The sequence below is a fragment of the Ambystoma mexicanum genome, chromosome 5p (assembly GCF_040938575.1).
Source record: "Ambystoma mexicanum isolate Mex_15411 chromosome 5p, UKY_AmexF1_1, whole genome shotgun sequence".
In the NCBI taxonomy this organism is placed as follows: Eukaryota; Metazoa; Chordata; class Amphibia; order Caudata; family Ambystomatidae; genus Ambystoma; species Ambystoma mexicanum.
In genome coordinates this window covers 1,186,203,110-1,186,275,198 of record NC_090930.1, presented here as the reverse complement: position 1 = coordinate 1,186,275,198, position 72,089 = coordinate 1,186,203,110, and positions in this window count along the sequence as shown.

The window sequence follows — 72,089 nt, the reverse complement described above, 5'->3', positions numbered from 1 at the left end:
CTGACGAATTACAGTAGAAAGTTAATTGAGGGCTACGCAGAGATCACAAGACCCCTAATTCATCTTTTGAAGCGGGGGTCAAGTGGGAATGGAGTGCAGAACAAGCCGAGGCAGTAATACAACTCAAAAGAAGCCTCTCACAAGCGCCTTGCCTAGCTTACCTGTCAGAAACAAGGAGTTCTTCTTGGAGACAGGGTTCTCTAATACTTGCTTGACTGTAGTATTATATCAAAAGCATGACAAGGTCAATAAAGTAATCTCCTATGTGAGCAAAACTTTATCCTCTGTGGAGGAAAAATTCAACGATTGTGAGAAGGCACTCTTGGCCACAGTGTGGGCATTGAAGAATTACCACTTGATTATCCACTGGGAACACATCATTGTGGAGACTCCACACCAGCCTCTGCAATATCTCCAAAGTGACAGAATCCGGGCCGGAAATGTAAGTAATTCCCAAATTACTTCCTGGATTCTGTCAATGCAAGGCTTTCCTGTGGAGGTCAGATATGGCCAAAACAAGAAGAGTCCCATCGCGCAAGTTCTGGCTGACTTGCATGATTGTGCCAGAGAAAACTGTCTCGAGGACGAAAGTCTAAAAATGAAGGACAGCATGGAGGCATACCTCAATTCCCCCCACAAAGTCTTTGAAGAAGACAAGTGTGAGGGAATGCCCACTGTCTATGTGGATGGATGCTCTTACCATGTTGACAACAACGGGGAAAAAGAACTTGTGGCCGGCGTAGGGAATGCATGGGTGAATGAGTCCCCAGAACCCTCCGATGGGTTCAAGATTGGTCCCCAAAGTAGTCAAGTGGCAGAGTTAATGGCTGTGCCTCAAGCCATCCTCACTGCTGTCCAACATCAACTCCACAAACTGCTCATAATCACAGATTCGGATTATGTATGGAATGAGTTCGTGGAGCACCTGGTTAACTGGAAAACCAGAGGCATCCTATGTGCTAATAACAAACCCTTGAAACATGGGAAGTTAATTCAAAATATTGATGATCTAGTCACCTCGAAAGGGATGATCATCTACTGGAAAAAGATCAAGGGTCATTCCAAAGTAGAGGTACCAGACAAAACTAGAAATTACTTAGCTGATCAGCTGGCCAAAACCGGGGCCATCCAAGGGGATCTAATAGAGATCGAGTCCCTGTTGGGGGAAATCCAGCTCACTGCTATCACTAGGTCCCAGACAAATGCTCACAATGACCTCTCAACTCCACAATGGAGCAGGGAGACCCCAGATGCTGATTTGATTACGGCTCAGAAAGGGGATCCAATAATTGGTAAGTTTTATCAACACATTGAGGACCCTGAGAACTTTCCCCTGACGGATACCGATTACATAGGGAAAGAGGACCTCAGAGTGTTGATGAAATGTACAAAAATGTTCTGAATCGAAGACTGTTTGTTGGTAAGGAAATCCCTAGCTGGCCATGATCAGTGGGTGGTTCCTACCTCATTCCGAAGCCTGATGTTAAGTCACGGTGATGATGCGGCCACAGCCGGTCATAGGGGGTTTCATACAACACTTGAAATCTTAAGAGAGGATGCATACTGGCTACACATGGGGCAGGACCTCGACCAATACTTGAAGGGGTGACTTGTGTGTGCTCAATTTCAGACAACATCCCTCACACACCGTGCGCCTCTCCAAAAGAGGGGGATGACACTGCTATGGTCAGATTTGAAAGTAGATTTCATTGGGCCTGTGATTCGCTCCTCCAGGGGAAATAAGTACATGTTGACTGTGACATGCGTATTTATTAAATGGGTGAAATGTCTCCCGGCACCAAACTGCAAGGCAGAAACAGCAGTTCCCCTGATGATCAACCACATCTTTTTCCATTTTGGACTACCCCAAAGGATTGAGTCAGATAGAGGTAGCCATTTCACCAGCGAAGTAATGACAAAGGTGTGGGAGATACTTGGGGTTAAAAGGAAGCTACATATTGCTTACCGGAAAGCCTCTAGTGGTGCAGTAGAACGATACAACAAAACCATTATGAATATATTAAAACAATTTGTGGCAGATTTTGGGCCAAGTTGGGATATCCAATTACCTCTTGTCCTAATGGCCATCAGATCTACCCCTTCATCTGTAACTAAAATGTCACCGTTTGAGCTGATGACTGGATGCAGGATGGTGCTTCCCCAGCATCTGCTCTACAGGACCCAATAGCAGACATTGATCAATGCCTCCACAACTCATGAGTATATTGAAAATTTAAGAAAACACCTTCAACATGCTTTTGCCTATGCTCAGTGAAATCTAGAAAGATCAGCCGGCAGCATGAAGACCCACTATGACTTGAAGACTACTAGAAAAGAATACAATGTAGGAGACCGGGTCTACTAATACAATTTCCAAAGGAATCAGGCCAAACAGCGAAAGGTTCTGCCTACCTGGAAGGGACCTTTTGAAATTGTAGACAAAATCTCACCAGTCGCCTACAAGATCCGCATCCCCAAAGGCAGTTTCGCAGAAGGGGAAGATAAGTGGGTCCCTATTAATCAACTAAAGTGTTGCCATCCTAGGCACACTCTGCAGCAACTGGAGGAGTCTTCTGGAACCCCAGAGGGGGCCACTCCAGATCCAAAAAATTCCAACCCTAAAATATTCCACATATATTCTATAAAATACAATAATGCAAATGTCTCCTGATTTATCAAATGTATATGTCCGCCCCACTACATTAATAGTAGAAGCCGACGATTTAAAACAATTTTGTGTAAAGTTGCACATTGAACCCAAACTATGCCAAAGAAAGACTTGCTATCAGAAGCCTAAGAGGTGGAGACAATTCAAAACTATATTCTGAAAAGGCTTAAAGTAAGAAATTGTTTGATGTATGTGTTCAAAATGTGAGTTATATTATAAGATAAGACAATTTCTAGACATTGGGTTTAGGAGTTAAAGTTTCCGACACTGTGCTTCAAACAAATTCCACACCTCTCCCTGAAAAAAGGAAACTTCCCCTGCCCTTGGCTAAGAAATTGACAGGCTGTTGTTAAAAGGAACTAGGAGAGGCACCCTGGCCTGTTGCTCTGAGTAAAGACAAAGGAGTCCTTGGGCTGATGAGAAATGCTAATTCGGGTGTGACTGACAACAAACTGCTGGCAGGAAGAAGGACATGTGACCCTATGAGTCAGCCCAGCTCTGGGGGCGGACCAGACTGAAATGTGGATTTAACATTGAATTAAATATATGTTTTAGAAAAATGCTTATAACAAATTGCACTTAACTGACAAAAATGTGAAACGTTGAGATTGTTAAAATGAAAAATTCGCTCACAGTTTAAGACTAAGCTGGAATCTGTGCGATGTTCTGAGACTAAACCCCGGAATGTATTCATATTGTAGCTACTGTGTTAATGCTAGAAACATGAAAAAATACAGAAATATGCCCAGGTGGAGTGTGCATGCGGGTATAAAAATTGGTGCACAACGAATATTGAGAAAACCACCAAAAGCGTGAAAAAGCTGTCATTTCTGAACCAAAGCTCTTAGGAAGATCAGAGTTGAACAGAAATGTACCTTAGGCAATCTGTCATGTAATTTATGTAGTATTAACACTTTGTGCATGTCGTAAATATGTTTTTTATGAAAAATAAGATATACCGTACAGAGGCAAAGGGGAGGGGTTTTTCCCTAAGCCATAAACATGACACAGGATGACACGCTGCTCCTTTCTCCAATCAAGGGACAGGGAATCCTCTGACCTATCAGATCTTTAGAGGGTTGGGCATAGAGAATCAGCCTCCCCACCCACTTTGGAAATACATAAATAGGGACTGCTGAGGACAGACAGGACACACACTTTCCACTTCTCAACTGATTTCTTGGCGAAGCACCCTGCAGGAAGATCCAGACATAGATCCAGAAACCAGACTCCAGAACCAAGCTCTAGAACCAAACTCTAGAACCTTGAAGCAGAGAGGCCTAACCCACAAGCTGAACTTTTTTCAGAGGCTTTCAGAATCTTTTGCAACCTGATTCTAACCCCTAAACTTCAAAGGGGCATCTCAAAATCCAACAGCATGGCTGAGCTGTTTTGCTATTCTAGCTAAGAACCCTGTGCTAGAACCGAGACCCAGAGAGAAGAGCTGTATCCAGAACCCATCAGATCCAGACCAGAGTGACGTGCGGAGAGCAGAACCCAGTGCCTGATCCTGCCCGGTGGCGAGAGACTCCCAGCCAAACCCTTGACCAGATCTTTGACGGGGCCAACTCCATTCCAAAGCCATAGGAGTGAGTATCTAGTCTAGAACTGCTCATAGTCATCTCTTAATTTAAAGTAACCTAATCCAACTACTCTAACCTATCCATAACTGCATTATTGAATCTCTTTTGTCTATCCTACATTCTTCTCTCCTCCACATAATCCTTGATAATTGTAGCATCAATCATCTATGCGCTGATATTTTTGTTATATTTTTCTGAAGAGGGACAGGTGTTTTGACGGACAGAAGTCAGAGCGGAGGCGCCGCTGTTCTGGTGGCTGCCCGTTGAGTGTTTTGCTTCTTCAGAGGTCCTTAGTATAACCCTATCCTTGTTGGTAAATCTTTAAAGTGCATCTGTCATTTTGAAATCTTGACTTTATTTCTGAAAAATCTACCTTCACAAAAACCTTCACAAAAACCTCTGTAACTTTTGAACCGCACATCCTAGTTTTGCTGTAATCTCATCTCACGCACGTGGAAAAATTGCTGCGAATTGCAATTTAGTTCAATTTCACCACATGTCAAAATAGTTGTTTCTTGTTTTCAACTACTGAATTTCGTTTTCAATCTGATAATCATTCATGAATCATCGCTAGTGTCGACCTGAACTAATCCATAGTAACTCTCACTAAATCTGAATCCCATTTAGTGAATTAACATCATTTTTAGCATTTTTCCCATTCATTGCAAACCACATTTAAAAGTGATTGACCTGTTTTAAAATCAATCTATTCTCTCTAAGCTTGCTGGGGGAACTGGGATTGAACTGCATTATTGATTGTATTCCTGAAACCTGTGTGCCCTCATTTCCATCTCTTCCTATTGCAAAGTGGGGGGAGTGAGTAGTCACAGGGGAACTGGTGATCATATTGTCTTTTGTGGAAATCATATTAAGTTTTATTTCTGTGCTGCATTCTTTCCTATTATTGCATTTCCTTGAATCCATGTACAGTATTCTCTGCTACAGTATCCTTCCTATTCCTACTCCTAACTGATTAAAGAGATTGTTGATATTGTAATATTACCCATTGCTGATCACCGTTCATATTCATAAGTGTGCTATTCAGATATTATTCTATTCATAAAAGTGTGATATATATATATTGTTCAATTCTTCAAATAAATCTTTTAATTTGCAAAACAAACTATTGTAAAGTGACTTCCAGGCTTCTTGGGATTTACTTATATTTGTATTACAAGTACTTAAGTCACAGTTACATGAAGTTATATACATAAGTGGACAGGACATAACACTGGCTCCCATCACCCAGGCTGGGGAGCTCTAACTGGCTGGGTGTGGAATCCTTGGGTAAACATTCCGACATTCACAAGGTAACACTCCACATGACATCACCAGCTTTCACATACAGAGACAAGCACATCACAACACATCTCCTTCCTTTACTGAAAAACATTACAAACACACTCAGGCATGATATAACACATCTCCTTCCTTTACTGATTCACACTGCACCCACACAGATACATCAAATAGACACAACATATCTCCCTTCTTCTGAAACGTCGACACACACGGACAAACACACCACAGCATATTCCTCTCCTTTCCACATCCATCACCAGCATGGGGAATATCAATTCTGAGGGACACTAACCCTACACACCCACCTACACCTTCAAGCATCTGGGGTGATATCTCCAATCGCACTGGTGGATACGCTACCTCCAAATACTCTAGCAGATTCGCTACACGCTACCTCAAAATACTCTTGCGGAGGCGCTATCTCCAATCACACTGGCAGTGGCGCTACCTCCAATTACTCAGGCGGAGGCGCTACCTTCAAGTGTTCTGGCAGGGCGCTACCAAATGACACAAGCAGAAGCGCTACCTACACATACTCTGGCGGGGCCCTACCCCCGATTACACAGGCGGAGACGCTACCTCCAATTACTCAGGCGGAGGTGCTACCTCCAACTATACTGGGACCCTGGCGGGGCACTACCCAATTCCACTGGCGGAGGTCTTATCTCCAAATACTCTGGAGGGGCACTACCTCCAAATACACTGGCGGAGGCGCTACCTCCAAATACTCTGGCGGAGGTGCTACTTCCAATTACACTGGCGGAGGCGCTACCTCCAAATACACTGCCAGAGGCACTACCTCTAATCACACTGGTGGAGGCGCTACCTCCAAATACTCAGGCGGAGGCGCCACCTTCAATGACACTGGCGGAGGTGCTCCCTCCAAATACTCTGGCAGAGACGCTACCTCCAATCACACTGGTGGAGGCGCTACCTCCAAATACACTGGCAGAGGCACCACCTCCAACTACACTTGTGGAGGCGCTACCTCCAACTACTCTGGCGGAGGCGCTACCTCCTATTACTCTGGCAGAGGCGCTACCTCCAATTACTCTGGCAGAGGCGCTACCTCCAAAAATACTTTCATGCTCCTCATGTGGGAGGCGCTACCTCCACTGTACTTGCGGAAGTGCTACCTCCACTATAGTCACAGTGGTGCTACCTCCTCACTTCATTGTAGCACATCCACAGGCTACACACACTATGGGTGCTGCCCCATTTCACATCTTCTCTGACTCACACTCGCTCTCACCTCACTTCACCCATTACACTATTTCATAACATCCCAAACCTCGCATCTCTCAAAAACCTTACTTTTAATGGAGAATGGCACTCCACATTAATCTCTCAATCTACACACAAAGCCACACTGGAACAATGAGGGAACATGAATGCATCTTATTATGGAGCGATGAAAACTACATACATCCTCACTGTTATGCTTATAAATGCTACCTCCCAACTCACATACATTCTCACTGCTATGCTTGAAAGGGAAGTAGAGTATGCTTGGAGGCGCTATCTCCCAGCAACACCTGTGGTATTCTGCAACACCTGTGGTATTCCTAACCACACACACCTCTAACATACCCAACTGGTCACGCAGGCTCTCCACCTTTACCCTGTACAACTGGATTTACTACCGTCCAGACCGCTGTGGCACACTCACCACATTTTTCTAGTTTAATGGCGGCGCTACCACCCATAAAGCTGTGGTTTCACTCAACCACACTCATACTTACATATACACTGGAGTCGCTACCTCCAAACCCGTGTGGCTCTTTCACCCACATACAATACATATTCTGGGTGCTACCCAACACTCAACCTCTTTGACTCTTAGCAAAATACATGTTTTACCCATGTGCACCAATTTCATACATGAGTCACATAAAACAACATTTTCCATTACCATTTTGCAAAAATTACCATCCTAATAATCCATGTTGCACAACATATATACTTCTTTTCTCACCATTAAAGCAATAGCAAACTATATAATTACATTTCCTAAAATCCATGGCCAGTTTATGTACCACCTTGCATCTTTGTGGCACTCACCTACAATCACTCTGATACACTATGTTCTTGCACCTCTGTGGCACTCACCCACAATCACTTGTGTCTACACTGCCTAATAACTCAACCTCATAGTGACATTTGCGTACACAGTCCTTATGGCGTATCCAAGAAATATGTGCATTTATTCCTACATGTCGATGTTGGCTGCAGCCTACCCTGCAATCCCTCAAAGGTTACTCTAACCTCTCTCACACCCTGCTACTGACTTGCACACATCTACGCATATTGTGCATGTTCAGAATGTCCAAATGAGTCCTTTTTGAACCTGAAATTCCTCAAATGCGTTAAATCTAATACATTTTAGCTTTTAACCTCACTTCCTGCACGCATATATCCACACACACACTTCTCTTGCACCTCCCATGCTTGTCAATCCTTAATCTGTTACAAAACTAGGTTGGTAACACAAACTTAATGCAAAAACAGTTAAAGGATACACGTTGCTGCTCCTGAATGTCCAACGTTATCTTGTGAAAGACCAGATTCATGACGATCATAATCACTTAATCATAAAATGATACACTGCAGCCATTACTTCAAATGCGGTCCTTGTGCCTCCTCTGCAGTCGCAGCACCTTGATGCACCATAACCCAAATTTGCTGCATTCCCTTCACCAGGAACGACACTCATGAAGACAATAATGACATCCTTGGCAAATCCTGTATTGGAATTCGGATGTCCTACTGCACTCTTATTCTTGTCTGATTTTCCGACTCACTGACGTGCTCAGCAGCGCTCTACATCTCTCAGCCGGATAATACCCATAAAATCATGGGCACACTGTGAAGATGATTCGTAAGGGGGTCTCTCCTCTCACCCACAATGCACTTAGGCTTATTCACTCATCTTACGGCCCAATGCCTTCAGCTCTCCTCTTCCTGTGCACGGCAATGCACGTCGCAGGGTTCTTTCCTCATAACATTGTTTATTTTATTCTTCATCCTGCCTCGGTTAACAGCTTCGGCTACCGGCTGGAATCTGGCATGGTGAGTGCATTCTAATACAAAAATAATGCTTGAATCTGACGTTCTATGGCATTGCCGACTCCCTTAGACCAGCTGTGATGTCACCAGTCACACCTCTACCTCGGGGCAATGCTGATCTTCATAAGCCAAACGTCACTCATACCACGTACCTCGACCCAGCGCATGTCACCCTTCAACTTCAATATTTAAAAACTGTTCACTGCTTCCAAAACATGATCCGCTTTTGATCCTTGAAAACAAAGTGGCACGCAGGCAGTGTTCCCTGCATCCCTTTCCCTGACCATATGCTACCAGGCTAGCACTGCCTGGGTCTAACCTTTAGTTCACATTGCGCTTGGGACATGCAGAGCCAGTACTCGCTGCTCACTCCAGACTGTCACTTCAAAATCTTCCCTAACATCATAGTGGCTCGTTGGGGAACCCCTCAGCTCCCTGTCCGCAGTCTCACATCCTTCTCCAAGTCCCACTTATGAACTCAAAGCAGACTTACTCTCCTACACGGGAGGATGCTTACTGGGCTTCATACTTTCCCCAAATCTTACTTTTGGTTTCATATGAGGGTAAACAGCATCACATCCCTGCGCTGCTTGACTGGGGAATGATACTTTGACTGGTGAATGGAAACATCACTGCAGAGCTTTCTTCTTCACCCCTCAGTACTTCGCACTTGCAATGCAACCTCTCACAGGCGACATCTTCACCCAGCATGCCATACCCCAGGAACACCTTCCTATCACAAAGAGTTTACTGCTGGTCATGACATCAACTGTATTCTCTTGGCCACAGCTCCTTAGCTCCCCCCTCTCTCATGGGAGTCATCTTCACTATGAGCTTTGTTTGATCTACAGGTTTCTTAAACTAATGGAGCGGGATTCCTTCTTCAGTTTAAGGGCCCAGGTGTCATTTTAAGCTTCCTCTTATTTTCACTTAACAGACAACACTTCTGGTTTTACTTTAACAGGCTTGACTTCTTCACACAGATTTCTTCATCTTAAAGGCCTAGCTCCCTTTTTGAGCTTCCCTTCAAAGCCCTGCTCCTCTCTTCAGCCCCAGGACCCAGCTCTCCCTCCACCTTATGGGCAGCTTATCCTTCCTATATGGAGCTTCCTTCCTCCCTTTGCGTGCCCTGGGTGATGGGTCTTACTTGTGTTTTGGGGCAGTGTTGTCCTTCTTTTCCAACTTCTTCCTGCACCCCCAGCAGCAGGCTTCTTCCACTTTCTTCAGTTTCTTGCTTGCATGTTCTTCTTTTTAAGACCAACTCGTCGCCAATGTTGTAAAGTGACTTCCAGGCTTCTTGGGATTACTTATATGTTTATTACAAGTACTTAAGTCACAGTTACATGAAATTATATACATAAGTGGACAGGACATAACACTGGCTCCCATTACCCAGGCTGGGGAGCTCTAACTGGCTGGGTGTGGAATCCTTGGGTAAACATTTCGACATTCACAAGGCAACACTCCACATGACATCACCAGCTTTCACATACAGAGACAAGCACATCACAACACAAACCTACTTCTTGGCTCAGTGAGGTCAGGGGGATTCAAAGAGAGGGGCATTATATAAGAGTTCATCATCCAGATTTAAAGAACTTTTGACATAAACATATATAAATAAGGGTTTTCATTGGGCATCCCATACTAGGCATTGACTTACTTGGAATGCTGGATTGAAGTCACTTACAGATTGGGGGCTCGTAGCGGGACTTCTGGATTGGATCTACCACTTCTGCAGCTTAATACAGTGTGCTAACTAATAGGATACATACATCCTGTTGGGCTACCATGCTGGGTTACACTGTAAAAGCATTATTAACAAGTTGTGCATATTGTAAATATGTTTTTTTATGAAAAATATAATATACTGTACAGAAGCAAAGGGGAGGGGTTTTTCCCTAAGCCATAAACATGACACAGGATGACACACTGCTCCTTTCTCCAATCAGGGGACAGGGAATCCTCTGACCTATCAGATCTTTAGAGGGTTGGGCATAGAGAATCAACCTCCCCACCCACTTTGGAAATACATAAATAGGGACTGCTGAGGACAGACAGGAAACACACTTTCCACTTCTCAACTGATTTCTTGGCGAAGCACCCTGCAGGAAGATCCAGACATAAAGTCAGAGGCTTTCAGAATCTTTTGTAATCTGATTCTAACCCCTAAACTTCCAAGGGGCATCTCAAAATCCAACGGCCTGGCTGAGCTGTTTTGCTATTCTAGCTAAGAACCCTGTGCTAGAACCCAGATCCAGACCCAGAGAGCAGAGCTGTATCCAGAACCCATCAGATCCAGATCAGAGTGCTGTGCGGAGAGCAGAACCCAGTGCCTGATCCTGCCCGGTGGCAAGAGACTCCCAGCCAACCCCTTGACCAGATCTTTGACAGGGCCCACTCCATTCCAAAGCCATAGGAGTATCTATTGTAGAACTGTCCATAGTCATATCTTAATTTAAAGTAACCTAATCCAACCACTCTAACCTATCCATAACTGCCTTATTGAATCTCTTTTGTCTATCCTACATTCTTCTCTCCTCCACATAATCCTTGATAATTGTAGCATCAATCATCTATGCGCTGATATTTTTCTGAAGAGGGACAGGTGTTTTGACGGACAGAAGTCAGAGCGGAGGTGCCGCTGTTCTGGTGGCTGCCCGTTGAGTGTCTTGCTTCTTCATAGCTCCTTAGTATAAGCCTATCCTTGTTGGTAAATCTTCAAAGCGCATCTGTCATTTTGAAATCTTGACTTTATTTCTGAAAAATCTACCTTCACATAAACCTCTTTAACTTTTGAACCGCACGTCCTAGAACCGAAATTTAACTGTCATTTTAAAGCTAGGATCCTAAGCTTTCTTATATTTTTGCTGTAATCGCAATTGCAATTCAGTTCAATTTCACCACATGTCAAAATAGCTGTTTCTTGTTTTCAACTGCTGAATTTCGTTTTCAATCTGATAATCATTCATGAATCATTGCTAGTGTCGACCTGAACCAATCCAAAATAACTCTCACTAAATCTGAATCCCATTCAGTGACTTAACATCATTTTTAGCATTTTTCCCATTCATTGCAAACCACATTTAAAAGTGATTGACCTGTTTTAAAATCATACCTATTCTCTCTAAGCATGCTGGGGGAACTGGGATTGAACTGCATTATTGATTGTATTCGTGAAACCTCTGTGCTCTCATTTCCATCTCTTCATATTACATATTGGGGGGAGTGAGTAGTCACAGGGGAATTAGTGATCATATTGTCTTTTGTGGAAATCATATTAAGTTTTATTTCTGTGCTGCATTCTTTCCTATTATTGCATTTCCTTGAATCCATATAAAGTATTCTCTGCTACAGTATCCTTCCTATTCTTACTTCTAACTGATTAAAGAGATTTTATAATATTACCCATTGCTGATCGCCGTACATATACATAAGTGTGCTATTCAGATATTATTCTATTCATAAAAGTGTGATACATATATTGTTCAATTCTTCAAATAAATCTTTTAATTTGCAAAACAAACCTACTTCTTAGCTCAGTGAGGTCAGGGGATTCAAACACCTTTCCCCCACCATCCCGCCCACAATGCTGCAACACTGACTCCCCCACCCCTCTGAAATACACCTGCTGACTACCGCAGCCAACTGCCCTAGTGCTAGTGCTCTGCCCTATTATGCACAGAAGGTATTCATTTCCCATTCATGAAAAGTGCATTTCCATTTTTATCACCCACAATTGGATGCATGTTTTTATTTTTGTATTTTTCTTGCAGGACAATGTAACTCGCCTTTCCATCGCAAAACATACACATTTTTCATGACCACTCGATCTGACTTTTGTACACTTGTCTCTTTTGATTTGAACAAGAACATCTACTACCGCTAGTTGGAGTATTCATTATTTTTTAATTCTTTGAGTTGAATGGTTCTCCCAATGGAGGTCTATTTGTGGTTTGGGGACCAGGAAAGGTAGAATGGTATTTTTCACCAAAATATATCTTTGTAAATTTACTTTCAACTGAAGAAATGATTGATTACCATAAATATCTACCACAATGTGCCCATGAGCCCCATGCCCTGCTCCAGCAGCAAGGCGAACCTCACTGGCATCATGTTGAAGCATGGGTACAATGTGAATGATGGCAATATATTGTGGCAAATAGCATATTGCAGGGATCAAGAAAAAGCATGTAACTTGTGCAGAGTAATCTCACATCCCACTCCTCCACTGAAGACATCTAAAATGGTTCTTGAACATGGCAAAAGGCGGTTGTATCCAGAGTCTCGTGCAGGAACGAGTGCAGATTATTCTTGGATCATAGCCAGTACTCTGCCCTAAATATTGTGAGAGTCTTGATTTGCTGATTTTAAGAGGAGTGGAGATGATCACGGAAAGCATCTGTAAAGTAGTTCTGGTAACATCAGCGAGCACCATTTCAATATAATTTAGGTACAAAAGGTGTAACCAAATAAAAAATGCTGGTCAGTAGTATTTGAGTGAAAATAAAGTATATATGTATATATTTTAAATTTCTTTTACAAAATAGTTAAGGTTAAACCAACAAAAACTTAAAGTCTACAAACACCAGAAATAATACCGTTAAGGTAGGAACACGTTACTTACCTGTAACTGTTGTTCTCCAGCATGGGTCTGGCATGGATTCACATGCTCATTAATATTCCCCGTCGTCAGGCTGGGAATCCTCGGTAAAGAAAAAATCAGTTTCAATTTCGTTTCTGAACTGTCTTTCTACTAATACCCAATCACTGGTATCTGGGTCATACTGCCCCCAGCCAATGACTGCCCTCTACCTAAGCCCATCCTCTGGCAGCTATCTTCAGATTTGGTAGCACGTAAAGTGGCAGTAGGACCAAGAGAAGAGCCGCAGAGGGGTTGGAGGAAGGGTTCGCATGTGAATCCATGCCAGACCCATGCTGGAGAACAACAGTTACAGGTAAGTAACTTGTTCCTTTTTCAGCATGGGGTCTGGCATGGATTCACATGCTCAAGAATACAAGAATACATAGCAGTACACACATGCACAACCACGGGAGGTGTTAACGCTCAACATTAAGCATTTCAACAACTCAACATTAAGCATCTCTTACCTCTTCACCAGGCTCACCTTCAAGCAAACAGGTTGCGCAGCACTGCCTGGCCGACTCTGGACTCCACCCTGGAATCCCAGTCGACGCAGTAGAATCTCGTGAAGGTGTGTGTCGACCTCCACGTAGCAGCCTTGCAAATGTCCAGCAGGGGCACACCAGACAGGAACGCTGTAGTAGCAGCGATCGCTCTGGTTGAATGGACTCTCGGACTGCCGGGCAATGGGCGGTTTGCCAACCAGTGACAGTGCATGATGCAGCCGGAGAGCCATCTGGAAATGGAAGCCTTCGAGAGGGCCGTCCTTGGTTCACAGGTCCAAAGTTCACAAACAGCTGTGATGTCTTCCGGAAACTCTTTGTGCGGTCCACGTAGAGCTTCAGCGCTCTAGCCACATCCAGCGAGGGCAAAGCCCTCTCAGCCGGCGACAAAGGCGACAGGAAGAAAACAGGTAACACCAAGGGCTCATTGAGATGGAAGTCCGATGGCACCTTGGGCATGAAGGAGGGGTGCGTCCTCAGCACTACCCTCGTCTCGTGGAATGTCAGGTATGGAGGTTTACAGGAGAGGGCCTGGATTGCTCCCACTCGTCATGCGGAGGTGATGGCCACAAGAAACGCTGTCTTCCACGATAGGAACTTCAGCAGTGTCAAATGCAAGGGCTCCAATGGGAGACCCATGAGCCTGGTAGGCACCATGTTGAGCTCCCAGGCCAGGGCCGGAGCCTTCACCGGCGGGAACGAGCAGAACAGTCCTTTCATGAACTCCTTCACCAGGTAGTGAGACCACAGCGACAACCACCCCGGAGTTCTGGTGTAGCGGGAGATAGCCGCCAGGTGGATCTTGATGGAGGCATGTGCAATCCCCGCCTTGGCCAGCGACAGCAACTACGGCAGCACTTGAGGGGCCGTAATCCGTAGACGGTTGATCTTCTGTGCTGGGCAACAGACAGAGAACCTCTTCCACTTATGTCCATAGCACTTAAGAGTCGAGGACGCCCTGGCCTTTGCAAGTACCTCCTTGCAGTCCGCCAGGATATCGTAGACTCCGAACTCTACTGCTGCAGGAGCCAGGCCTGCAGGTTCAGTGATCCCCGGTCGTGATGTTGGATGGCGACTCCTTCCCTGGCAAAAAGATCCACGTCCATCGGCAGTTTGACTGGGGGGGACGCTGATAAGTCCAGAAGGTCTGGAACCATATCTGCCTCAGCCACGCCGGTGCGATGAGGATCATCCTGCACCGGGACCGTCTGAGTTGACTGATGAGTCGCAGAAGCAACGGCAATGGTGGGAAGGCATACAGGAACAGGCCGTCCCAGGGGAAAGAGAATGCATCACCCATGCTCCCCGGCTGGGGAAATCTTCTGGCGAACCTCTGGCACTTGGTTTCGCCGCCGTCGCAAACAGGTCAATCTGGGGACTGCCCCATCGTCGGAATAAGAGATCCACATGATCCTGCCGAAGATCCCACTTGTGGCAAGAGCGCAGCTCCCTGCTGAGTGAGTCGGAGACAGGGCTGGGGATCTGGTGCCCCCCTGCTTCCGGATGTAGAACATTGTGGTGGTGTTGTCGGTGAAGATCCGTACCACTTTGCCCTTGAGGGACGGAAGAAAAGACCTGAGGGCCATGAACACGGCCCAGAGCTCCATGACGTCGATGTGCAGGGACCTCTCCTCTAGGAGCCAAAGGCCTCTTGCGTGGAGATCTCCGGTGTGTGCTCCCCATCTCTCCAGGGAGTCGTCCGTCATCACCGTCTCCTGGTGCGTTGGGGTGGGAATTCCATGCCCGCCGCGAGATGGGCACGGGTGCCCCACCACCGGATCGCCTGACGGAAAGTCTTGTTGATGGAGATTTTGTCCTCGAAGCTCCCCGCCACTTGAGGTAGATGTAAGATCACATCATGCCGAGCAGGGACCCGATGGACCTCACCCTGGCCTCTTCCATGGTCAACAGCCGTTTTACCTTGCCTAGGATGGCTTTCGTCCTCTCCTCCGATGGTGAAGCCAAACGCGCCACTGTGTCGAGTCTGGCTCCCAGGAACAGGGCGTCCTGCGATGATACCAAGTGGGACTTTGAAAAGTTGATCGAGCATCCCATTTCCATGAGCAGGTGGACGGTCTTCGCTGTGTGGTCGACGGCAAGTACTTTTGACTTTGCTCGGATGAGCCAATTGTCCAGGCTGGGGTAAACATGGATCCCCAGCAGGCGCAGCTGCAGCTCCACCGGTGCCAGGCACTTGGTGAAGACCCTTGGAGCCGACTTCAACCCGAAGGGCAAGGCCTTGAACTGGTAGTGCCGCCCTTGGACCACGAAACGTAGGAACTCTTGATGTCCTTTGTGTATGGGGATGTGAAAGTAAGCATCCTCCAAGTCCAGCGACGATAGGAAGTCACCTTCCTCCAGCTGCCTAGCACGTGCTGAAGGGTAACCATCCGGAACTTCTGGGCTTTGATGTATTTGTTGAGGCGCCGAAGGTCTAGGGTGGGTCACCAGCCGCCTGTCTTCTTTCGGACGAGGAAGTACCGCAAGTATACTCCAGAGCCCCAGAGCCTCTTTGGGACGAGTACTATCACGCCCTTTCTCAGCATGGCTCGTACCTCCAGAAGCAGCTTTGAAACATGGTTTTATTTCCTGGCCACAGGATGGAAATGGGGGAACTGTCTTTGAAATTCCAGAGTGTGCCCGTGGGCCAGGGCATCCAGCATCCAACGGTCAGTGGAGATGGACTCCCACATGCCAACAAAGTTTGCCAGCCGGCCTCCCACCGGGCTGCTTAGGTGGGGGCTTGACGTCGGGGCTGGTTCTATCTTGTTTTGCCGAGGCCTTGCCACCCTGGGCCCCTTGGCGATGACAACGGTATCACCGGTCTTGCTGCGGCCTCTGTAGGATTCCTGCGACGAGGAACGGGCAGCTTGCTGGCGATGATGAACTGCCGCTGAATCCTTTGGAGGCGCCTTGAGAATTGCCTCCGGAGGTCCGAAAGGACGGCTGTCATTGATGAAGAGCACCTAGGGAATGGGCCTCCTCGGTGTCCACTTTGATGGCCTGTAGAGACTCATCCACCGCTTTCCCAAATGGGTTGTTTCCATCGAAGGGCATGTCCAGCACCCTGGTCTGCATGCCCTGATGGAAATCGGTGGCCTTGAGCCAACCGCGCCGGCGCAGGCAAATGCTGTTGCCCATCTGGCAAAAGCCAGTGTCGGCGATGTCTGTGGCCACCGTGATGGCGTGGTCGGACGCCACCTCGTCTTCTTGCAGGATTTCAAGGGCTTCCGCCCTCTTGTCGTCTGGGAGGAAGTCCAGGAGGGGAGCGATCTTGAACCACACCTCTCTGTTGTAGCGTGCCACGATCGCGAGGGCATTGGCCGACTTTATGGTCATCGCTGCCGAAGAGATGACCCATCGCCCCATGGCGTCCAGCTTCTTACCCTCGCCGTCTGGTGGGGAAGTGGAAGTTGATGCCGTTGCCCCAGCCGATTTCTTCTTGGGTGCCGCAGAAACTACCGAATCCTGGGAAGGCTGTGCTCTGATGCACATAGGAGCAGAGTCTGGGACCCGATACTTCTTCTCGTACCGGTCCCTCTTCGCAGGGGCCATGGACGGGTTCTTCAGCAGGGACAGTCCTTCGTCCCAGATGTCGACAAGTAACAGGACTGAGAGGACCGTCTTCCTCTTGCCCTCCCGTCGTTGGTAGAGGAAACCTTCCTTCTTCTGCTCTTCGGGGCACAGCTGGAAAAGCTCAGATGCCCTGGTGATCATGGCGTGAAAGGAGCCAATTTCGTCGGGGGGGCTCCGGGAAGGGGGTGATGGGAGATCCGTCCCGTCGTCACCACCATCGTCGTCTGTCCCTGTCGTCGCCGTCTCCGTTCCCGTCTCATCCCTCAGTGGAGGGAATGAAGGTGAAGGCTGGAAAGGAGGGGAATGCTGGATTCGCCTCCGCTTGTTCGGTTGGCTCCCCGACGGTCCAGGCGCTGCTGGATCGTCCGCTGGGGGTAAGGGCAACCTTGTCCTTATCTCCGTACACAGGGTCTGCAAAGCCATCAAGTTAGCTCCTGAAATGTCCTGTGGCGTAGGCATCGGTTGCGACGAGAGTGACAGCTGGGGCGCGGGGTCCTCCATTTCCTCCTCGGCCCATGGCTCCTCGTCGGCTCCACCATTGCTCTCCAAGTCCGCCTCATCGGGACCCCTCCCGTAATCCTCAAACCTCTTGTCCAGAATAGCTCTGACGCCAGCCAGCTCATCCTCGGAGGTGGTATCTGTGTCCGTTATGGCTACTGTGCCCCACATCTTTCTGGTCCCAGGGTTTCATGTGGGTTTTCTCGATAGGCTGGAAAGATGATTCCCTCTGGGGTGGCAGGGAAACTCTAGGCCCGGAAGTCGTCTCCACTGGGGTAGCCTCTACAGGCTTCACCAGGGCCACCACGACTCCTTCAATCGAGGCCTTTGCTGGGTAAATCAGGCCCTTCACGACCTTGGGCGCGTCTGAAGCCTTCACCTTAGGGGGATGGTCACCGCCTCACCCCCCCCCTTGGCTTTCTCTGTCAGGATCGACTGGGGCTTCTCCCGAAGCTTACCCAGGTTCTCCGACTTCCTTTTCCCTGAGCCAGACTGTTGGCTCGTGGATGATGGTGTCAGTGACATCGCGCCCTGCCTGGCAGCCTTGGAGCCCGAACCAACAGCGCTCGCGGTGCCCGGGGTCTCACGGTGCTTTGCCTTTTGTTGGGCCCCCATTGCCGGAGCACCATCAAAGGTCTAAGACCACTCAGACTTCTTCTTCTCAGCTGCTGCTGGGCTCTTCCCCTCCAGACAGTTGGTGAGTCGAGTACGACGGTCCTTCATTGTTCAGGCAGACATGTTCTTACAGAACGCACAGTCCTCCTCCACGTGCGACTTGTCGGCGTGAAGGCAGTAGAGGCACTGGGAGTACTAATCCTCCTTGAAGACATTCTGTAATCCACATCCTGGGCAGTTCCTGAACAGTTTGGATCCAGTAGGTGTCGAATCTCCTTTGTCCTGGGCCATGTCTGAATCGGGGTAGGCCTCAAAGGTCTTCTGGAATCCTCCAAGAAGTGTAATTTGATGAAAATCTGCCCTTGAGGGGCGTTGAAAATTCAAAAATGGGTCCCTGTTGATCGGCAGTAGAATCGGTGGAGCTTGAGGCTCGATTGACCAAAAAAAATAAGAGTAAACTCTTTGAAAAAAAATGCAATACGTAGTAAAAGCTTGAGAGCTACAGCATGAGGACTCCCAACACTTGAACGTGCTGTAATAATCTGAAGATGGCTGCCAGAGGAGGGGCTTAGGTAGAGGGCAGTCCTTAGCTTGGGGCAGTATGACCCAGAGACCAGTGATTGGTTGTTAGTAGAAAGATAGTTCAGAAACGAAACTGATTTTTTCTTTACCGAGGATTCCCAGCCTGACGACGGGGAATATTCATGAGCATTTGAATCCATGATAGACCCCATGCTGGAGAAACAACATAATAAAATTATATAATATTAGAAACCAAATATCATTGAAACCTTAACTCACCCTGTTTTTGTTTTGCAATATTTTGTTTTTGCTCTAAAATGGTTTATGGTGAAAGTAATGTAATGTGTTGTGTGACTATTTGTTTTTAATACAAATGTTAAACTGTTTTCATTTATGTATGTTTGTAATGTGCATTACATTTGTGCTGCTTTTGTTAGTATTTATAGCCTTCATTATTTACAGAATGTAATTTAGCACACATTACATGTTTGCATTTTTTATCCTTAGTGTAAGGACTATAAATGTGTATGTATTGTTATTTGTAGAAGTAAATGTTAGCAAGCTCGAGTCATATATGATATTTTAATACATTTTTAGTTGTTCAGTGTATGTTTTCTTTTTATAATGTTATGTTTATTGTTTAGTGAATTATGTGTATTTACAACTATAACATGTTCCTTTGTTAATGGGTATTGCTCTATATGTGAAGTATATATTTTGTTATTATAGATTTCTTTTTTAACTATGTTGTGTATTCTTTAATTTCAAATTTGTTGAGTAATTATGCTTGTGTATATTACATTTTAAGTTTGTTATCATGTAGTAAATATTTATTAGACAAATATTTTATACTGACATATTATAGGTCTCCACTTAATGTACTTTTGAATGATTTTACATTTAATACAATTATATTCTTTATGAGTGAAATTGTTATAATTTTATGGTAACATTGTATGCTTTTAAGTGTGGTCATGAGTTAACATTACGATGATAATTGAGTTTAATATATTTTTCAAATGTATCAATAAAGTTTATTATGTTGTTACCTTAAGGTTAGTATTTCTAAAGTTTGTAGACTTTACATTTTTGTTGGTGTGATCTTAACTATTTTATATAATTCTTTTTCTCCAAATAATCTCAATTTTTTTCTTTAAAGTTATGTGATTTCTGATATAGAGTTTGAAGTTATGGTTCTTTAGTAACGTGCATGCAATGGATGGGTTCACAGAATAACTCAAGAGTCCAAATAATCAAACCAACTCAGGAAGATGGCAAAGGTTGTTGTTTTATTAACAATTATCTAAAACAGCGAGGTTACAACAGACATCAACAGACACCAACTGACATTCGCTCAGCTCTCGTCAATTTTCTCATTAAACATTGGCCCTCATTCTTACTCAGGCGTTAAGGGGTTTACGGCGCCGTAAACGGCGCCGACCCTTAACGCCTGATTACAAGGTTCCCTTTGCGGGATGGCTTTTAACGGCTGCTTTTTTGCAGCCGTTAAATCCATGCCGCAAAGGGACCTTGGCGATAATTACGGCACCGTAATTTACGTTGCCGTAATTATCGCCTTTCCCCATTCCCATTATGCCCTATGGGGCGAAAATGGGAATGAGGAAGGGTAAAATGGGAAATGGGGATTTACTGCCCCACTCACCTTGGAATGGGGCGGTAAATCCGCCAACCACCATGGCGTAAACATAGTTTACGCCATGGTGGTAAGGGTACGACCCAGGCGGTAATTTACCATCTGGGTCGTAATGAGGGCCATTGACTTTATACAAAAAATGAATCAGAGGTGACGTCATCCTACGTGGCAAATAAGAAAAACATACAAGCGATTATAATTGGTTCAAGGGGAACATCTAAATATACATTCCATAAGGACTATGATTGTGATTGGCTGCCTGACTGTCAGGTGGACAACATATGCCTACCTCTAAAACATCTAATTTCCAACACTATTAAATACACAGTTTATCATTGGCTCTTAAACTGAAGGCCTTTTGTTTTACGGCCCTCTACAACTGGTTGGCACACTCGTGCCATGTCTGGAACATTCGGTTCACTTAGCAGCACATAAGCTCAGACCCAGGTGCCAGGAGGTGGACTTGACTTTACCTCACCACCCAATTAGCCCAAAATCTCTCATCACCCATGCCTTCTGCCATAAAGATTGCCTTTGAACTTGGCCTTGCAAAGCATCCTTGTCTGTGAGAATATATGGGAGTACAGGCTCTCACTATCGTTGTTCTAAGACGCCAAGCTCAACTCTATTTCCATCCTTGGCTCACATGACAAGAGACCACGCATTGGTCTATTCTGCAGCATTGAAATGTCTTCAATGAATAAAACCTGGCACTCTTGGTGTTCTTCCTTTGCCCCTTAATAAGAGATGATTCATCCTTCTCACGTTTATTGCTTTCAAGAATAGATAACCAACCTTGGTTGCTTCTGTTTTGATGCCAGGCCAGACAGCCTCGCCCAGCACTTCCACGATTTCAGCTTATTCTTGCTAAAACACAATTCTCACCCTTTCCTCTCCATGCGTCCTGGCGCACTAAAATTCATGAAACTGATGTCCAGCTTCTATACAATGGCGGCTTCGCCTGCAGTCTATTCACTACATATAGCCAGCTTCTATGATGACTTGTACTACTTGCGTTTCAGCGTCTGTACAATTATTGAACGGTTGATTTTCTGTAGCAATTCGCTCACGTGCAATCTTCTCGCACATTAGAGTTTACTAGTTTCTTAACTTCGTCATCAGGTTCTGTAAGGTCTATGCATTCTTTTCAGCCAATATTCTCAGGGTGTCTTGCTTGTCTCTTGTGACATCACCAGCTTCTCTCTTTTAATCCTTTTCATATTCCTTCAGGGAGTTCCTCCCCCAGATTGTCATCTCTTCAGTGATACATTCTATAGGGTTTCCTCAGTGGATACCTTCTTTGAAAGATTCCCTGTGTTACTGGCACAACTGCTGGTGTGAAACATGGCACAGTCTCAGACTTCCAACATATAGGAGGTAGGAGGCAGGATTTCCTGCAGAGGCGTGCAGTTGCTCCTCTACATTCCCCCCACTTTTCGAGTCCTCGACCACCTCTTCAATGGATTCCACATCTTGATATTTTGTCTTGAAGAAGTGCTTCTTCAGAGTCCTGTTCTTTGTCACCCCCCCTCACGGTGTGGGCTGACTTAGCAAGCTCATTTGCACTCCAGGTCATATAGTTGCCCTGTCCATTTGGATTACAGTAAACGCATCATCCCACGTATTTCTTATGATTCTTTAGATACAGGAACTTTGTTCCTTCTGGTGCTACAATGCTGGCCTCTATGTATTGTCTGACATCTTTATCCGTCAATTCCTTGGGTCCAAATCCAGATTTGACATCGATCATGATCTTCATTCCTACCGCTTTCTTCGCTGTCTTCTTGCATTGGTCAATTGTTATCCTGATCAAACTGAATCCCAACATTACCATCACCAATATTGCTCGAAGAATGTTAATATATTTGCCAACCACTGCGGGATCCACAAGAATATGGAAGCAAACCAACTGTCATCCTTAATGTCGTCTGCCTCGTCTTCCATCTTGTTATGCAAGTTTGTTAACAACGTTATGGCATCTGTCAAGGTCCCAGTCTCGTCATTATGAGAATGTCGAATGTGCTACATGAAGGCCCGATTTTGGCGCAGACTCCTCCTTCCATTGCTGTGATCATGTTAAGGACATATCTGTACTGCAGGGTCATTAGTCGTATGGCTGTCAGCTCTTCCTTGTTAACACTGAATCCCTTCATGGTGGTATTGATGGTCTGCCGGAGCTCCCATCTCGTAATCTGCACCCATTGGCATTGGCCATCGTTTGGATCCCAGACATGAAAATAGTCATAGATATTGAAGCAGTCTTGCTGGACAACCTGTGTGCATAAGGAATGTCATCATATGCTTCTATTGATTTGGCTGAGAAGTAGTTATTTCTTCTCGTCTGATTGAGAAACTCAAGCAATCTTCTCTTTCTCAAATGGACATCTGCCTTTGGAAATTCTCCAATGTTCAGGTCACTTTGAGGAATCACTAATGCTGGAACATATATGAGCACCAAGGAGCATACTCCACCCCAATCCTTGGGCAGCTTCATTTAGGCTTTAGATCCACAAGCCCAATATTGATTCATCATGACGGCTGTACCTTCTCCCATCCTGGAAACATCAACTGTAGTTCTGCAGTCCTTCTTGTCTCCCACATGACTTTCCATGTCTCTGGAAGCAAAATGTCACATTAGCCAATGGCATTACAGCCATGGGGCCCAATTCATCTTCTACCCATGTCAGCAGTTTGGCATGCTTAGCCCATGACTTCAAACACCCATCGTTTATGATCTGAACCTCTTGTACATATTCTGGCTCCAGTAGCTGAGCTGCACAGGACATCTGTCCTTCTTCCCACCCTTTTCTGGATTTCACTCGTCTTTACACTAAGTCTTTAGTTTGCTGCCAACATTCAGGTGATCCAGCTATTTCTGTCACATCGGGACAATTCATTTTCTTCATCTCTTCAATGACCACCTCATCCTGTCCTGTTGCAGGATACACAAGCATCTTGCTCTTACATCCAAGTTCCTTTTCCATCTGTGTGGTCTTGATATAGTCAACCTGGTATGGAAACAACCATTTCAATCTCTATCGTAAAGTGGCCAACTTCCTTGAAATTGTCCTCTGGCGATGAAAGTTCATGCTGTATTCATGGCATAGGGTATGAGAGAGCAGATGTAACAACTCTCCTTAGATGTTCTTTCTCCCACTTTTCTCATGTGCTGATACCACATGTTATTCCCCAATTGTGCTGGATTATCTAGATAGGTATTTATCCCCTCACTATCTTCCTCTGCATCTCTCTTGTGTCTCGGAAAGGTTGTGTAATAATCATGAAGCCAAAAGGGTATCTACTTACTTATTGAACTGAAGAAGTGTTTTCGAAGTGTATTTTTATTGTTGCCAATTGCTCCCTTCTAAAGAAGGCTTATTTTAAAACTGACTGTTAAATTGATAAATAAGTATTTAATCAAGAAACTTTGAGTGCAAGTGTTATTTGAATACTTGTCACTGTGTAACTCTATGTAGTAACCCTGCAGCTGACATTGACCCCTCTTGAGATAGCCCTGGCTGCTTAGTCACTGTAACAACTTGTGTAGTACAGGCCTATACCATAGGTTGGGTTACCTATTGCCAAGATGACAAGGCTGGTGTAGTCTCCCACCGGGTTACTACATACTTGCCTAATAGGAGCGACACCAGAATAGTGTGGCCTCTGGGCAAAACCAACCTGAGCATTTGAATCAAGCCCAACAGGAGCTGAAACAATTAGAAGCTAATGTGCAACAGAGCCACATCATGGTGTTAAAACAGGAAAGTCTCATTGAACAGCTAAAAGATGAGTTGAATACACAGCAACAAGAAAATGCAGAGCATGAAATGTGGTTTACTGCACTGCAAGAGTAGCATGAAGAGTGTGTGGAAAGTCTGGGCACCCTTCACACAAATTAAATGATCAGGTTGTTCATAATAGAGTCTATTTATATGACATTTTCATATCCCAATCACAAATAAAACAATTGAAACCTGAAAACAGCCAATTAATTATCCAAGGGATTGACTTTCAGGTGGAGTTTGATCAGATGCACCAAGATCTGAACACCTTGAAACAACAGAGAATGCAGTTGAGTGAAGAAAAGGACACATTAAGCCAAGAGAATAGTGCCCTGTTTCAGGAAGGCAAGGATGGATGCAGAGAAAAGTGAGTCATGTTCTCATGAACTGATTGACACCAGGCTAAAAAATGTACAATTATTGGAACGTGTGAGGCAAGCAGAGATTGACCTAGTGCAGGCTACACAGAGCAGAACTGTCCAAGAGGAAGAGATTAGTCTCTTGAGAAAGAAGTGCTCTGAACATGTGCGCACAATGCAAGACTCACAAAAGGAAAATGAGTCCCATTGTGAAGAAAACAAGTGACTAAAAGACCAATTAATGGCCCAAGGTAAAGTGCTCGAAGTCACTCATGCACTTGTGTCAGAATAAAAAAAAACTCAGGTCTCTGCGCCCCTTCAAGAGATAGGGACGAGAAAAATAGGTGTGAGAGGTTGGCAAATGAAATAACCAAATACAAACAGGCTTTGAGGCACCCAGTCTGATCGCAGAGTGGACATATCTCTAACAGGGCTCTGAAGCCAATTAACCACTTGAGATGTCTAGAGTGACGCTAATCTCATGCGTATCACTTATCAAGAACAGGGAAACATGAAGCAGCTAGACTTGCCCATGCCTAGTGCATCTGATCCAGAAGGCCAGTCCTTATATGACATTGATGATCATTCAGGGTCATCAAGCAGAAGGCAAGGTGGCTGGACCAATGAGCTCTGGGAAATCAAAAATACCCAAGAGAGAACTTCTGAACAGGGGGACTCTTATGATGAAAAGATCATGCCACTTGGTCGGCTTCACAGAGAGAAAAGAGCCAGAGTTCAGACCTCAAAAGAGTATTTTAAAAACCTCCACACATTCAAGGAGATGGGAGGAATCCCCATCAAACCTGGAAGGAGGGATGAGGATGATGAGTACTCCCCTGTGCGAAAAGGGGATTACAAGGGAAATTACACTGAGAGTTCACAGTACCATAGGAGAGAAAAGTCCAGACCTCGTAATTCTGGGAGTTTTTCCTAGTCTCATAGAGATAGGAAGCACCTAGAGGACCAAACAGAACAAAGGTCTTGTGAAAGACCCAATTCAGCAGATAGAGTCCATAAAGAGCTTAATGACTTCCTACTGTAAGAATGCCAAATATTCAGTATGGGAGCATGTAGAGCTTTATGAGCAAATGATGGCACCATTTGAAATTTAAAATGATTGAAATTGCATGGAGTTTGTCAAGTGGACATTCTCCCCTGAATACACCAGCTTCTTTGTAGAGCTGGAGGACCAAGATCACCATAAATGGTCCACCTACAAGACAGCCATTTTAAAACACTTCACCATTCATAGAAACCCACAGGAGGCCTGCACGGTGGCATACAACCTGCAGTGTGGGGAAGACCAGGCGCCTAGAGAGTTTGTGCAGGAGCAGAACAGGAGTTTGCCCAGAATTCTAGGAGGGTGAGCACCAATAGTAGGGAGTTCACCAATACATACTTTCATGCACTCCCAAAATTCATTATGACCAAATTAGTAATGGATTTTCATGAGCGTAGGACACTGGATTGGGTGATTTAACAGGCCACCAGGATCTATGAGGTCCAAAAGCCATCTGAAAATAAAAACAACCCTAAAAACCCCAAACCATCCAACACACCTGTCGCTGCAAAGGTAGCAGAGGTGAAAAATAACCCTCAATTGGACTTGGAGAAGGGGGACCTAAAGATACTCCTTCTGCAAACAAGCAGACTGACAGGCAGAGGGAGACCCTCAGATTCAGCCCAATCGATGGGGAGTCAGGCAGGATACCATTCAAATGACCCTTCTGACCCTGCCACCTTTTTAAGTCAAAAATACAACGGTACAAGACCTATACTCAGATATATAAGGACTCCCACAGCTCAAGGAGTGGGGTCCAATCAGGTGAGTACCTCCCCAGGAAACCTCCCTCCAAACTTCCCTCTGGAGTGAAGTAATATTCCAGTTCTCAACTTGAACTTCATTCCCAGGTACCCGCAAACCCTATTTTCCAGAATAATCCTCCTCTCACTCCCCGCACTCAGGACAATAGATTCCTAAATCCGGGAGTAGGGAGACCTACGATGGAAAGCTACCAGGGAAACTTCAATACCCAAGCTACTCCGGGAGAAGGGACTTTCCAGGAGCAGCAACGGTATGAATCAAGACCTACATACCAACCAGAAAATGTTACACAACTGGAGCGACAGGTCCAACAACTAACCCAAGACCTGGGTCGCATGTTGAGGAATCAGTCGAACCCTCAACTGGTACCTGCCACCCAGAATAACCCAACATCCGGGTCTGAGGCCCAAGGCGGAAGTGACTGGAAGAACATTCTGACAACAAACAGGTTCCTGAGCAGGGGCCCTGGGGGGGAGGAAGGTGCAAAGCCCTAGATGAAGCATCCATTCCCACTGGAAGAAAACCCCTGTAAACATCTGAGCCTGAATATGCATCTCCTACCCCAGAAAAGTTGAAACCTAAGGAACAGAGAGTAAGTAGGAGAAAGCAAAAGAAAACTCACTTTGTGGAGGAAGTCCACATCATCCCTTTTGAAAGAGAAGAATCCCTGGAGGATTCGGGTAAGACAATCTTCTCTTTCAGGGATGGAGGGATCCCCGCAAGGAAAAATGTGTCCCAAAAGACCCTGATTTGGACAGGGTAAGTATGGAAACCGACCCAAACAATGTCACCCAGATGACCCTGAAATCACAGAGGTATTCTCCCCCCAAACAGGTTCTGGGAACTGTCACCAGGAAAAAAGGGGACAGCAAAGAATCAGTTGAAAAAGGGGACTTCCCAACCCCATCTCTTTCCGGGTGAAAAATCTTTTTTACATATTCCGGGACTCCGACACAGAAAACTGTCCAAGATCACGCAGTGCTGGAGCTCAGTATAAAACAGTTAACCACCAAGCTGGCACATACTGCATATTTTCTTTGCCCCCTTGAGAGAGGATCAACATTTTATGCTTCCATCAAGTACAGGGTCACTGTGCTTTATCAGCACTGGTGGATACTGGATCCCAAGCCACCCTCCTGTCCAAAAGCCCTTTGACCAACTAAATTCAGGAAGGGGCAGAGTCACCAAATTTCCCTCACACCTCATCCCGGACAACTGTGTGCATAATACCAAAAGTGAACTTATATCTGTTTAAATATTGTGTGTTATAAACAGCAGGACCAGATGCGATACAAAATGTCATGTTGAACACATCTTTTCAATTTAAAATGCTATTGTGTTAGAATTATGCATGTAGCTTGTTTTTCCCACTGAACTGAAAGGTCTGCGCCTCTGAAACTTTGACCTCAAGGCCTTTGGGCTCGGACCACCAGGAAAAGCAGGCCTGGTTTTCAGTTCAAAATACAAAGAAATATAAAGTTTTAGATCAAAATTGGGGAGGATATAGATAAGACGGCCAGAACGAATGACCTTTAAGGTAAGGTCAGGACTCTCCATTAACTGTCCATTAGCTTCGAACAAAGACCTTTCAAGACACTGAATGGCAGGGTGGAATAACATGAGCCAAGCATATGTTCAGGTCACATGTGACCGGGGAGAAATCAAACTTAGGAGCGGTTGTCGGGAATATGAAACTACGACCTCCCATATGTATGCATTTCTATTGATTAACATTGGGCTCCTTTTTCCTTAATAACAGGAACACCGCCAAGACATTTGCAAAGTATTATCTTTGGGCCCTTGAGACTGGCTAGGTCATTTTTACCCCTTTTTCAACCTCAAGAAATATCCTGTTTGAACATTGTGGCCTTATAATTGCCCTTTTTCCCTCTGGCTCTTTACCCAGAGGGCTATATCTATTCTATCTTTACATATTATGTGTCCTTTCTACAGGGGTGGGGTTTTATAGTGATTTCTAGTTAGTCATTATTGTACACATATATTTTTCTAGAACCTTGATTGGGCATTCCTTTATTTTGGACAGTTAAACTGTTTGTGTTGCTACTGCATCACATTCACGACCCTCTTCAGAGCACAGACTTCCCATCAGCCCATGTTACTAGAAACGGTGAAGGAGGTATATCTCTTAACTGTGCCTGTTTTACCTTTATGATTGTGTTGGCTCTTGGTTTGTAAAAGTGTGATGGTTGAGAAGGCACTTTAGACTCTACTCATCCTTGTACTCATGCAGGGCATGAATCAATTGGTCATTGTATGTAATTGGTGGAGTTCTAGCCTAGGGTCACCTGCCTCCACATAAATCCTAGAGTGTTGGAATAGGAAGAACACCTCGACTTTTGCCTACTTACCTGAATTTTTCAAAAGGTGCTTTTAGAAGACATTTCTTTTACTTAGGCCCTCATTGGCCTTTCCTTCAGAGGAAGGCAAAACCTCCTTCTGGGACCAGTACTTCTCCACTCCTTCTTGTGCTGGCCTCTGCGAGGTGAGTGTCCCCTTTCGCGCACTGTGCGTACACTCCCTGCTTCCCCTTTCTTTCTACTGTTTGCATCCTTCTTCTGCTTTTCCTTTTTCTACTGCCTCTGCCGTACCTGGCTCTAGTATGCGACCTCTCCCTTGGCCTATTACCCTCTTTTTTCTGTTCATCATCATCATCATGTTTATTTCGGATATGCATGAACAATTCATAAAAACAGTACACAGTACAAAAATATCTAAAAATTAGTACACAATAAAACAAACATCTGTTAGAAAAGCACAGTGAATTAAAACATCTAGAAAGAATTATAAATACAATTCATTGGGTGGTGTGTGTTAACTCATTTCAGGGCACTACACTCATCAAACATTTCCTTTGGTACAATGTTATTTTCAGAAATTAGTAAGGACCAACCCATGCGTGGAGAGTACATCCACAACAAGTATATCAATGCAGGTTGGTACTGTACATATCTGTTCCCGCAATATGGGTCATGTAAGTCACTTTCTAGCTGGTGCATAAACAGGGCAAAAAAGATCAAGTGCGCTAAATCCTCAAAGGGAGCATCACATACCCGACAGGATCAGTCCACTCCTCCCCTGGACCATGCTGCCACCACAGCCCTTTAGTGGATGCAGTTAAACCTTGCCCTGAATATCAGGACACAATCTGCAGGGAATTCTGCCCAGAGCAAATAGCGCTGAATGCCCAGAGACATTATGGTCATCAGGCCATGATTCTAAGGTTTTGCAATTTCTGATCTTTATCTATCTAATCTTACAGATTTGAATAGACATACTGTCCAATGATTTATTTCTCTCCAGGAGAGTATACTGCTTGGAGGGTACAGGTGCATGGTATTGATTCCCCTCAACTGCATGTTGATATTGAGCAGCCATGGCATCTTATCTCCCAAATCCATATCTAATAGAAAAATGATCAGTTCATGCGTTAAAGTGGCATTAACATTACCCCATAACCTTAGCCTGTGTAGTAACGGCTGCAACAAGATCCTATCCTCAATTGGTGTGCAGCCCAGCTCCATGTGTACTCCAAAAATTGGAGCCGAGGTAGTCAACCCCAGCACATTCTTAAAAAATTGGTTCTCCAGAGTCTGGACCGCAACCACATTCGATTTACCCCACAGTTCCATCCCAAATCTAGTCACTGATGCTGCTTCGCCCTTATATAACTGCAACAACGGGGCAATAGATTTGGCTTTGAACATAGACAAAGCCCTAGACACCCCGCCCAAGGCCTGCTTAAACTTCAATGCCTGCTTAGATACATGGGCCATGGCACCACCACTTGCGGAGAATCTGACCTCCAGGTAGTTAAAAAAGTAGACCCTTTGGATGACAGAATTCCTGCAATGCATGGCCCTGAAATTAATCCTTCTTCTCCCCTTCCAGCAAGATGTCACCGCTGATTTTGCTGCATTTACCACCAAGTCTAGCCCTTCCAGAAAAGTGGCATACTCTGAAATTAGTGCCTGTAGAGCTCTTCTTGTGTGGGCCATCAGGACAGAGTAATTTGCATATACTAGGACTGGTAGCAGCAGACCCCCCATTTTTGGAACATCAGCCTTTAGGAGATCATTATGAAGCTCATTTATGTATAAACAAAAGAGCAAGGGTGCCTACACACATCCCTGGTGAACCCCATATTCGATGGGAAAAGAGCCCATTGACACCACACCTGACAAATGGAGACATGCAATCTGGCCAGGAAGTTCACTAAAGGGCTTGACAATTCATGGACCTGGCATATCCCACAACTTAGTGCGATTAACTTGGTCAAATGCCGTGCTCAGGTCCTTGAATTCCAGATAGATAAGCTCTTCCTTCAGGTTAAGAGAATGTGCCATTACCAGGTAAAGGTTGAGTACCTGTTCCGCTGCCCAACCCGGGACTAAAACTAGCTGGAACAGTGAGAGGCTTCCGCTACTTGTAACCCAATCCTCCAGTCAGGCCAAAATGGCTCGACATATTATTTTAAATAGAGAGTTCAAGAAAGATATGGGTCTGTATGAAAAAGGAGAAACCCAGGGACTCTTTTTATAAATTGGTTGAATAACTGTCATACGTCACGATAGTGGGATGGGGGTGGGATGGGCCCACCCACTCAAATTGTGTTAAACCCTTGCATCAGTGCAGGAGCCCACAAGTCTGGGGCCATAAAAAATAAGTCAGCCGTCACATGGTTTGGGCCTGGAGCATAGTTACAGCACTGCTGGCCAATTGCCTTCCTGATCTCATCCACTCAGAAGACAATCATTGCCTCAGTGCCCATCCTCTCACTGCATCCCATACTAGCCATGGATGCTAGTCCTTCTGCATCTGCCATGTGCCCTGCACTATAAAGATTTGAAAATGGTCCAGCCAGTCCATCTATGGTACATTACTGACTGTGGTATCTATGTTATATTTATTGTATGGGCCCTTCTGGGCAATCACCAGAACCATTTAGAATCATTGTTCTTGGCAGCTACCACCCAGGCTTCCCATGCCTCTTCCTCAATTCCCCTGTTTCTATTTGCCAGGGTTTTCTTGTAAAAGGATCTAGCCCCTATAATAGCAGTTTTGGGAGTTCCCATGCTCCCCAATGCTAGCAAAAGATTGTTCCTAGCAGTCAGAGTCAAACCACCGCCTGCTTCTTTTCCCACTTTGTTTGCCTGGGTCACGCGAGAACACCTGTGCAAGTTGGGTCAGAAGCCTTCCAAACTCCTCAAATATTTTAATACCTTCTCTGTTCCCCGACAGCAAATTCTCAAGTTTCCTGTTTTTTTCTGCTGTTTGCATCCTTCTTCAGCCTTTCCTTTTTCCACGGCCTCTGCCGTGCCTGTCTTTCTTGTTCGACCTCTCCCCTGCCTTCTTTTCTGCCCTGACCTGCCTCACCTACCCCTGATTGGTCTTTCCTTCAGAAGAAGGCAAAACCACCTTCTGTGACAAGGACTGCTCCCCTCTATCTTATCTCCCAGAGCACTGTGATTGGGACTGCAGCCCTATTTAGTCCCAAAACCCAGGGCAGCCCTTATCCCCAGGCAGCCCGTCGGCTAAGGGCCCCAAGGCAAAGGGCAGCTCCTGAAGAAGCAGGTCCAGTCCGTGTTTTCCCATGTTTACCTGGGAAGCCAGTAGCCATCCATCAACCAGCAGCGACTCACAAGGTAAGTGTGGTCTGGGTGGGGAGTACAGTCATCACTGTATTCCAAAAAACCCTGCCACTCTTCTCACCTACATAACATAGTATACCAGAATTAGCCAGCTACTACATATTATTTCTATCATTGCTGTGTACCAACCTTTAGGTGTTTTGCATTTATTGTGTGCCCCAATGTAGTTCACCCACTGGTCAGGTGAAGTTTAGCCATGCTTCACACTTAGTGTGAAATGTGAAGATTCGCCATGTGTCACACTTAGATGCGACATAGTTTGTCAGCCATATATCTCATCTAGATTATATTAGTCCAGTCAGATTGGGTCAGGTAGAAACATCTCTCATCTAGGCAAATTGTCCACTGTTGTACTCACAATGAAAGGCATTTACCCTTCTGCCCTGGTATCCAAAACTTTATAGATACTGCCTGCATCGCTATAACCCCATCTAGGCATTTCACTGTCTTTCCAGATATCCCAAATCTAGGTTCTACTGCATTATACTGTCTACTGTTTAGGCGTTTCTTGCGCTATCCAGGTGTCCCAAATTCAGGTTCCACTATATTTTATGGTCTACAGTTGTATCCCCATTTAGGCGTTTCTCCCGCTATCCAAGTGTCCCAAATCGAGGTGCTACTGTATTTCACTGTTTACTGTTGTATCTCCATTTGGGCGCTATCCAGGTGTCCCAAAACTATGTGCTACTTCATTTTGCTGTCTACTGTTCTATGCCGATGTAGGGATTCCTCCCAATATACAGGTGTCCCAAATCTAGGTGCTACTGTATTTCACTGTCTACTGTTGTATGCCCATTTATGCGCTATCCAGGTGTCCCAAAACTAGGCACAACTGTATTTTTTTGTCTGCTGTTGTATCTCCATTTAGGTGCTATCCAGGTGTCCCAAAACTAGGTGATACAGCCATTTTACTGTTGACTATTGTATGCCCATTTAGGAGTTTCGCCCACTATCCTGGTGTCCCAAATCTAGATGCTTCTTTATTTCATTGTCTACTATTGTATGCCCATTTATGCGCTATCCAGGTGTCCCAAAACTAGGCACCACTGTATTTTACTGTCTACTTTTATATGCCCGTTTAGGTGTTTCTCCCACTGTCCAGGTGTCACAACAGTAGGTGCTACTGTATTTCACTGTCTGCTGTTGTATGCCCATTGAGGCTCTATCCAGATGTCCCAAAACTAAGCGCTACTGTATTTCACTGTCTACCATTGTATGCCCATTTGGGCTTTTCTCCCAATGTCCAGGTTTCCCAAATCTAGGGCTACTGTATTTTATTGTCCACTGTTGTATGCCAATTTGGGCCTCTCTCCCTCTATCGAGGTGTCCCAATCTAGGTGTCCTAAACCCAGGCCCTACTATATTTTATTGTATACTGCTGTATGCCCATTTGGGCCGCCCTCCTTCTATCGAGGTGTCCCAAATCCTGGTGCTACTGTACTTGCTGTTTAATTTGGTACCCCTTTTAGGCACCTCCTACCTGCCCCCTTTATCCAGGTGCCCCAAAACCCACCCCTAATACTCTGACCAGTTGGCCAAGGCTAGGTAAGCACACCCCCTAACCCGCACCCCATCCTCCCTCTGGGCCCTCTCCCTCTCTTCAGACTTTCGTTTCAGGGAAATACGTATAGCGAGACCAGCCAATTACACTTGACCAAGAAAAAGAACACAGCAGTCGAACCCCAGCCAAGCCTACGGTACATACACCTTACACCACGTCGGTGGACACAGGCCACAAGCATGGCCATCCATTCATGCACCCTAGAATGCAGAAATGACTATGCTATTCTGGTCTAGTAGCACACATAGCCATCCACACTGAAACCCTGACGTACCACAACACTGCTGCCACTAGTATAGAGCTACGACCAATGAAAAACAAGTTGGTCTTGCTGGGGCACACATTGAATCTCCAGCACTAGAACTCTATCCTAAACCATCAACAGCTCCCACCCACGTGCCTGACCTCCGGGCTGCTTACTGCCAGTCCATCTAAGTCCTAACTTGGCAGAAATGCATACAAGAATCTTTAATTTAAACTCTTAGAACCTCTTACACATGGACTGCGGTCACTGATGGTGTTTTCACCCACAAAGTGCCTTGAGGCCAAACCAATGGGGAAAGGGTGCTATATAAATGATTAATACAATACAAACAAATACAATAGAATACAACTTTGTCAATGGCAACACTTGCACAGTTACATTTAGACTCCTACCCTCCATCCAGATATTTACCTGAATGCTGACTCTTTTCAGGCTTAGCCTAGTTACTTACCTGCTAGAGAAGCACTGCATAAGTGAGGTTAATGCTTATAGTTATGGGGTAGGCTGTAATGTATTGTGTATTATTGTGTTTCTCTTGCTACTTTACTTTCATAGTTGTGCACTGCATTGTGAGTTGCTTTTAACTGTGTTGGGGTAAACTTTGTGTTGCTCCATTATTTTTTTATATATATATATATATATATATTCAGTAAAAAAAACTTTATTAAAGGGACGTTATGGTTAAGTTGCGCTACTAAAAACCTATGAAATTCACTAAAAAAAGGTGCTACTTACCCTATGCATATGTATCACATGATTTGACTGGACCCTGAGGGAATTACTATAAGAACATACTTGAAGGATAAGTCTACAAATATAGTACCTTTTCTATTTTTAATTCCTGCCTGTTACTGAAGAAAACCATGTGGTCTAGATATGTCAGTAAAGGAAAAAAGGGGGAGCCAGACATGTGATGTCATCAGTGATGTCATAAATGACATTTCTGATGTCATCTTTTATGTCCTGGGTGTTAGTCTTAGCAGTGCATGGTGGTGGCACGAGTTATGGTTGCTTAGCTTACCATAACTGGCGAATTTCAAGGGTTTTTCGGTTTTACTTCTAACCATAACATCCCATTAACAAAGGTTTTTTAGTGAATTTCATAGGTTTTTAGTAGTGCAACTTAACCATAACGTCCCTTTAATAAAGTTCTTTTGCTAAAATTCATCGGTTTGTAGTAGTTGCACGTAACCATAATGTAAAGTAACATCTGACCTCATTGCACACCTTGTGGAGAATGCCACATGACCATATCCTTGTGGAGAATGCCACATGACCATATGCTGGCACACAGCATGGTGACGTGTCCGAGAATCCGTACACACTTAACAATAAGATGTATGTCTCGTGGACAGTGTGGAAATACATGTTTTACTGATGTAGGAACTTCCACCTTCAACATTTCCCTTGCACAGCTCGAACACTTATTCGTAGTCAGCCATTAACAATGTTGTACACAGTGCATACTTTTAGCAAAAGTACTGGTTATCTGAAAACAACAAAGCACCACTGCTGTAATGAAGGAGCATGAGAAACACTGCCCTTACCTTACAAATAACACACCCGCAACATTTTCCCCCGTCCACCTACCCCCCGTATTACTGTTTGGTGCCTCTTTGCTCATTTCCGTCCGCAACTTTCCTTCTTAGCTGTTCTTCCCAAAAAAAAAACATCCGTAAACAAAGTAAATCTTCCTTTAAGAACCACCTTTCACAGTTTAAAAATATATATTTTTTTAAATCGCATACACTCCATCTACTTTATATTTCTTCATAAAGGACATAGATGCAATAATATTTGCCATTAACAATCTAGATTTGCAAAGCAGTAACGTGTGCTACTAAAAAGGATGGCCACCATAGAAAGGGAAGGCGGTTGTTCCATACATGGCCCCTCTTTGCTTTCCATGGCAGCCTGCAAAAAGCCTACAAAAAGCAAAAAGGAAAAGTTTATTATATATGTATATATTGCATGGCCTGCAGTATCGGTCATGTAGTAATGGTTAAGTTGCTAAACCCATAGGAAGAGGACTTTTTGGGCGGCTTATAACTTCGCTTCCCCTGGACGAATCCTCAGCAAACTTTGCAAAATAGGTGTATGGCCCACTCTGAATTATTTTGCAATTGAGGTTTGATCAAGGGGGGGGCAAATGATGTATTTGTTTAGGTGGGAGAAGGCCATGATGTGTTTGCGATGTCCGCAGTCACCATGGTTGTCCACAGACATACCAAACACTGGGCACTCTTGGCTATTTTACTTTACTATGATGTTGGTTTTGGGTCGGTAGTACAGTATTGGGTGAAGAGGGTATGTATTAGAGTTTGTGCGTTGGTTGTACTTATTATTTTAGAATGTTAATTGAAGTGGATAGGTTTGGAGGTGGATGTGTTGTGCATTTGGGTTGTGGTAATTCGGTAGGTGTTTGCTTAAATGGGTGTGTTATGCTGCAGTGGTTGTGGCCAGGCACTGGAGACTTGGATGCGCATGCACCCAAGACTCTAAGCCCTGGCCACAACCACTGCAGCATAACTCTACAATGCTACCAAACATTTTGATGCTGGTATGTGGGCTGCTTAGGAGATATGTTTTCAAAAATGTGAGTGCTGACTGACAGTAGTGTAATAGTGTTTATAGGATAGTGAGATGATGTGTGTTAGTTTGTTTGTTGGATTGTGTTCAGATTGTTGGTATTGATGACTGTAGACATTTTGGGTTGTATTTATTGGTGAGGTGTTGGTTTGCATGGCTGTGTTATGTTGCAGTGTTTGTGAGTCGAATTGTTATATACTTACTGTTTACTTTGTTGAGGTTGTATGTTGAGTTTTCGCCAGGCCATACAGTCAAGATTGTAGTGTTTAGCAACAAGCACTGCGGCATAAGACACCCATGGAAGCAAACATTTTGGATTGTGGTCTATGGTCAAGTGATTGCTTGAATGGGTGTGTTATGCTGTGCTGTTTGTGAGTTCAATCATTTTATAATTACTGTTTCACTTTTTGTGGCTGTATGCTGTTTTTTCATGACATGGGTAGTTGGAGCAGACATTTATTTTCAATCACTGTGATAAAAGAAAGAAATACATGTTAGTGTAGGTAGTTTATAATGAGTATTTCATTGCATAGTAGACATTTCTGTATTTTGTCGACCCTCGTAGTCATTACTTTAGAAGTACCATAGTTCAAACCAGTGTACTGTGCAATTTGCTCAGTTCCTGTGTTTGTTCATAAAAAAAAAACCTTTGTACGTTGTGGTACAATATATTTCTTTCATTTACTTCAGTAGGAGTAATAGAACAGGGGTATGGTTTTTGATTTGGAAGTGGTGGTAGTATTGATGCAATTTGATAGCAGTTGGTGTATTCTATTTGTTTATTTATTTTTCTATTTTAGTGGTATTAATCTATCTGTTGGCTTGTTGCAGATTTTTGGGGCGTATTCTAACTGTTTACTTCTTGTTTAATTTTAGTGCTATTCATTTATCTGTTTGCTTGTTGTAGAATCTTGGGGCAGTTAGATAGCTGTTGGCGTATTCTGTTTATTACTTGTTTCATTTTAGTGGAATTTATTTATCTATTTGCTTGTTGCAGAATCTTGGAGCAGTTAGATACCTGTTGGCGTATTCTAACTGTTTATTTGTTGTTTCATTTTAGTGGTATTCATTTATCTGTTTGCTTGTTGACTAATCTTGGAGCAGCTAGATACCTATTGGCGTATTCTAACTGTGCATAGTTTGAAGTGTTGTTTATGTTCATACACAGATTACGTATTCAATTTTGGTTTTAAGAATATTTAGTAAGCGTTCACAAGATTTGCTGCTAATCTCTGTTTTACAGTAATGGTAGAATCATTACATTCGAACCATCCACAATTCTTTTTTATATATGCAGTGTAGTGATCCTGCGTGGTAGATTATACCTATTTTTGTGAAGGTTTTCTTACCAGGTGATACTTGACCATGTGTGAATGCAGTCAATTTACAGTTGTTTTTGGTACCATCTGCATTGTAACGTAAAAGCACTACTATTACGTATTTACTATGTGTCTGTATTTGTAAGGTAGAGCGATTATCTGAATTGCAGGTAGTATATGATCTTCTATGGTTGAACTTTGTACAAGTTGCTGAAATGGAATGGATTCACAGTTAGGTATGGATACATATACGAAGCGTTCATTAGGAACTTCTTCTTGTGCGACATGGCTGCAAAGAGTGCATGTATGTTTCCACATGTATGACATCTGGAAGATTTCATTTATAGGTACATTTTTGTTTTCTAGTACTTGTAATAAGTACAGTAGAAATTCTTGTGGATCTTCTTGTCTGTTTAGAGTGAATTTGACAATTGCAGCACAGTAGTCCAATTCCTGCCTTATTCAAAACACTTTAAGCGTTGTCAGGATTGTTGGTTGCATTTGTATGAAGGGCTAACATTTGCAAACACAATTGGTCTGTCCCGCATAAGTAAATGTTGTCAATAATTGGTGGCAATCGGAATAGAATATGGTTTGCTACATTTGCGTAGCAATTCACACCAGTTGTATTTGAAAATTTGAATAGACCTGACAGTTCTGTGTCCAAGTCATTTGTTCGGAGTGCGCGTTCTTTCTTTGAAGAGGTAGTTGACTTTGTTTGTGCAGTCCATTCTTCTTTGGTTGTGGTTCTTGATGAAGTAGTAGCTTCTTTTAATTTCTTTGGAGGAATTGCTGTGAGATACTGCACATTCTGAGAGTGAAGTAGTTTTCTTTTACATGGTTTCGCTTTTTGCAGAACAGCATAGGTTTGTAGATGGGGGTGTAGAGTGAACGTAGTCTATTGTATTGTAGAATGCAAGGAATATCAGCATTTACTTAACTTGCATCAAAGTTGATTAGAAATAGTCTGTCAAGTGTACGTAAGCATGTTAGTTCTAAATAGCTCATGCCTTCTTTAAACACTGTGCTACCAATATCTATCAATGCTTTATCTAGGTTAAGACCTTGTGATTTGTGAATGGTGACTGTGTATTCTAGAGTTAGAGAAAATTGTTCTCTGCGCACATACATGTCTTTGAAAAGAAGGAAGCGGGCTGTTGAGCATCCTATCCTTTTACCTTCTGATTGTTTGTCAAAGAGAATATTGACAAACTGAATGTTGTTGTCACGTAGCTATGTTTGAAAGCCAACAACTGTACCATGTGATCCATTCACTAGTCATTGGTCCACGTCAATGTTACGTTTAAGCATTACAATTTGAAGATAATTTTAATATTTTCTCCAAACAAGCTGTGTTAGAGATAGAGTTTTCTAAGGTCTTTAGCTTTATTGTGGCTTGTTGACACATGGGTAGTGTCATACCATGTACGTCCAGTTTGTCTGTGGAGCAAATTTCAAGTATTGGTTGCATTTCTTTTTTAAACATTGTTCATTAAATTTTGAACTGGTTGCAAGAGTTGGCATCAAGGACATACAGTTTACATTTTTGTGTGCTAATTGTTCCATGACATCAGTAGCGCATGATTTATGGCTATAGAGTGCATGGATGTGTCTGGTTTTCAATATAGATTGTGCTTCTTGAGATAGTACACCAACTCTAATACTTTTAAAAATGTTGGCATATGTGAGGTCTGCAGACTCACACATGTTTTCAGTTAATTCTCTGTATTGGATATGTTGCCAAAGGTTGACATTTCCTATGATTCCAAGAGTTTTATGGCATAGTTTGTGCCCTAAGCTTTTAAAAATAGGTTCACCTTTAACTGGTGTTAATTGAAGAAGATCTCCAGAAACTATAATGTGTTTTCCTCCAAAGAGTTTTTAATGGTCTGTTTCAGGACCTCTTGTAATCTGAGGTGAATGAAGGCTAACATTAGATTGGAAACCATCCTTACTTCATCTATTAGCAGCATTTTCATTTGTTTGAAAACTCTGTGTAGTTCCATTGCAGCTTCTGGAGAAAGTTTGTAATAGTCTATTTTGTGTTGGTGTTCTACTGGAAGGAGTAGTAATCGGTGTAATGTGACACTGCCTATGTTGTAGGCAGCTAAACCTGTGGGGGCAGTTACAACAGCTGACAGTTTGTTGTTTGTCAATTGTTGGAGGAACTTGTTGATGATTTTGATTAAGAACGTTTTGTCTGAACCAGCTTGACCACTTACGTATAGCAGTATAGGTTTGTAGTGTTGGCAGGTACAATTTTTAGTTTCTTGCTGCACACCATGGTCAATTTCTTTTGTTATTTCTTGGAAAATGCTATGCTGCTCATTGATTAGTTGTGATTTTAGTACAGCAAACTCTTCTGTAGAGTGCTCATACCGATGCATGGGGTCTCATTCTGAGTATGGAGGCAACCATGGAGCTATTAGCTCCATGGCTGCCTCCACACCGGGCTCCATTACCAGGTTCCTGCAATGGGGATTTACCGGATCACTCCAACATAGGAGGACCCAGTAAATCCTCCTTGCAAGAACCATTCCCCATTCCCATTTGAGCCCCCATAGGGCTCAATGGGAATGGGGAGGGAGGTAACACCGGGCACATTACAAGTGTCCTATTGTTACCTCCCTCTTCGCCTCGCGGGACCCGGAAAAGACGTCTGGTTTTACCAGATGTCTGATCCGGGTCCCGCAAAGGGAAACTCGTAATCGGCGCTCCTGTAATGAAGGGGGCCGGTCCCGTACCGGCCCCCTTCATTCCGGGAGCACCAGGGCTGTAATGAGGCTGTTTTCTACCGCTGTGTCTATAATATCTAGTAAATCATCTTCTTCATAGGGCTCAATGGGAATGGGGAGGGAGGTAACACCGGGCACATTACAAGTGGCCTATTGTTAACTCCCTCTTCCCCTCGCGGGACCCGGAAAAGACGTCTGGTTTTACCAGATGTCTGATCCGGGTCCTGCAAAGGGAAACACGTAATCGGCACTCCCGTAATGAAGGGGGCCGGTCACGTACCGGCCCCCTTTATTCCGGGAGCACCAGGGCCATAATGAGGCACATGGTGTTTTCTACTTCTGTCTCTATAATATCTAGTAAATCTTCTTCTTTTCTCCATGGTTTAAAAAGTTGTAGCAGAGACATGTAATACAGTTCTTTATGTTGAGGAGTTTTTATTGTCAATTTGATATGATTCATTAAGCTTCATTTGGTAAGCTTCACTAAGCTGCCTACACCATTTTCCACTCTGTATCTACCTTTCTTCTCATCTGCTTTAATATTATTTTTGTATGTGAACTTTTGAGCTATGTGGCATAGACACCTGGTTTCCAAAGAAATTGATACTCCTGATTGGGTAGTATGTGTCTAGTAAATTGTATTTCAAAGTGTCTTGGCTGTTGGGATCATTTTTGGCTATTGTTTCTATGTCTACACATGATTTCAGAACTCTTTTTCTAGATTTAGCAGGACCAAGGCTTTGCCATACTATATTCTCAGATTTTCCATACAAGGCAGTACCGGTTAAACGGTCTGCTACTTCATAGCAGCCACATTCTCTATGGGAGAGAATTTTATGCCTAAACTTTACAATTTCCATGATAATGTTTTGTCAGATGATATGTCATCCCAGAGGTCTTGGAGCTCTGTTTTTTCTGCTTTGGTTAAGTACGTTGTGACATATCGTGCAACTGGAGAGGAATTGTCTGCAATGTACTGCACTTCTATATTTGCATTCCATAGGAGGGCAATGATTGCATTGTAATCATTGATGTATTTTGATCCTTCTGTTCTTTTTATGTAATATGTGTGTTTAGGTGATTTACCTTTGACACTATGTCTAATTGAAGACATGAAGTTGTTTTCTTGACCTGTTGCTGAAACTGGTCTTGGGAAACCAAAGCAGCATTTGTGTAGTATTTCCCTTTGTTTTTATATTTGTGACGACAATACTTCACACATTTGTGTCTTTGAAATTGTAAAATTTGTGCTTGAAGGTCACCATGTGTTGTTTGTGAAAGGATTTCACAAGTGATATATTTTTGGATGAACTGCAAAACAGTGTCATCACTGTCCTCAACAAATTTAGGAGCATCTTTAATCCACAGATTCATGTGAATGTGTGGTGCTCCTCTGGCTTGGTATTCTTTTCTCCAAAAGAAGTGTTGCACTTCTCCGAGGGGAGGAACAGTTTCATTACAAATGATGTGTAGCATAGCAATGAAGTGATGATGGAAATATCTTGATACATTTACAGGATCTAGAGAACAGTGTTCTCCTGGTGTTTTTATGTCTATATCTGTTTTGTTTTTGTTTGCTATGTATAGGAAATCGTGTAAATCTTCCCATGCATATTCTGCACAACTTAATGTCACAAACCAAGTGGGTCGGCCAAGTTTTTTAATCATACAGCATACATCTCTGTGACGGTGGAACCAGTATTCTTTTGTAAAACACATGTTTGCTAAAAGATTTGTAATGCTTGACTGTAAAACCTCATCTTTTTCCTGCACTTTTTGTAGTATTTGCGTAGCTGACATATTTTGAAAATTGGTACCTGATTTCAATGTGTGTGCAACTCCGTAGCATAGATTTGCTAGTTCACTTTCAAAGAGAAGGTGGAATATGTATTCCACGTTTTGTCTGAATCTGGGGTCTTCAGAATACATTTTTAAAGAGCGGTGTTCTGATTATGTTATTTTTGTGGGTCTACCATCGTACCTTCCTCCTTTTCCAGTAGGAAAGAGTAGAGGAAAGGCACGTGCTTCTATACTTTTTTCCCATGTGCTGAGTGGAGGTCCTTTGGCTTGTCACATTTGGTGTTTTTCCAGTGCATCATCTATGGTGTCTTTAGAGTGTAATGGGTGAATTATATAATGGTCTAAAATATTGGATTCTGCAGCATGATCTAGAAGTTGAAATTGACCCGTTTGTGTTGAGTCTTGCATTATTTTAGTGGTTTCCCTCAGGTTTTCTTCAATATTTATTTCTTTTTAGTATTCATTGTTGTCTTTTAGATATTGCAGTGCTTGTGCAACTTTCTGTAAGTCCACGAGATGTTGCCAAATATATTTGTCTTTTGTAGGTATGCCATTTACTAAGATAATTAAAGATTGATGTATTGGACGTTGCACTCCCAGAGTGTGTACATTTTCTTTGAGATCTAATGGCAAATAAACTACTTTGCCCAGAATGCCTTTCAGTAATTCAGAGGGAGATAGTTTTGCTGTTTTTGGGTGAAGGCGTATTATTGCTTGAAATGGGTGCACTGTTTGAATTATGATGCTCTCACACAAGTTAGGTTGTTGCAAGTTATTTGTGATAGCACGTGAAGATGTTTGGTTGTTGTCAAGTTTTGCAGTGCAGTAACTGCAGAGTATTAAGGGTTCAGTCATTTCGTATGTGTTTTCTGCTATAAGATAGAGAGCTAGTAGGAACCACTTGGAATCTTCATTGCCTTCTATTTTGTACATTATGTCTATAGTTTTTGTGCTAGTCCTATAAAAAGTCCTGCGGCAACACACACACACATGGTTTGGTACTTCAGCAGATGTACTTTTAAACTTTAGTATCTCTTTTTTGTATGTGTGTAGTAGAGGTTGCCATTTGTAAAGTTGTTGGTAGTCTGTTCTAAAGCAATTGTATTTTGTAAGTGGCTTTCGCTTGCAAAATATTTTCTCTGGGTATGCTCTATTTCATCGAGTAGTTCTTTGGCTGTACCATGTAGAAGAATGTTATTTAAATTGGCAAGTGCTAAAGCAGGACTTTTGGCATAGTACAGTTTATGAACCAGATTTCTTATAGTTGTATGGTGTGTTGATATCATTTTGATATGGTGGAAGGTGCTTTTGAAAATAGATCCAGAAATGCAGGCTAATGAATGTCCTTGGAGTCCTGTGTATTTGCGCACTGGACAGGAGTCCATACTTTGTAATAGTTTTATTTTCAATTTCTCTTTGCCTTTCACATATTGATTGTGCAACTGGCGTAAAGATTTGAAAGATTTTTTGGCTATGTTACACATTGATGTGCACAGCCATTTGTATACTGGACGCAATGGTTCAGTGGAATGGAGAGTTGATACTAACAGGGTAATTCATAGAATTTCGCAGAAAAGTGTCGCAAGCGGCTGGCGCAGAGTGTCCGCGTGCGATTGTCTGCGCCAGGCACGTGCGCTAAAACCGATTTCCGCGCACAGCGTATTCATGGATTTTAGGCTCCCAAACCAGCCGTGGCGCAGAGTATCGCAGCGACCCTGCAGCAGCGCCAGTAACGCCCCGAAGAACGCCCTCGCGCAAGGAAAAGCCATCAAAATCGCTAAATCATCGCAAAGGGCTGCGCTAACCCTGGACCAGTTTACAGGGCTGCCAAACAAGGAATGCAAAGCGGGTAACGTGCATATCAGGGGTACGCGTGAAGTTATACACGCGATTAGCCAGGGTGCCAGGGTACGTGTATTTCAGGGGTGCGCGGGAAGTTTAACACGCGATTGGCCAGGGTACGTGTATTAGAGGGGTACGCGTGAAGTTTTACACGCGATTAGCCAGGGCACATGTATTACAGGGGTACGCGGGAATTATCACACGCGATTTGGCTGGGTAGGTGTATTACAGGGGTACGCGGGAAGTTTAACACGCGATTGGCCAGGGTACGTGTATTAGCGGGGTACGTGTGAAGTTTTACACGCGATTAGCCAGGGCACGTGTATTACAGGGGTACGTGGGAATTATCGCACGCGATTTGGCTGGGTACGTGTATTACAGGGGTACGCGGGAAGTTTAACACGCGATTGGCCAGGGTACGTGTATTAGAGGGGTACGCGTGAAGTTTTACACGCGATTAGCCAGGGCACGTGTATTACAGGGGTACGCGGGAATTATCACACGCGATTTGGCTGGGTAGGTGTATTACAGGGGTACGCGGGAAGTTTAACACGCGATTGGCCAGGGTACGTGTATTAGAGGGGTACGTGTGAAGTTTTATACGCGATTAGCCAGGGCACGTGTATTACAGGGGTACGTGGGAATTATCACACGCGATTTGGCTGGGTACGTGTATTACAGGGGTACGCGGGAAGTTTAACACGCGATTGGCCAGGGTACGTGTATTAGAGGGGTACGCGTGAAGTTTTACACGCGATTAGCCAGGGCACGTGTATTACAGGGGTACGCGGGAATTATCACACGCGATTTGGCTGGGTACGTGTATTACAGGGGTACGCGGGAAGTTTAACACGCGATTGGCCAGGGTACGTGTATTAGAGGGGTACGCGTGAAGTTTTACACGCGATTAGCCAGGGCACGTGTATTACAGGGGTACGCGGGAATTATCACACGCGATTTGGCTGGGTAGGTGTATTACAGGGGTACACGGGAAGTTTTACACGCGTTTTGGCTGGGTACGTGTATTACAGGGGTGCGCTGGAATTATCACACGCGATTTGGCCAGGTACGTGTATTACAGGGGTGCGCGGGAATTATCACACGCGATTTGGCTGGGTACGTGTATTACAGGGGTGCGCGGGAATTATCACACGCGATTTGGCTGGGTACGTGTATTACAGGGGTGCGTGGGAAGTTACACACGCGATTAGGCTGGGTGGGTCCTCACAGGTGTTCCCTGTACACCCTCCACGGCCCCTGTAGGCAGCCCACAAAACAGGGGACTACCCTGCACACCTGCTCATGTCCCCCTGCACCCCCACCCCCCAGCCACCAGGGGCACCCTCCACCAGGCCCCCACCCATGTCTACCACCACCCCCACCCCCCAGCCACCAGGGTCACCCTCCACCAGGCCCCCACCCATGTCTCCCACCACCCCCACCCCCCAGCCACCAGGGGCACCCTCCACCAGGCCCCCACTCATGTCACCCACCACCCCCACACCCCAGCAGTGCAGGGTCACCCTCCACCAGGCCCCCACTCATGTCTCCCACCACCCCCAAGCCACCAGGGTCAGCCTCCACCAGGCCCCCACTCATGTCTCCCACCACCCCCACCCCCCAGCCACCAGGGGCACCCTCCACCAGGCCCCCACTCATGTCTCCCACCACCCCCACACCCCAGCAGTGCAGGGTCACCCTCTACCAGGCCCCCACTCATGTCTCCCACCACCCCCACACCCCAGCAGTGCAGGGTCACCCTCCACCAGGCCCCCACTCATGTCTCCCACCACCCCCAAGCCACCAGGGTCAGCCTCCACCAGGCCCCCACTCATGTCTCCCACCACCCCCACCCCCCAGCCACCAGGGGAACCCTCCACTAGGCCCCCACTCATGTCTCCCACCACCCCCACACCCCAGCAGTGCAGGGTCACCCTCCACCAGGCCCCCACTCATGTCACCCACCACCCCCACCCCCCAGCCACCAGGGGCACCCTCCACCAGGCCCCCACTCATGTCTACCACCACCCCCACACCCCAGCAGTGCAGGGTCACCCTCCACCAGGCCCCCACTCATGTCACCCACCACCCCCACCCCCCAGCCACCAGGGGCACCCTCCACCAGGCCCCCACTCATGTCTCCCACCACCCCCAAACCCCAGCAGTGCAGGGTCACCCTCCACCAGGCCCCCACTCATGTCACCCACCACCCCCCAGCCACCAGGGGCACCCTCCACCAGGCCCCCACTCATGTCTCCCACCACCCCCACCCCCCAGCCACCAGGGTCACCCTCCACCAGGCCCCCACTCATGTCTCCCACCACCCCCACACCCCAGCAGTGCAGGGTCACCCTCCACCAGGCCCCCACTCATGTCTCCCACCACCCCCAAACCCCAGCAGTACAGGGTCACCCTCCACCAGGCCCCCACTCATGTCACCCACCACCCCCACCCCCCAGCCACCAGGGGCACCCTCCACCAGGCCCCCACTCATGTCTCCCACCACCCCCACACCCCAGCAGTGCAGGGTCACCCTCCACCAGGCCCCCACTCATGTCTCCCACCACCCCCACCCCCCAGCAGTGCAGGGTCACCCTCCACCAGGCCCCCACTCATGTCACCCACCACCCCCACCCCCCAGCCACCAGGGGCACCCTCCACCAGGCCCCCACTCATGTCACCCACCACCCCCACCCCCCAGCCACCAGGGTCACCCTCCACCAGGCCCCCACTCATGTCACCCACCACCCCCACCCCCCAGCCACCAGGGGCACCCTCCACCAGGCCCCCACTCATGTCTCCCACCACCCCCACCCCCCTGCCACCAGGGTCACCCTCCACCAGGCCCCCACTCATGTCTCCCACCACCCCCACACCCCAGCAGTGCAGGGTCACCCTCCACCAGGCCCCCACTCATGTCTCCCACCACCCCCAAACCCCAGCAGTGCAGGGTCACCCTCCACCAGGCCCCCACTCATGTCACCCACCACCCCCACCCCCCAGCCACCAGGGGCACCCTCCACCAGGCCCCCACTCATCTCTCCAACCACCCCCACACCCCAGCAGTGCAGGGTCACCCTCCACCAGGCCCCCACTCATGTCTCCCACCACCCCCACACCCCAGCAGTGCAGGGTCACCCTCCACCAGGCCCCCACTCATGTCACCCACCACCCCCACCCCCCAGCCACCAGGGGCACCCTCCACCAGGCCCCCACTCATATCTCCCACCACCCCCACCCCCCAGCCACCAGGGTCACCCTCCACCAGGCCCCCACTCATGTCTCCCACCACCCCCACACCCCAGCAGTGCAGGGTCACCCTCCACCAGGCCCCCACTCATGTCACCAACCACCCCCACACCCCAGCAGTGCAGGGGCACCCTCCACCAGGCCCCCACTCATGTCTCCCACCACCCCCACCCCCCAGCCACCAGGGTCAGCCTCCACCAGGCCCCCACTCATGTCTCCCACCACCCCCACACCCCAGCAGTGCAGGGTCACCCTCCACCAGGCCCCCACTCATGTCTCCCACCACCCCCAAACCCCAGCAGTGCAGGGTCACCCTCCACCAGGCCCCCACTCATGTCACCCACCACCCCCACCCCCCAGCCACCAGTGGCACCCTCCACCAGGCCCCCACTCATGTCTCCCACCACCCCCACCCCCCAGCCACCAGGGGCACCCTCCACCAGGCCCCCACTCATGTCTCCCACCACCCCCACCCCCCAGCCACCAGGGTCACCCTCCACCAGGCCCCCACTCATGTCTCCCACCACCCCCACACCCCAGCAGTGCAGGGTCACCCTCCACCAGGCCCCCATTCATGTCTCCCACCACCCCCACACCCCAGCAGTGCAGGGTCACCCTCCACCAGGCCCCCACTCATGTCTCCCACCACCCCCACACCACAGCAGTGCAGGGTCACCCTCCACCAGGCCCCCACTCATGTCCCCTATCACCCCCACCCCCCAGCAGTGCAGGGGCAGCAGGCAGTCAGGCAGCAGCAGGTGGGAGCGTGCTCGGGCTCTGGGGGGCAGTAGTTCGGCCTTTGCGTACGCGTGGCCAGCTTGGTACGGAGTGATTTTGCACGTGAAAATCCTGCACGTCAGCGTGAAAACTGAGGAAAGGCCCTCAGTGCGTAAGCGCGTCTGTGACGTGAACCGCACAGGTGTTTCCCACACAGCACGTGATGACAGAGCACACGTGGAAAGACTGCACGTCAGAGTGTAATCGCGTGTGATTGGTGGAAATGGCCCTACACGCAGAAGTGACAAAGCATGTAATAGGTGGAAATGGCCCTAGCGCGTACACGCTGCGTAAGTGACGCTGGACGTGTGGGCCTGTATAAAAGGTACGTGTAGAACACGTTTCCCTTGTACGTGCTTTTCGTGGAGAGCGAGTGGGTGAATTCTGTACTTCTTGTCGTTTCACACGCGATTTACTTCACGGCGTTTCAAGTTCGTATTCCCTGTTACCTCTGACAGCTTTTTCTCTTTTTTCTCTTTTACTGGTTTACCTGGGCCTGTTCCCTCAAACAGTGTTCCCTTCTACTGTTGTCCTGTCTCCTCAGACAGCGGACAAATCTTCTTTTGGCGGGGGTGTTGCCAACCAAACGTGCTCCTTTTACACGCTCGTTTACCAGGCAGACGGTGAGTCACGCACGTATCTAACATCTGTGCTTGCCCCGTGTGTAGCCTACCCCTTCAGAGGTCATTCTAGGCTGCGTGTGACACGCATACGTTCATTCTTGTGTTTCTGGGTGCCACAGCGTAGTGCAGGTTTTTCTTTCTGCACACGTGGTCTAGGAGGGGTTGCGTGCACGTCATCTCCCTTTTTTGGGCCTCCTGTGCGTTGCATGACCCGTCATCTTTCCCCAGGGGTTACATTCAGCCTTGCTAGAGCACTAGGGTACAATTACCATCTGGTACCCAACCCCTTTGACCCCCAATTGCCCAGGACAATAGTCTACATCCACTCCCATACGCACATTAACATCAGTGCCATGGCTGGGAGGCGAGGATTCCGTAAGGGTGGCAAAGGTGGAAGAGCCACAAGTGGTGGCCGTGGCGGATCCGGTAGGGGACGTGGTCGTAACTTGCAGGGTGAGCCTGTCCCCCCATGTGCGGAGGACCAGTCACGGGCACCCATAATCCCCCTCCCTTCCCCCGCTCCCATTGAGGCTGATGTGGCTGACACCATCCATGCTCAGCCCTTGTTGGACCAGCCCATTGTGGCACCAGACCTGGCTGACTCCATGGCTGACTTCCAAGTCAGCAGGGCTACGACACGTGCGCTGGTGCACGTTGATGCCATCATGCCACGTGGATCTGGGGCAGCAAGGTCATCTGCTGCACCAAGGAGGCAGGGCGGAGAGGCTGCAGGGGCAGCTGCGGCTCCATCCACCCCAGCCCTCACACACCCAGCCAGGACAGTGTCGGTCCTAGTCCATGCTGCTGACATTCCCCCTGACACCATCACACTAGAGCCAATGCCTGCACCAACTCCCATGCTGAGTGTGCAATCCCACACTCCTGATACAGAGTCCACCAGGGCTCCTGCCCCTAGTGTCCAGAGCGGCGCAGGACACTCAGGATCACCACCACCTTCCAAGCGGAAGAGGAAGAGTGCTCGTCCGGCACAGGCTGATGCCCCAGACACGGCTACACAGTCCGGCCGGTCCAGGAAGCCCAGCTTCACGGATGACGAACTGAATGCACTTGTGGAGTATGTGTCCGGACATGACAACGAGATGGTCATTGTTGCAGGATCCAAGACCACACCTGCACAACGCCAGGCACACTGGCAGACCGTTGCGGACATCGTAAGTGCCCTTGGAATCGTGAGGCGCACAGCCAATGATTGCTATAAGCGCTGGAATGACCTAAAGCGCAGAGCAAAGAGTAAGCTGGCCTCAAGTCATGCCGCAACTCTAGTGACTGGAGGAGGGTCTCCAGTAGTAGACATGGAACTCACTCCACATGAGTCAGTCGCTGGGACCTACGTCACGGAGGAACAGATCCAAGGCGTGGGAGATCTGGCTGATTACGAGGCATTGTCCGGTGAGTGCACATGCATGTGTGTGTCATCCATGTGCATGGTGTGTGTGTGAGGGCTTCTGTTCGGGTGCCAGGTGAGAGTGTGTGCGCCTGAGTCGTATGGGTCAGCCATGTGCTTCATGCAATCATTCCTGCGCAGCTGCATTTGGCCATAGCAGTATCCCTTCTGCCAACAGTAGACATCTAGCACAACTGCACGCCAGTTGCCCTTGAAGTGTCACCTTGCCACAACACATTTGCTTCTTTTTCACTGTTCATTCAGTCAGTTTGTTTGCATTCCACCACTTTCACTAGGCATGTCGCTGTCCACTAGTCACATGTCTGACATGGGTATGGTAAAGTGGAGTGACTTTGTTACCTGGATATCATTTGTACACACATGTCCCTGTGTAATTTGACCATTTCAGACTGGCAGCTCCAGGTGAAAAATCTGACCTGTTAGAATTAGAAAAGCAATTACATGCGGGAACTGGACTGAATGAATAGGTGCTGCCCTCCTCTCCATCTTCACTCAATAGCAATGGTACATGCCATCTGTATGATGGCATGTGTGTTTCACCTGCCAATCACAGGCCAATGTGTGATGCCACTGCCAGGCAGCATGCAGAAAATGTGTTCATCTTCCATCTTGGTGTCATCAGTGTGTGCCATTTGCCTGCACTTCATACGCAGTGAGGGTGCATGCATGGGAGGGTTTTAGTCATGTGGGACATGTGTCAATCAAGTACTGGTTCTCTTGCTTCTCAGCCCTCAATGTGTGCCATGGTGCTAATGCCTGTTTCCATTTCTTTGTTCTCATGTCTTTGCAGGGGAAGACGCACCTGATACTGCTGGGGTTGTGGAGATGGTGCAGACCCAGGAGGGGTCCGAGGGCCGACCAACCATCAGTGAGGGACGTGGTGTGGTGGTGGGGGAGAACCCACAAGTGCTGCAGGTCGTGCTCTCAAGGGGTGTCTCTGGCTGCACCTCCCCCGAGCTGTACTCAGGTGTTGATTCGGATGAGACCTACGTGCCGTCGCAGGTGAGTGTTCCAGGGAGGGATTCTGTTCTGTCTCACCCACCTGCACCAGGGTCAGTACCCTCCATGGGGATGTCAGTGTTGGCAGCTACGCCTTCGGTGGTTACGGATGCAGGGTCACACTCCGCGACATCTGATCCTGTTCCTGGGCCAGCAGATCAGAGGGGGAATGCAGTCCTGCAGCCTCAGGCAGTGCCGGCACAGCAAGGCGCAGTTCGCCTTGCCCCAGACAGGTGTGGTGCCCGCCGACGTGGGGGCCGTACGCCACCCGGCAATACCGCATGGGAGCAATCCATTTACGGTATGGCTACCCAACAGGCTGCATCATCCGAGATGATGGCTCAGGCCATGGATAGGGTGGCCACTTCCATTGTCCCCCCAGAAAGGCTGATGGAGCGACTAGAGCAGGCAACCGACTCCATCTGCCAGTCACACAGGGAGGACATGTTGGGGTCCAACAGGGACAGGCGGGCGGCACTGGCGACTCTGCAGGAGGCCATCTCCATTGAGTCCCAGGGCCACAGGGAAGCCCTGAGGCAGGAGCTCCTTCACCTCAGGACGACTCTTGTTGAGCTTGAGGCTTCAACACACCAAAGGACAGAACAGCAGCTGGAGCGTCTCACCCGTACGCTCTCAGCTGAGATGCAGGCAACGAGGGCGGAGGTCCGGGCATCCCGTGAGTTGTTGCATGGGGACCTCCGCACACTCATCCTCCAGAACCAGACCTACCACACCCGCATGCTTGCAGCCATGGAGGAGCAGACTAGGGCCTTGCGTGGGCTGCCTCCCATAGTGCAACCACCTCCGGATGCAGCTGCACAGGGTGATAATAGCGACAGCAGTGATACTCCCACAATAGGGTAGCCGTGTGGGCCATGAGCCCATGGAGGTGTTTTATCTTCCCAGGATCCACGCAGGTGGGTTCTGGTGTGCATCCTGTCCTCGGACCTCCTGGGTGGCCTCCCCAACCCCCCCGGGCCCATCAATGGCCATTTTTGATGGTTTCTTATTTTTATTTTTATTTTGATTTCTTTTATTCCCAATTTTTTTGGGACGATCTGTTGGCTTCCGTGGTTCCTGTGGGCATACGCTGCATTGTGGCTGGGCACATGCAGGCTTGTAATGTATTTGGTTCAGATGCTTGGGTTTGAGTCACACACACCCCTCCTGCTTCCCGTTTCCATGGGCTTGCAAAGGGTGTGCCCAAGTGACAGTGAATTACACAGTGACGTTGGACTCCCATGAGCTGTGTGGGCAGTCTGTAGTCAATACTGTGTATACATTCCTAGTGCATATTGCTGTTGTGTTGTACACTGCATGTTGCATTGATGTGTAACTCTTCTTCTGTGTCTACCTCCCAATTTGCAGGTCCCTTCCTCATGTCCACACAAGGACCTCTAGTCTGGAGATGGGGTCCATGTTGGCAGCAGTGCACCTACAACTCTACATTTCGACAACACTGCACAGTTGGTAGTGGTGGGAGTGCAGGCATTTCCAGGTGGTGAGACTACTAATATGTAACATTTGTGATGTCATGTCAATGGTACTACGTGCTCAAGTATGTTGTTGGTCCGGCATTGCTGTGAGCATTTCAGGTGTTGCAGGTTTCTAATAGTGCCACTGTACATAGTGAGACTGATGTCATGTTGTGGGGATTACTTTGTTTACCTGCAATTAGCATGACATGGCACGGTGTGTCGTGTGGCGGTGCTGGGGTTGGGTTGGCTGACATGGCACTGTCCTCTTGTTGCATTTTGCAAGCGGGTATTCATTTTAGCTGCTTCAATGTGTAACTTCACAAAACTGCATTGGTGGTGTCTGTGTGCGTAGGGATGCACACATTGTGACACTTCCAGGTGAACAATCTCAGGCTCACATGGTATTCCCGGTTCATTCTCCAGACATTCAGGATCAGTGTCAGGTTGAGTCATCATTGATTGTCAGATGGAATGTGCCAGGGCAGTGTGCACTCCACAGGGGTGTGATTTCTATGTGAAGTAATTAGCCACTAGCTGTGTACGGGCTGCCTCCCCCCGTGCCCTTTCCCCTCCCATGCGCAGCGGCTGTGCATGTGGTTGGGGATGTGGGGCCACCACCATGTCCACGGCCAGGCCCCGGCGTGTTGCAACGTTGTGCAGGACACATGCTGCCACTATGATCCTGCACACTACTGGGGGAGCGTATAACAGCTGCCCGCCAGAACGGTCAAGGGAGCGAAAGCGTGACTTTAGCACTCCGAATGTGCGCTCCACTATGCCCCTGGTTGTAATGTGGGCTGTGTTATATCTTACCTGGGGTGGCGTGGTGGGGTACCGAATTGGCGTCATCATGTGGGGGCTGAGAGGGTAGGCACTGTCCCCTGTGGAGGTGGTGATTGGTATCATTGGTGGGGTTGTGACCTTGCTCAGTATCCAACATGCATGCATGTGCAGTGGCATACATACTCACCAAGCAGCCATGTATCGCCATGCCGCCCAGCTTCTAGGTCCCGGCTTAGGGTGGACATTCGGTAAATGAAGCTGTCGTGGGTGGAGCCGGGATAGTTGGCATCTACTGAGGTGATGATTCCCTTGCCATTACATGCTACCTGCACGTTGGTGGAATGCCAGTGCTTGCGGTTCCTATAGATGTGCTCAGATGCCCTGGGGGGACGTAGAGCCACATGGGTGCAGTCGATGGCACCTAGCACTTTGGGGAATCGTGCCACAGCGTAAAAATCCAGGGCGGCAGCATGCCTTTCTGCAGGTGTTCTGGGCAGGTATATGTGCCTGCGGACTGATGGGCGTGCAGTCATGATGTTCAAGACCTGGTGTAGGCAGCGTGACTGGGTGGCCTGTGACACCCCACCCACTATGGCACTTGTCTGCTGAAATGATCCAGTGGCTAAGAAGTGCAGTACATTGAGGACCTTCTCCAGGGGGCTGAGTGCTTGGGAGCACAGGGTGGGTGATGTGAGGTCATCCTCCCACTCACTCACCAGGTCCAGTATGATGTGTGGGTGAAACCTGTACCTCCCATACATCTGGTCATCAGGCATCCCAAAAAGGCTGGTTCTGGGTGTGAATATTCTGGCCCTGACTATCCTCCTCCTCCTCCTTTGGTAGCCCACTGCCACTGCTGCTAGGAACGGTATGTTCATCCTGGCGTCTGAGCTTGTTATTGTTAAAGTCCGCAAATTTATGCTTTGCGCGTGTTCTAGGCGAGCGTGTGACCCGCGCACCCCTGGAATCCAGTTCCCAGTCCAATAGCGTGTGGAAATTCACACGCACCACGGGATACAGCGTGTGACCCGCGCACCCCTGGAATCTAGTTACCAGTGCAATAGCGTGTGGAAATTCACATGCACCACGGGATACAGCGTGTGACCCGCGCACCCCTGGAATCCAGTTCCCAGTCCAATAGCGTGTGGAAATTCACACGCACCACGGGATACAGCGTGTGACCCGCGCACCCCTGGAATCCAGTTCCCAGTCCAATAGCGTGTGGAAATTCACACGCACCACGGGATACAGCGTGTGACCCGCGCACCCCTGGAATCCAGTTCCCAGTCAATAGCGTGTGGAAATTCACACGCACCACGGGATACAGCGTGTGACCCGCGCACCCCTGGAATCCAGTTCCCAGTCCAATAGCGTGTGGAAATTCACACGCACCACGGGATACAGCGTGTCACCCGCGCACCCATTGGAATCCAGTTCCCAGTCCAATAGCATGTGGAAATTCACACGCACCACGGGATACAGCGTGTGACCCGCGCACCCATTGGAATCCAGTTCCCAGTCCAATAGCGTGTGGAAATTCACACGCACCACGGGATACAGGTTCGCTGACGTACTTGCGTGTGTAAGTGCCCGCGCACCCATTAAATACACGTACATAGGCCAATCGCGTGTACGCGCACTTTTGTCCAATTACACGCGATGACACTCTGACGTGCAGTATCTCTGTCATCACGTGCTGAGTGGGGAACACCCGTGCGGGTCACGTCACAGACGCGCTTACGCGCTGAGGGACTCTGGTCCAATAGAATCGCGTATGCGTGCTGACGCGCTTACGCGCTAAGGGCCTTTCCTCGGATTTCACGCTGACGTGCAGGATTTTCACGTGCCAAATCACTCCGTATCAAGCTGGCCACGCGAAAACACACGGAAGACCACGCTCCTGCCCAGAAGGCCGAGTTACTGCCCCCCAGTGCCCCGAGCAGCCTCCCACGTGCCATCTGCTGCTGCCTGCCTGCCTGCTGCCACCGTGCCCTGCCATTTGGTGCCTGCACATCAGCCATCTGCAGGGGTCCAGTTGCTGTGTCCACCCCTGCTGGAACTGAAGACTCCCGACTGGGATTACATCGCTCCACAGCCCAGCCCCAGGACCCAGTTGCCCACCCACACCTGCCTCTGGGGTTGCCATGTCGGGCACTTCCACATCTGGCACCAGTGGCAACCCCAGGCCGGAGGGGCAGAGGGGCACCAGCTTCACTGTCACCGAAGTTGGTGTCCTGGTGGAGCATGTCCTGGGGCAGTATGATGCCCTCTTTGGATCGTCCCGCGCCAGCAAGGAAGGACGGCAGAGGATCTGGGCCGACTGTGTGGTTGCCATCAACGCGGAGGGGGTGGCAACCCGCAACGTCCTGAAGATCAAGAAGCGCTGGGAGGACTTGAGGTCCAGGACCCTTGTGAAGGCCCGGCGCCTCGTGGAGGGGGGCCGGGGCCGCATGAGTTCCATCCAGATGAGGGTCCTGGAACGCGTACGCCCAGCGCTCCACGCCCAGATCCTTGAGAGGGAGGCCCGTCTGGAGTTGAGCGGTAAGTGTCCATGCATTACTGTGTGAGACAGGGCATGTTGCGGTGTGCTGGTTCTATGATACTTGCCTGTATGTGTGCCATAGGCCATGTATGCATGTATGTGTGCAGGGACATCATGGTAATGCATGTGCGACCAGTGATGTGTGATGCACATGGTTGTTGCATGTGTTGAAATGCCGCATGGGGAGCCCTATGCAGATTTTGAACATGAGAGCATGCCAGTCTCTGTACCTGGACATGGGTGGGGGTGAGGGATGGGTGCTGATGCCAGGTACATATATGGTAGCCATGTCTGTGTGCCTGACCTGCGTGTCTGTGACTTGTGCATGCCATGGATGCATGACACATGTGTGTGACAATGCACAGATTCAGTAAAGCAGCCAAATTACCCTTGTATCCGCTGTGTTTGGTGTGTTTGGGGCCAGATGGATGTGACTGAGGTGAAGTGTGTGCATGTGATGGGCATGAGCCATGATGCATGTGAGTTACATATCATTGAATGTTTCAAGAGTCCATTGGACATGCATGGAAATGTCCATGGCATGCACCATGCCTGTTACTGTGTGTGTTTTGCCTGGACTGACCCATGTGTTGTGGAGGGACATGATGGAAGTGTACTTTGACAGTGGTGCTCATCTGCTATTGCTTCCTGTCTAGGGGACCATTGTACAGTGCCCTGATGCTTGTGTTCTTTGTCTCCCTCTATGCAGCGGCTAGTGAAGAAGAGGGCGGAGACGGCGCTGTGGAGCAAGGCGGCGGGGATGCCCCCACGGCTGCAGCGGAAGGGGTGGGTGAGCCCCCACAGGGGCCTGCTACGGTGGGAGACGGTGAGGAGCCATCCAGGTTGGTGGTTTGCACAGAGGAGGAGGAGGCCGCCACTGGGGCACACATGGGGCCTGGTGGGGGCATCCCTGCTGGTCCAAGTGGTGCAGTCCAGGGCCAGGGGCAGGAGGCAGCACAGGTCACCGTGGAGGGGCCTGTGCATGTCGCTGTCCCTGACCCTGTGAGTGCACCACCATGCACCAGCAGGGATGCCCCGTCCCAGGCCTGTCCGCAGGTAGAGGGGATGTCCATGTCACCTGACTCCCCTCCACCTGCGGACGTGGGAACCCCTGGCCGTGCGGAGAAGGTCCTGATTGGGGTCGCGATGCGCACGGCTGTGATTCGTGATGCCGTGTGTGCTTCCCGGGAGGAGCACGCACGTCATCACGAAGTGCACCGTGCCGACGTGGCCCAATTGGGATCGGCCATGTTCGGGGGTTTCCTGCATGTGTTGGCCAATGTGGCGGCCCTCTCCTCCTCTGTGCAGGCTATCCACCAATCGTTCTCCTTGCCGTCTTCCAGCCCAGATGCCACCAGGGCCCCCTGTGGACCTGCCCCGACCAATGCAGCCAGCTCGGTGGGGATCCCATCCCTGCCACAGTCGGGAGTCAGAGATCCAGCAGGGGTGGACACCAGAGCAACTGGACCCCAGCAGATGGAGGATGTGACGGCATCATCGGGCAGGGCACGTGCACGACGGCGTCGGTGGTTTCCATCAGCCTGGATGCCGTCGTGCTGGCACAGGCAGTTGCGTCGGAGGCAGCAGCAGGCTCAACGTGGGAGGCATCATGGCTCGGGGCCATCAACATCAGGGGTGCAGGCATCGGCCGGAGGGCAGGAGAACCCTGGAATGGGAGTGGCTTCCGTGTGGGAGCGGTTGTGCCAGCGGATAGGTGCGGAGCGGCAGCGGGCAGAGGAGGAACGGCTCACGATGGTCAGGGCGGAGGACTCCATGCGGAGGGCGCTGAGGCGGGCTGAGTGCCTCGAGGGTCTTCGCAGGGAGTTTGAGCTTGACACTGCGTTATCCCTGCGGGACCTCGGGGCCAGGGAACATGCCCGCCTCCAAGCCATTGACCAGGAGTTCGATGATGCCCTGGCCCATGACAACAACCAGTGAGCCGTCCGAATAGCCCGCTGCCTTTGTATATAGTTGTATAGTTAGGGTTAGGTTTCCTTTGTTTTTTTGATTTTTTTTTGGTTGCGATTGGACAATGCACCACTTTTTTGTATATAGTTTAGTTTTTAGTTAGTAGTCATAGTTAGGTTTAATTTGGTTGGGCTCATGGACCCAGGATGATCTTCTTCATTGGCTTATTTTAATTTTTCAGATTATTTTCTCGGACATTCATCTTGTTTTGTTTGATTTGCTTTGTGTTTTTTCTTATTTCATTTCCATTCTACTTGCTGTTCAATACATATTATTTTTTTAATCTTCAATGTGTCGTATCATCTCATTGCTTTCAGGCATGTCATGTTGGGTGTTTTGTCATTCACTTGCAGCCATTGTGTGTGACAGACATGTGTTCAATTGCATTATTTAAATTGGGGGTGTAACATGTAATTGCCTTTGATATGTGGGTGGGTGTGATAGTTGGTTGGGCCTTTTGGCATGGGAGGATGGGCATTACGGACATGATTGGGGAATGTTGGGACCCAGGTGCAGGGGGGCATGGATTGGACATGGGTGGGGGCCTGCTGGCAGGTGCCCCACAGTGCTGGGGGGGTGGGGGTGGTGGGAGACATGAGTGGGGGCCTGGTGGAGGGTGACCCTGCACTGCTGGGGTTTGGGGGTGGTGGGAGACATGAGTGGGGGCCTGGTGGAGGGTGCCCCTGGTGGCTGGGGGGTGGGGGTGGTGGGAGACATGAGTGGGGGCCTGGTGGAGGGTGACCCTGCACTGCTGGGGGGTGGGGGTGGTGGGAGACATGAGTGGGGGCCTGGTGGAGGGTGACCCTGCACTGCTGGGGTGTGGGGGTGGTGGGTGACATGAGTGGGGGCCTGGTGGAGGGTGACCCTGCACTGCTGGGTTTTGGGGGTGGTGGGAGACATGAGTGGGGGCCTGGTGGAGGGTGCCCCTGGTGGCTGGGGGGTGGGGGTGGTGGGAGACATGAGTGGGGGCCTGGTGGAGGGTGACCCTGCACTGCTGGGGGGTGGGGGTGGTGGGAGACATGAGTGGGGGCCTGGTGGAGGGTGACCCTGCACTGCCGGGGTGTGGGGGTGGTGGGAGACATGAGTGGGGGCCTGGTGGAGGGTGACCCTGCACTGCTGGGGTGTGGGGGTGGTGGGAGACATGAGTGGGGGCCTGGTGGAGGGTGCCCCTGGTGGCTGGGGGGTGGGGGTGGTGGGAGACATGAGTGGGGGCCTGGTGGAGGGTGACCCTGCACTGCTGGGGTTTGGGGGTGGTGGGAGACATGAGTGGGGGCCTGGTGGAGGGTGCCCCTGGTGGCTTGGGGGTGGTGGGAGACATGAGTGGGGGCCTGGTGGAGGGTGACCCTGCACTGCTGGGGTGTGGGGGTGGTGGGTGACATGAGTGGGGTCCTGGTGGAGGGTGCCCCTGGTGGCTGGGGGGTGGTGGGAGACATGAGTGGGGGCCTGGTGGAGGGTGACCCTGCACTGCTGGGGTGTGGGGGTGGTGGGTGACATGAGTGGGGGCCTGGTGGAGGGTGCCCCTGGTGGCTGGGGGGTGGGGGTGGTGGGAGACATGAGTGGGGGCCTGGTGGAGGGTGACCCTGCACTGCTGGGGTGTGGGGGTGATGGGAGACATGAGTGGGGGCCTGGTGGAGGGTGCCCCTGGTGGCTGGGGGGTGGGGGTGGTGGGAGACATGAGTGGGGGCCTGGTGGAGGCTGACCCTGGTGGCTGGGGGGTGGGGGTGGTGGGAGACATGAGTTGGACATGGGTGGGGGCCTGCTGGCAGGTGCCCCACAGTGCTGGGGGGTGGGGGTAGTGGGGGACTTGAGTTGGACATGGGTGGGGGCCTGCTGGCAGGTGCCCCACAGTGCTGGGGGGTGGGGGTGCAAGGGGACATGAGTTGGTGTTCATTAGTTCAAGGAGACATGTGCCTTTGCTGGGGGGCATGCCCATGGTGGGTGGGCTGCCTGCGGGACATGACCAGGGATGCAGGGTAGTCCCCTGTGGTGTGGGCTGCCTGCAGGGGCCGTGGAGGGTGTACAGGGTACACCTGGGAGGACCCACACTGTCAAATCACATGTGGAACTTCCCGCGCACCCCTTATATACACGCGCCCAGGCTATTCGCGTGTGGAACTTCCCGCGCACCCCTGAAATACACGCGCCCAGGCTATTCGCGTGTGGAACTTCCCGCGCACCCCTGAAATACACGCGCCCAGGCTATTCGCGTGTGGAACTTCCCGCGCACCCCTGAAATACACGCGCCCAGGCTATTCGCGTGTGGAACTTCCCGCGCACCCCTGAAATACACGCGCCCAGGCTATTCGCGTGTGGAACTTCCCGCGCACCCCTGAAATACACACGCCCCCAGGCTATTCGCGTGTGGAACTTCCCGCGCACCCCTGAAATACACGCGCCCAGGCTATTCGCGTGTGGAACTTCCCGCGCACCCCTGAAATACACGCGCCCCCAGGCTATTCGCGTGTGGAACTTCCCGCGCACCCCTGAAATACACGCGCCCAGGCTATTCGCGTGATGAACTTCCCGCGCACCCCTGAAATACACGCGCCCAGGCTATTCGCGTGTGGAACTTCCCGCGCACCCCTGAAATACACGCGCCCAGGCTATTCGCGTGTGGAACTTCCCGCGCACCCCTGAAATACACGCGCCCCCAGGCTATTCGCGTGTGGAACTTCCCGCGCACCCCTGTAATACACGCGCCCAGGCTATTCGCGTGTGCAACTTCCCGCGCACCCCTGAAATACATGCGCCCAGGCTATTCGCGTGTGGAACTTCCCGCGCACCCCTGAAATACACGCGCCCAGGCTATTCGCGTGTGGAACTACACGCGCACCCCTGAAATACACGCGCCCCCAGGCTATTCGCGTGTGGAACTTCACGCGCACCCCTGGAATACACGCGCCCCCAGGCTATTCGTGTGTGGAACTTCCCGCGCACCCCTGGAATACACGTAGCCCGCTCCCCCAGGCCCGATCGCGTGAGGAACTTCACGCGAACCCCTGTAATACACGTAGCCCGCTCCCCCAGGCCCGATCGCGTGAGGAACTTCACGCGAACCCCTGTAATACACGTAGCCCGCTCCCCCAGGTCCGATCGCGTGTGAAACTTCACGTGAACCCCTGATATACACGTAGCACGCTCCCCCAGGCCCGATCGCGTGAGGAACTTCACGCGAACCCCTGTAATACACGTAGCCCGCTCCCCCAGACCCGATCGCGTGTGAAACTTCACGCGAACCCCTGTGATGCACGTACCCTGCTGAAATCGCGTGTTAGACTTCCCGCGCACCCCGGTATACACGCACACGTATTTTTTGTCAGTGGGTTTCCGTGTTTGTGGGTACCCCTTTGCACGTCATTTTTCCTGGAGGGCCACAGTATGGGACATTCATCATGGCAGTATATAGGTGCTATTTGTTGGCGCACCTTTTGGCGCACATTTCTTACAGCCGCAGAGACGCTATCGCCTGCTTTCTTGTGGCGGTCGTGTTTGTGCCTGTGCGCTGGTTTGAGCGTGCGCTTTTTTCCCCTATTCTATTCCATGAATACGTGTTGTAGGCGAGCGTGTGGGTGTTCCGCGCACTTGTGCCCTGTACTTCCCCCGTGACGCCCACGTTTTGGCAAGTTGTTCCCCATTCCGAGTGTTACGCCCGTGTTCCGCCTACTTTTGTTGCGTGCGCCGCGCTATGTGCGAATTTCGCTGTGACCTGGCGCACGCTGTTAGATGGCCTGTGCGCCAACGTGCGCCGCGCACTTTTTTATCGCACATCCGCTGGTTTTCTCGCGCACGGCCTTCCATGAATCGACGTGCGCTGCTTTTCGTGCGATTTTCGCAATTGCACTGCGATTTTCGCTATTCCACTGCGAATCGCATGTTTTTGCCCACATGCGCCGCGCTAATTATTCCATGAATCGGCCTGTTAGTCTTCTGGGGATATTTTTGTTAGCAGCGTTTCTTGTTCCATAATGGTATTCTTAAGTGTTTCATACCCTTGTCCACTTCTGTGTATGGCAATTGGGTTTATTTGCTTTTGTTTGAATGCTTTTTCATTGAAATATGGTTCTGTGCTGGTGGTGTGAGTCCATTCACCTCCACAGATGTTTGCAAAGTTATGTTTGTTGATATTCTGTTTATTGAGAAGTCTTTTTTGTAGTTTAGTACTTAGTTTTGTTAGTGGTTTCATTATGTTTAAAACTAAAATAATTTCCTTTTGAGAAGGGTTGCACTGTCTATGAGAGCTTCTAGGATTAATTTTCTACAGTAGGTTTGAAGGGCTGTGAGTGATTTCTCTCCTGTTTTTCTGTGGTTCTGAAGGATTCTGTGGCGGAACATTTTTTGTAAAATAATCTTTTAGCTATGCTTACTTGTGGCTACATTGAGATTTATAGGTAAAGTGCTAGCACTAGTGGTAGCTGCAGTCCTGTTAATCACTTTCTGTTTCGTTTTACATTTTGAAAGAGGAGGCAATGTTTGTTTACTGGAGGCTGTTTTTGTTTCGCTTACTTGCTGTATTAGCTGTTTTGTTTGAACTTTATGTACAAATTCTGCTAGAGGTGGATGCTTACTTTGGATACTTATTTAGATTTTGTCTACTTTTGTGTTGCTTTCAACAGAGTTGCTTTTTGGTAGGCATTCTTTGGGGTCTGTTGGAGAAAAAATAAATTGTGGGTTAGGATGTTGTGCAATGTATGTGTGCTTTGTGCATGAGTGTCTGAGTATGATGGTAAGCATGTATATAGGGGTGTGTGATTGTGCAATGGGCTGTTACTTCAGGTTGGGAAGGCTATTATCATATTTGTGTGTTACTATACTGGTGTTCAGATGACAATACAAAGTATGCAGCTGCTGAGGAGCAAGCAGGAATACTGAATCTAATGCTGCAGGGTTAATACAAACATTTCTTCTACAATACTAGAATTCTATAGTGTTTGAGTAGCAGTTAGAACATTATGGCATTATTGACTTACTTTTTAGGATAAATGAGTAGGTTTCTTCTGAGTTCTGGTTCGTACTTTAGACGCTGCTGGTTTCAGCAGAGTGGTGTTCACTGCAATTGTGAAAGAAAGAAGTTAGTAAATATGTGTGTTAATAGCACTGTTGTTAATGTAGACATGATGTATATATTTTTTTGCAGTAGCAGTGCTTTCCGATAACTGTGCATAGCATGTAGATGCACTTTCCTTTGTCTAGGTGCATTCTGTATATTTCACTTAGAATCTGTCGGTTGAATGTGCTTCAGAAATTATTACAATAGTAAGCATACAGAGCACACTTGGCTTTTTAAGGCAGTGTTATTGGATGTTAGGAGATAGGAGAAATAACTGTATCCTTTTCTTGCTATTTATACAGGGTAAATGGCAGGAACTTTCGGGAAAAGCATGCAATGTATGCTTTTGTGAAGGTGTGGGAAATAAAGTAGCAGGATTTGATGGGTTCAACAGCTTATTACTCTCCAGGATAGTTTTAGGGAAGAAGGTTGAAATAAGAAAACCTGGAAAAGTGGAAATGGGACAAAGCATGTTTACCTGACGCAGGTGATCAGAAAACTATTGGGTGATCCTGTGGTGCTTGGAAATAGGAGAGTCTGAAATAAAGTAAGGGTTGCAATGAAGGGTGCGGTGCTTGCGTTGCAGACTGAAGGGAAGGGGGAGATGTTGTATGTGTTGGTTTACTACATTGTTCTTACATAGTTGTACATGATGTGAAAGACGTGAGTGCACCTGTGTATAGTTGAATGCTGTGGTAAATTCTAAAATTGAATGGGCAACCAGCTGGAATGAGAGAGCTGTGAAGATTGAAAGAATAGTTGTAGATGCAGTGGTGTTGCTTCAGCTGGGAGCCTTTCAAATGATATTGGCTATGTGTGCGCATGAATAAAGATGCATGTACACATCCTGGCTGCGTGTTATTTTATAACACACTACAAAGCCTTCTCCCACAATTATACGGTTATTTCGCACATCTTTTAACATGAAATGCCAGTTTGTTAGATAGGTGTGTGTGATTACTATTATCACCATTTGTAAAGGAAGTTCAATTGATAGATTGTGTAAAATATCCAGATTGTATGGAAAGTAAACTGTATGTACATCCTATGCACTATAAAGCAATACATGCTATTATAGTTGAAATGTGGATAAATAGGTGGCAGTGGTTACACACATGACAGAATCAATAAAGAGAATAACAGTTTGCACATTACAGTTAGTAATATAGATAAATACAAATTTGGGGAGCAGACAGCTTTGGAAGCGGCACTTGATCATAGCAGATGGGAGGAATGAGACTAAGATATTTTATAGGTTATAAATAGCTCTCAACTAATCCGCTTTTGGCAGGTGTTACCCGCCTTGCAAGCAGTTGAATCACCCACCAAGTCCCTCATATACCCATTCACTTCTATGGCCTCTCACACGCCAAAAGGAAAATTGGTTGTTTTCACACGCCTTGTTGACACAAAAGGTTGGGAGCTATGGGTTATACAGGGTAAGTGGCAGTTATACAGTTTATATGCATTTATACAAGAGCTGTACATGTACTGTGCAGAAAATATGTCTACCTGTAGTTTGTGTTCATTCATGTGGGTGTGGATGAATCTGGAAGCAGAAACCTAGGAGAGTTGTGCAATAGTTGTTGATGTTCGCACTTTGCAATCACAGCCTAATTGTACTCAGAGTGATCAACAGTACATCTAAAGTGCTGAACTGTGATGACGGAGTTCTTGGATGTGATTGGTAGATGGTTGTGTGACTCCTTAACAGTAGCCAATGAGGGAATGGTTCAGAGAGTGTAGTGGAAGGGCTGCCCCAGTGTTCTTTACGCACTCAGCAGACACTTTGGTTGTTCGCGGACAGGGTGTGCCACACCCGGGGCTTCTGAGTATGAAATGGGAGTGTATTTTGGGGATTAGCCCATCAGGTGTTGAGGTTGTGCTTCATATTGAGAGAGGCTGTGTGTAATGAAGATGGGAGAGGTGGAGAACGTCAGGGTGTTGGTGCTTGGGGATATGTGTGTGAATGGTTTGGAGCAGTATGCTAAATCTAGGAATGTGGCTAACAATTTTGACGTAAAAGGAGCGGAGGTGGTGTGGATCACTGTGCCTGGTTCCAATTTGCAGGCAATGTTAGAAGTTTCTCAGGATATGGCTAGGTTTAATAGTCCATGTGTAGTTGTCCTACACTGTGGTGCTTTGCATTTGGGCTATGTCAGTGCCCCTACTTTGTTGCATGATCTGGAAAACTTGGTTCAGGCAGTCATGAAAGTATTTCCAAATGCCAAAGTTATTTTTTCTGGTTTGGTACCTAGAGCAGTATGGGACAATAGTTCTGTTTTTTCTCCTCAGCAAAATGTTGCTAGGTGTTTAATTAAACATGGCATGTTTGCTTTTATGATTAAAGCTGGCATGTTCTTTTGCAATAAAGACAACATTAGATTCTGGTAATGTTGTTTATTGTAAAGAAGATGGCATGTCTTTATCTTTTATGGGAAATGCCATGCTGTTTTGGAATATAAGTATTGCTTTGGAGAAGCTAATGTGAAGATATTTGGAGGAAAGTAAGGAAAAAAAACAAAAGAATGTACAAAATGAAAGACGTTTCTGAAGCATCTTAAAAAAAACAAAAAAAGGCTCTTTTCAGAGCCAACTTCAAATGGGAAATAGGGCACACAATTTAAATTTTCGTACCCCACTCTCAGATTGTACGATTTGTCCGTGGATACTGCAGTTTTCCGTGGACAGCGTGTATTACATACAGGGATTTTGAGGCTGAGAAGCATGCAAATGAGACTTAGCAGGGCAAGGGATTGGTCAATAAGGTTTAATGGGTGCGATGTGTAAGGAGAGACTTTGTCAGAGAGTATTTTTCCTGAAAGGAGAGCAGATAGCTATGGCTGTGTCTTTCAGAAGGCAGATTGTCTGGATTTTGGGAGACTAGTGGATAAATTGGTTGGAGTTGCATGCAGATTGCTGTGGAGTGGCTGCACATCTTGGATTGTCTCATGCGGAAGTGCACTGGCATGGAGTGCATGGAATGAAGTGGCTGGATTTGGTACCTCTTTGTGCTACTTTGGTGACACAGCGTCATCCAGACATTATTATTATTCATTGTGGAGGGAACAGTTTAGGACATGTGTCTGGAATCTCTTTGCAATTTGTAATGAAAGAAGGACTTGGGAAAGTCATGGACATGTTTCCAAAGTCTGAGTATTTTTTTCTGATTTGCGCAGAGACAAATGTGGCTGCGTTCTTCTTCATTTGGTCCAGAAATGGAGAAAGCGAGGCACAATGTCGACAAGGTTGTTTGTGCCTTTTTGAGAGATGTTGGCATGTCCTCTTTTCACAATGAAAATATTATGTTTCCTAGTCCACACATTTTTCGCAGAGATGGAGTACATCTTACTTATGCTGGCAATCAGATTTTCTGCGAAATATACAAAATGCATTGTGACCCTTTTTCGATTTATAGTAATCCTTTTTCCAGTAGGTGTTGACCTTTTGAAGTTTTGAAACACCAGCAAAAGGCTCTTTTCAGAGCCACCACTTCCTCCCGGAGAAGAGTGCAATGGTTTTGATAAGGAAGCCCCCCAAAAATGTCAATGTCCGTGAACTGTCCGCAGACTTCTAAAAAAACTTCATTGGCACTTTTATTTTTGAACTGTGAAAGGCAGCTCTGTTTTTTGTTGTTTTGTATTTTATTTTGATTTTTTAGACATGACACATAAAGAAAGGAAGGGAAGGGAGGGTAAGGAAGGGGCACCAACCATGGGGATAAGAAAGGGCAGGTGGAGAGAGGAAGATGTAGGGTGGGCCTCAATCAGGCAGTTGGCAGTCCTTCTCATGCTCCCGGACCGCCACCTCGAAAGCACTTCGAAGCGTCTCCCCCCTGCAGAGTACTGTATCGCAGTACATACATGTTACTGTGACCCTCAAAAGGTAAGGGTCTACAGGATCACATATGGCCTGCGAGACAGCTGGAGGGATGCGCTGCCCCACAGGAGTGTCTCTTGTGGTAGCAGGCGCAGAAACGGAGGATGCTGCAGAGGAACTCAACCTATGTTTATCACAAGGTACAACCTTACGAATAGCCACACCGTGGAATGACTTTAGGTGTTACTTCATTGAGGTAGTACCGTAGCTGTACAAACTTGGTTTGCCAAGACTCAGCACCAACTGGCATTGAGTGCAGAGCACCTTGTTTGCTCGAGCTTTGGGTACTCCATCAAGAGTGGTAAATAACCTCCACACCCAAGACTCATGGTGAGTGCTAGTAGTAGAGTCTTCCACTAGCTCATCCTCGTCATCCTCTTCATCCTCCTTTGTATCCTCATGCCTGTTCCCCTCGGCATGCCCTAGGGAAGGTGGTGGTGGTGGAGAGTTTGGGGGTGGTGCTGAGACAGACGTAGCACCAGCAGCAGCCAAGGATGCCATCAGGACAGCTGGCAGGAATTTTCCAAAAAGAATTAATGCAGTAGCAAAAGCAGGTCCGCCAAGGATCAATGTCCAGCAATGGTCTGTCTTGCTTGGAAATTCAAAAGCAGAATGAGGTACAGCTCTGGGGTATGGCCTTTTAAAGAGGCGCCGGGGCGTGCTTCACGAACACCCGCACTGTGTGCGAACACTTCAAACACCAAAAAAGGGCTCAAAAAGTTCCAAAAAGTATGCAGATCGCTAGGGACATTGTCTGGGACATGTGCAAGGCTGAATCTTTCCAGGAAAATACTTTGGACTGCTCAAAGAAGCACTTTTTTAATGTCCGAGGGCCCGGACTGTATTAGCAACCAAAGAGCACCACGCTTAGTTCGCGAAAGGACAGCAAATGCGCAGGGTCGGGTGTCGCATGCAAGCAGGTGTTCTACGGATAGTGTTCATGTCCCCGAACTAATTAAAAGTGCGGCACACGTGAAGTGGACAGTTACGGACAGGCGCGATGTTCATAGGACCCAAGGGTGTAATACGCATGCAAGCGAGTGTTCTACGGACAGAGTTCAGGTCCCCGACCAAATAAATGTGCGTCACAACTTTGCAGACAGGCGGACAGGCTATGTGTTCTACGGCCATACTCATTGTGGTTGCGGACAATGCGAACAGAAAGTATGTTCTAAGGACACCTTATTGTGACTAGTTTCAGACATGTGGATGGATTTAGTGCCCTAAGGACACCTCTATTTTGATTGTGAACAGTGCAAACGGGCATAGTGTCCTTAGGACACCCCCATTTTGGTTAATGGCAGGCATTCCGGACACCCACGCTGTCCACGGACACCCTAACTGCCTTTAAAAAATAATAAGACACAGAGGAATATAATAACAGCACACATAATATTTTATAATTGTATAAAAATATGAAAATTATGAAAGAGACAGGGAAGCAGAAACTGATACAAATAGAGGGGAATTAGGGATTTGTAAATGTTGGATGGTAGGGGAGAAGGGATTGAAGTCTCATCATAACGTTTTTCTTGCTGGGGAGTTTTTGGGGATGGTTAGCTGGGACATGGAGAAGGGGTACAGGTACATGTGGGATAAGGATATTTAATGTTTTCCTTTATATGGTCCTCTACAAAGTTTTTTAGAAGATTGAAATTTGTCATTAATAGATCCATTTATTCCTCTACATGCTGCAGAGGTTTTTTTAAGGTGTCTGTTTCTGTATTGTTCTTATTCTCTGTTTAAAAAATGTATGTTAAGTACACATACAATAATGGTTATTAACTGATTTATTCACAGAAGTGTAGTGTCTGCCATTACTATCACTGTTTTCACTCATTTCATCCAGAGGATAATTTTCTTCTAGCCATTCCAAAGTACTAGATATTTCGGTGTAAAAAAAAAAGAATTACTTTTAGTGTACCCTAATACAGAAAGTTTACAAATGTATGAAATTAATGTAGTGTCCTTACCAGTTTCTTTTTAAGTTTTGCTGTTACTGCTGCGTAGGTGTGCTGTTGATTTTGCTTTGCAGTTTCTCTGAGGTAATTCTGCTGGAGGCATATGTTATTTTCTTTTGGTATGTTCCATTATGTCGCATATGCTATGTAATTGGACTGTTGGTGTCTTACATATACAGTTTGCACTTTTCATTTCTTTTTTAATGTAATTTATTTATATACTGGTGTTTGAGCATGTTTAGTGCATTTATTGCATGGTACAACAATGTAAGATACCCCCTGAGTTTTTGGATAGTGTTGATGTTGACCGAGTCCTTCCACGGACATGCGCTCGGTCCACAGACCTCAGGACCACTAGCGTGGGGCCGGGGGTTCAGTATGTTCTATGTTACATGTACATAAACTAAGGGAACTCTACTAAACACCTATCAAATTCATGCTATCTATATTCAGTGAAACAAATTTGTTAAATGGGCCTTAGGGTTCAGTTGAGCAACTAAAAACCAATGAAATTCAGTGAAAAAACTGTTAAAGGAACGTAATGGTTAAGTTACGCTACTAAAAACCTATGAAATTCAGTAAAAAAACATTGTGAAAGGGACGTTAAACGTTAAAGGGACGTTATGGTTACAAGTAAAACCGAAAAACCCCAGAAATTTGTCAGTTATGGTAAGCTAAGCAACCATAACTCGTGCCACCACTCTGCACTGCTAAGATTAACACCCAGGACATTAAAGATGACATCACACATGTCATTGATGACATCACTGATGAAATCACATGGCTGGCTCCCTCTTTTTTCTAAGATATCACTATACCTACCCTAACGAGGATTTCCCTTCCTAAAATAAAATAAAGGAAACACTCTAACAAAGGATATCTATCCCTCACACTTATACATAAAGAAAACAAACAAGGAAATGTATAGCAATTCTCAAGACACAATACCGATTGAATGTGTAATGTCATCACAGTCTCTCTTTGTAACTTGGGTGAATTCCATTTACCCAAGTTTAAACATGATTCTGTTTCACAGATCAAGAAAAGAAATCAAGGAAATCCTGTTTTGCAATAATGTTCAACCCTGGTTTGTTGACATTTCAGTTTGTCCATCCACAGTTCCAACTCATTTTGATATAATTCCAGTTTGTCAAGAAAAGTTCAGACTTCACTTTGTATAACTTCAATGTGTCAACAGAACGTTCCAGCTCAGAAAATAGAAGGTTCCTTTCTTCCTTGAACAATTCTTCAGTTCATCAATAACATCAAGCATTATCTTGGTCAGGATAATTTTATCACAAATGTTTTTAGTATCACCTACAACATAAATTATATCACCAATACCCCTTTTAAGCACTTCTTCAACTTCCACCTGGTCCACTCTCACACTAGGCCCACCTCCTTAACAGCTTGCAGTTCAGGTACAGTCCCCTGCCCCAACATCAATTGACAACCACAAGTGCTTTTGGGGTTAAATATCATTTGATGCATGTTTTAACACAACTTCAAATTGTTCAACAAATTGCAGCTTCAAAACCTCCAACATCCATTCAGGGAACACAAGATTTATATTGGTGCTGTATAACAATTTTCTCAAACTAAAGCTTCTCTCCCTCTGGAACCCTCTCTTCCAGAAGGGCAGCATTTGTGAAACTCTTGTTTCCCCAGTACACAAGTAAACAATGATTGATATGCAAAGGGTCTTTTAATTCTATTTCTTTGACTTACACTCGTACATTCTACCAACTGTACTTTTTACACCGCCCATATCCTATCTGTACCCCAATCTTTTGTATTTTGTCAGCCTGCACGTGAATCTAGGACATCCGCAGTGCACAGTATCTGTTTCATCTTCCCTGCTAATCTACGCATGGCAATTCTCACAGCAACTCCACCATGCGTATTAAAAGCTACTTAGCACCGCCGCTCTGACATTACTTCCAGAGGGGTCAATCGCCCAATATCTGTCCCCTCACGCGCTCCTCCGCTGCGCATCTGCGAAGCTACCCCCTCTCCTGCAGCTCTCTGCTATGCACTGGCACTGAAACACTGCTTAGTGTGTCCTGGGTAAGCAACCTGATCCTTAGCCACTGCACCTGGCCACTGCCTCTGCCCCTTGCTGCTGCTAACTGACTGTTAGCTTGCTACTATTATTGGACTAGCTGTCATGATGCCTACCCCCGGGGACCCAGACCACGTCCAGCAACCCCGGAAGCAGGCATCAAGTTATCCTAAGCAAGCCCAACAACCCCTGCTAGGGGCTATTTGGTCCAGTCCTGGCGCCACAGGCGCCAGGCTCATGGATTGAAACTCACCTGATGCAGACCATGCTGCAAATTTACCTGATGCAGACCATGCTGCAAGAGCTCCAAGCAAAAAGAGGCTTGGAAGGGACTACTTTACTTAGGGGCTATTTTTTACTCAGGCGGGGCTGGGGAGGAATACTTACCTGGGACTACTTTGGGGGCTAATTAAACCACGCCCAAAAAGCAGCACACGCTTCGTGTTATTCTGCATCCAGCAGCGTAACGCTCACCGTGCCTGCAAGTCTCCATTCAGCCTTCTGCCACGCCCGCCTCGAGTTTGGAGCTTCTAGAAAGAGGGAGAAAGAAGGTGAAAAGGTTAGAACAAGAGCAATACCTTTAATCCTTACCTGAATTCCCGATCCATCGTGCCTTCGAGCTGGAAGAAAGAAGTTATTTTATGCGCGTCGCCTCGCCTGCTGCAGCGCTGTGCTGAACACACCGGACTTCGCAGCATCTTCACATTCCACCGCATCCTCCTGTATGTTCCCGCCACACTCCGGCACCTAAGGAGAAGACAAGAGCAGCAAGGTCAGCCAAGGGAATACACAGAGGAATATTAGTTACCTTCCCATAGACTTACCTGATTTTACCACCGGGAGTACTATTCCTCTTCACGGGTCGGCGCAGCTTCCACTGCATCTTCCCCGAACCCTGGCTCCTAAGGGGAAACAAA